The sequence below is a fragment of the Rattus rattus genome, chromosome 1, assembly GCF_011064425.1.
Source record: "Rattus rattus isolate New Zealand chromosome 1, Rrattus_CSIRO_v1, whole genome shotgun sequence".
Classification (NCBI taxonomy): Eukaryota; Metazoa; Chordata; class Mammalia; order Rodentia; family Muridae; genus Rattus; species Rattus rattus.
This window is the reverse complement of record NC_046154.1, coordinates 148,151,944-148,223,813: the sequence shown is the minus strand read 5'-3', so window position 1 is coordinate 148,223,813 and position 71,870 is coordinate 148,151,944. Positions and strand designations below refer to the sequence as shown.

Here is a 71,870-nt window from a genome sequence, read left to right as displayed (position 1 = left end):
GAAGTGGCTCACTGATGGGTAAATCATAGGGGCTCTATAGGTTAGGCTGGATCTCTACCAGGTCTCGGCTGCTCCTTGGTCTATGAGGACTGTATCCTCTCAAACCAGAGGCCAAAGCAAGCCTTCCCTGAGCTCTTCGTTCAAGTATTTCGTGAGTGGCAAGGAGAGTAGTTAAAGCAGCTTCACACATAGGCATGCAGACCTAACTTCTCTGTGCTATGTTACAGTGTAGAAAGGCTAACTAATAAAGCCTATACATTCCTTTTTCTCTTTTTAAAAAAGATTTATTTATTTTTATGTATATGAGTACACTGTAGCTTCAGACACACCAGAAGAGGGCACAGATCCCATTACAGATGGTGGTGAGCCACTGTTTAGTAGCTGGGATTTGAACTCAGGACCTCTGGAAGAGCAGTCAGTACACTTAACCACTGAGCCATCTCTCCAGCCCCTATGTGGCACACAAAGCCTTTTACTACACATTTGTTAAGGCACTCCCAAAAAGGAAGCTGAAATTAGAAGTCATTCACCACTTACCACCACAAGGCCACCCAGATAATTTCACTGTGCTTCAAAACCCCACCTGGTCAAGTTCAGTATTGACTAGAGCCAACCATGTGGAATGTAGAAGACCAGCACTGAGAAGCAGGAGAAAATGCCTACATGGAAACTATGCAAAGAATTCCTCAGAGCTGAGGTATTCAAGGTGGCTAATGTCAGGACATTTGACTAACAATGGATGCCTCTGCTGTTGCCAACTCTGAGGCAACACTAGAGACCAAGTGACATTTGCCTTATGGTAGCTTGGGTGGACTTCTTTTTGCCCTTTGTCCCCTCAGATGTGCCTGTTCTACCAGAGCAGAGTACCCAGGATTGCGGCCACGCTGACCTATATGACTTATATGGATAAGTGCTATGTGGTAGAGAGTCAGATTTTCATTTATTTGAAGTTGACATGCCTTCTTCTTGTCCGTGGTCAAACCTCTCACGTCACCGAGTATCACACTCTCCCCCTACAGAAGGTGCTGTCTGTTCCTTTAACTTCAGCTGAAATCCCATCAATCACCAAACCTTTCCTCTGCACCCCTTTGGGTGCCCCCTGGAAACTCCTTCAGAACTCACATTCCCTACCTCTTTCTGGATATTTTCTTCTTTGTCTTTCTTAGAAGTCAGGCTGCAGCCCTCACTGGAAATCGAAACCTGTTTTCCCTAGAGCATTCTCAGGAAGCGGCTGTTCCCCCACCACACCCTCACACTCCACAGACCACAAGCCCAGAGGCAGAGTAAGTGTCTTTCTTGGCTCTCGTGGCTGCTGGCTGACCATTCTTCTCCAGCTGACAACTGCCAGTTCTGAAAACTCACACCCTCAAGTTCTTCCACCCACCCTCTTACCCCTCAGGCCATTGCTCACCAGCCTCTTGTCCCTGGTTCACAGCAGACATTAGGGTCTGGCTCATGAGCCGCCTCCTCCCTTCCATCTTGCTCTTTCGGTCACTCTTTGTGGCTTTGTAGCCACCTAAAATGTGTGCAGGGGGATTAGTGGCCTGCTTTCTCTTCCTCCACCTACCTTCAGCTCCCGCTCCTACAACTCTGCCCTCTGGCAATCCCATGTGATGAGTACACAGTGTCTGCAGTCACATCCGCCATCCCTAGCTCTGGCCGCCCTCCCAAAGAACCAACCCCCAGCAACTCTTCAGTCTCACAGATGCCTCCGACGGAAAGGCCCCTACAGCCACCATTTCTCCATCCCTTGTCTCTGTCAAAGAAGCATGGAAAAGATTGTGACTTACCCCTAAGGACTTGAGAGAGTTTCATAAGAAGTTCATTCACACAGTAGCCAGTAGATAAGGGAACCCAGAAGAGATAATGGCGTGGCCAGGAACAAGGAGTGTGATAAGCTCTTGCCAGCGACAGTCTAGCAGAGAGAGTCGATCCCTGAACTCCAGGAAGAGTTGGGTAAGAGGGGGATGTGACCAGAGACTCAAACTAGAAGTGTGGTGAAAGACAGGCGTATGGAGGGAAAGTGCATATCCCACTCTCTGATGTGTTTTTGTTGTTGTTGTTGTTGTTGGTGGTGGTGGTGGTGGTGGTGGTGGTGGTGGTGGTGGTATCAGGAATTGCCTTTAACAGTGACACTGTTTGATCACTGTTGCCATGGCAACGGCCATACGTGCCCAGAAGACCTTTTGGCTCAATTTTCACCTCCACCTGGGAACCTTTATGTCACATTCCAAATAAAAGGCAGATTCCCTACACCCTCGCCCTCTTTCTCTTCTTTCTCTCACCCCTTCCCCTTGTCTTGTTCCCCAATTAAATCTCGCCACGTGGAATCATGTTGCTGTTGGTTTGGTGTGCTCCTTCCCCACAGACGCAGCTGATATTCTGATATTATTAATAACTGATACCTGATATCAATAACAACAGTTGTTGTTATTGTTTTGTTTTGATTTTTTCCGCCTGTGTCTTCTATTTAATTTCCAGTTCTATCTAGCTGGAGACCAAGAGCCAGGGAGCCCCAGTAATGCAGTCTACAGTCTTTGTTCTTTTACAAGGGCTAGGGGGTGCAGTGTCATGGAAATGAAGGTACTAAAAAGGACCTGTGACTCCTCCCTGGCCCTGGCTGCATCGCTGCTGTCCTCATCTGCATACATGTGTAATATCCTTGTGGCACTGTTCCACCAGCTAGACAGAAGCACTCCTACCTCCTCTATGCAGAAAAACTTCACTTTAGGTCTACACCTCAAACTCTCCAATGGGCCCAGCTGTCTGATCCTGTTCCTCTGATTCCCTCACCCTCCTGTGAGCTTCCAGTTCTCTTCCCAAAGTCCACTGCAATGTCTAGTCCTAATATCTCTCCTGAGAAAATGGGAACAATCAAGGGAAGACAACTGGGTATTGGCATTAAGGCGTCCCTCTCGGGTACAGAGCAAGCTCATCCTTGTCACCGGAGGAGAAGAACAACAGCCTTTGGCCCACCAGGGTCTTTTTTTCCTTCAGTCACTCCTATAGAATGACTTCCTTGTAGGCCTTTCCACTGGGATTCACAAGCTCATACTACATTATAAACAAGAAGAAAAGCAAAAACTTCCTTAGAGCCTCTTCGGCTGCTTGCTTGTTTCTGTGCTTTGTCTCCCAGGAAACCACTCACGAGTTCTGCCCGTGTCTCCATCACGTTCCGTCCTCTCTGACCCCACGTTAGCCAGCCTATTCCAAAGAAACCATTATCTTGGTATAGTTAGGGTGCTAGCGGGCACAACTTGTATATTCAGATTGGACGATTTGGGCAAATTTTCATAAAACGTATGGGCAAGGTAAAAGGAGCCATGCAGGGTAGCACAAGGTCTGAGACTATTGACAACACGCATAGAGGGACAGAGAGCCTCCTGACTGGAGCCATCGCAGGTGGCTGGCCACAGAGCAGTCCTAGCTGAGGACCACAGGAGCCGGACGACTCACCACCTCTCGCAGTGGGGACTCCTCCAGGTGCTGCCCCTGCAATGACTGGAACTCCCTCAGCCACACTTCAGTCTGAAGCCCTTGCTGCCCTCACCCCTTGCCTTTCCTGGTGCCAGGACTGAATCAGGGTCAGAAAGCTTCCCCTGCTGACTCCGCCCACTACCGATGCCAAAAAATGGCACCATCGATAAGCTAGACATCTAACTCTGTTTTGACACCAGTGTCTTGGGATGATCCCAACCAAAAAGCCATTTAAAGCTTTATGGGCTAACCAGCGTATGGTATGTTTAAGCAACTAGAGTAGAAGCAGCATGGGGTACTTTTCTCAGAAATGAAAGAGTGAGATATACTTGAGTATATCTCAAGTGTAAATGACTGAGCACAATGGGTTCCTATCTTAGTGAATGCAAAGATGTCACAGCCAAGACAGAAAGGGCAGAGAAAGATCGCCTACAACAGGTAAGGACATAGGCTGTCTTAGGGTTTTACTGCTGTGAACAGACACCATGACCAAGGCAAGTCTCATAAAGGACAACATTATATTGGGGCAGGCTTACAGGTTCAGAGGTTCAGTCCATTATCATCAAGGCGGGAGCATGGCAGCATCCAGGCAGGCATGGTACAGGAGGAGCTGAGAGTTCTACATCTTCATCAGAAGGCTGCTAGCAGAATACTGGCTTCCAGACAGCTAGGATGAGGGTCTTAAAGCCCACACTTGCAGTGCCGTACCTACCCCAAAAAGGCCACACCTACTCGAACAGGGCCACACTTTCTTTTTTTTTTTTTTTTTTTTTTTTATTAACTTGATTATTTCTTATATACATTTCGAGTGTTATTCTCTTTCCCGGTTTCCGGGCAAACATCCCTCTCCCCCCCCCCCTTCCTTATGGGTGTTCCCTCCCCACCCTCCCCCATTGCCGCCCTCCCCCGACAGTCTAGTTCACTGGGGTTCAGTCTTAGCAGGACCCAGGGCTTCCCCTTCCACTGGTGCTCTTACTAGGATATTCATTTGCTACCCATGAGGTCAGAGTCCAGGGTCAGTCCATGTATAGTCTTTAGGTAGTGGCTTAGTCCCTGGAAAGGGCCACACTTTCTAATAGTGCCACTGTCTGGGCCGAGCATACCATCACATAGGCATTCTTTTTTTTTTTTTTTTTTTTTTTTTTTTTTTTTCGGGCTGAGGACCAACCAGGGGCCTTGTACTTGCTAGGCAAGCACTCTACTACTGAGCTAAATCCCGAACCCCATAGGTATTCTTTCTAAAGCGGTATCATCCTTGAAGAGAGGAAGATAGGGATTTTATTGAAGAAGCGTGTGTGTGTGTGTGTGTGTGTGTGTGTGTGTGTCCATATGAAAATACATATATTAAATGAGAATATATATTGTAAAAGGAATTATAAATCCTAGGTATCCCATATAAAAGACACACAATCTAGGTATTTGATTTACAAGCTGTGAGCCTAGATTGGGCAGCATTTGGAGCTAACCTAAATTACATCCCAGCCATATGTCTCTTGTTACTTGCTGTTTCTCCTTGCCAAATGCTCATGGTCCATCTCCTCTCACAGTGGCTTCCTCCTCTCTTTGCTTCCTTTCTCTTTCTTTTGTTTCTACCTGAGACTCCCAGACAGGTAACTAAAAGTCCACCCACCTCTATCTACTGCCCAATCACAGGCCTTAGCCTTTTATTGACCAATTAACTTGGGAAGCAAGGTTACACAGCATCATCTGGTGTACATGAGGATCTCGTGGTGCTGAGCAGATTTCGGGGGATATATTTAGAATTTGAATACGTAACAGCACCAGACCAACCCCAACAATACATATTCCTATAGAAACGCGCTCATCACATTCTTGAGCTTGCTTGGTTAAGAAGTACATTGGCGAGCATGCTCAGTTCAAGGTCATAGTTGAGGAAAAGTGATGCCTGTTTGGACATGCTTTGCTCAAGGTCATGGAGCAATTTCTAAAGATGTTAACCTTTTAGACAGGAATGCTTCTGGACATAGCTGGCATTGTGAGGTTTTAGCTTAAATAAAAGACACCTCAAAGTGGGCAGACTGATCTAGAAGTCTGTCCATAATGGTCCCTGCCTCATGCAGTCCCTTTTCACGTGGTAGAAAAGGCAGTTAATAGTTTGAAAGAACAACTATCAGTTTTGTTTTTTGTTTTTGTTTTTGTTTTTGTTTTTGTTTTTGTTTTTATTAGCTTGAGTATTTCTTTCTTTTTTTTTTTTTTTTTTTTTTTTTTTTCCCGGAGCTGGGGACCAAACCCAGGGCCTTGAGCTTGCTAGGCAAGCGCTCTACCACTGAGCTAAATCCCCCCCCACCCCCCGTATTTCTTATTTACAGTTCAAATGTTATTCCCTTTCCGGTTTCTGCGTCAACATCCCCTAACCCCTCCCTCTCCCCTTCTATATAGGTGTTCCCCTCCCCATCCTCCCCCCATTACCTCCCTCCCCCCAACAATCCCGTTTACTGGGGGTTCAGTCTTGGCAGGAACAAAGGCTTCCCCTTCCACTGGTGCTCTTACTAGGCTATTCATTGCTACCTATGAGGTTGGAGCCCAGGGTCAGTCCATGTATAGTCTTTGGGTAGTGGCTTAGTCCCTGGAAGCTCTGGCTGGTTGGCATTGTTGTTCATATGGGGCCTCGAGTTCCTTCAAGCTCTTCCAGTCCTTTCTCTGATTCCTTCAACGGGGGTCCCATTCTCAGTTCAGTGGTTTGCTGCTGGCATTCGCCTATGTATTTGCTGTATTCTTTCTGTGTCTCTCAGGAGAGATCTATATCCGGTTCCTGTTGGCCTGCACTTCTTTGCTTCATCCATCTTGTCTAATTGGGTGGCTGTATATGTATGGGCCACACGTGTTCCTTCTGTGTCTGTTTTAATCTTTGCCTCCCTATTCCCTGCCAAGGGTATTCTTGTTCCCCTTTTAAAGAAGGAGTGAAGCATTCACATTTTGATCATCCGTCTTGAGTTTCATTTGTTCTATGCATCTAGGGTAATTCAAGCATTTGGGCTAATATCCACTTATCAATGAGTGCATACCATGTGTGTTCTTCTGTGATTGGGTTACCTCACTCAGGATGATATTTTCCAGATCCATCCATTTGCCTATGAATTTCATAAAGTCATTGTTTTTGATAGCTGAGTAATATTCCATTGTGTGGATGTACCACATTTTCTGTATCCATTCCTCTGTTGAAGGGCATCTGGGTTCTTTCCAGCTTCTGGCTATTATAAATAAGGCTGCGATGAACATAGTGGAGCACGTGTCTTTGTTATATGTTGGGGCATCTTTTGGGTATATGCCTAAGAGAAGTATAGCTGGGTCCTCAGGTAGTTCAATGTCCAATTTTCTGAGGAACCTCCAGACTGATTTCCAGAATGGTTGTACCAGTCTGCAATCCCACCAACAATGGAGGAGTGTTCCTCTTTCTCCACATCCTCGCCAGCATTTGCTGTCACCTGAGTTTTTGATCTTAGCCATTCTCACTGGTGTGAGGTGAAATCTCAGGGTTCTTTTGATTTGCATTTCCCTTATGACTAAAGATGTTGAACATTTCTTTAGGTGTTTCTCAGCCATTTGACATTCTTCAGCTGTGAATTCTTTGTTTAGCTCTGAACTCCATTTTTTAATAGGGTTATTTGACTCCCTGCGGTCTAACTTCTTGAGTTCTTTGTATATTTTGGATATAAGCCCTCTATCTGTTGTAGGATTGGTAAAGATCTTTTCCCAATCTGTTGGTTGCCCTTTTGTCCTAACCACAGTGTCCTTTGCCTTACAGAAGCTTTGCAGTTTTATGAGATCCCATTTGTCCATTCTTGATTTTAGAGCATAAGCCATTGCTGTTTTGTTCAGGAAATTTTCTCCAGTGCCCATGTGTTTGAGTTGCTTCCCCACTTTTTCTTCTATTAGTTTGAGTGTATCTGGTTTGATGTGGAGGTCCTTGATCCACTTGGACTTAAGCTTTGTACAGGGTGATAAGCATGGATCGATCTGCATTCTTCTACATGTTGACCTCCAGTTGAACCAGCACCATTTGCTGAAAATGCTATCTTTTTTTCCATTGGATGGTTTGGGCTCCTTTGTCAAAAATCAAGTGACCATAGGTGTGTGAGTTCATTTCTGGGTCTTCAATTCTATTCCATTGGTCTATCTGTCTGTCTCTGTACCAATACCATGCAGTTTTTATCACTATTGCTCTGTAATACTGCTTGAGTTCAGGGATAGTGATTCCCCTGAAGTCCTTTTTATTGTTGAGGATAGTTTAGCTATCCTGGGTTTTTTGTTATTCCAGATGAATTTGCAAATTGTTCTGTCTAACTCTTTGAAGAATTGGATTGGTATTTTGATGGGGATTGCATTGAATCTGTAGATCGCTTTTGGTAAAATGGCCATTTTTACTATATTAATCCTGCCAATCCATGAGCATGGGAGATCTTTCCATCTTCTGAGGTCTTCTTCAATTTCTTTCTTCAGAGTCTTGAAGTTCTTATTGTACAGATCTTTTACTTGCTTGGTTAAAGTCACACGAGGTACTTTTATATTATTTGGGTCTATTATGAAGGGTGTCGTTTCCCTAATTTCTTTCTCGCTCGTTTCTCTTTTGTGAGGAAGGCTACTGATTTATTTGAGTTAATTTTATACCCAGCCACTTTGCTGAAGTTGTTTATCAGCTTTAGTAGTTCTCTGGTGGAACTTTTGGGATCACTTAAATATACTATCATATCATCTGCAAATAGTGATATTTTGACTTCTTCTTTTTTCCAATCTGTATCCCCTTGACCTCCTTTTGTTGTCTGATTGCTCTGGCTAGAACTTCAAGAACTATATTGAATAAGTAGGGAGAGAGTGGGCAGCCTTGTCTAGTCCCTGATTTTAGTGGGATTGCTTCAAGTTTCTCTCCATTTAGTTTAATGTTAGCAACTGGTTTGCTGTATATGGCTTTTACTATGTTTAGGTATGGGCCTTGAATTCCTTCTTTCCAGGACTTTTATCATGAAGGGGTGTTGAATTTTGTCAAATGCTTTCTCAGCATCTAATGAAATGATCTTGTGGTTTTGTTCTTTCAGTTTGTTTATATAATGGATCACGTTGATGGTTTTCTGTATATTAAACCATCCCTGCATGCCTGGGATGAAGCCTACTTGATCATACAACCATCAGTTTTAAACCCAATGTCAGTAGAAAAGTCATCCTTTTACTTTGCACTGACTCTTGGAGATCAGCCCACAAGTTAGCAATTGTTCATTGTGATAATTAAATGGGGATCAAGTATTCAAACATATGAGCCCATGGAGGCCATTCTCATTTAGTCCCACCACAAGGAATAGGAAGAAGTCGATAGTTGCACACAAGGTGGGTGCCAGGAAAGGAACCGTAACAGCTAAAGTGATTGCTGTTATTAAGTTTCATCACTGGACTGGCTAATCTCAACTGTCAACTTGATAAGATATGGGATCACTTGGGAGGTTGGGCTTCTGAGCATGCTTTTGTAGGAGTTATCTTCATTGGGTTAATTGGGGAAGACCTACCCACTGTGGGCAGCATCATTCCCTGGGCTGGGGTCATGAACTGGATAAAGAGAAGGTGAGCTGAACACTAGCATTCATCTTTCTCTGCTTCATGACTGGATGTTTGTAACCAGCTTCAAGCTCCTGCCACTGTGATTTCCCCATCAGGATAGACTGCAGCCTTAAACCACAAGCCAAGATAAATCCTCCCTCTTTTAAGGAGCTCTTGTTGGAGTATTGTATCACAGCGGCAGATAAAGCAACTAAGATAGGCACCTGTAGCAAGGCTACTCGGGAAAGCTCTAACTTGTAAAATTGCTGGTCAACTTGAAAAGGAGACTGAAAAGAAAAAAAGAAGAAGAAACTTGCTAAATGGTTCTCTGCTTGAAAACAAGCAGAGAGCTCTTCCTAGGCTCACCAAGGTGTTAGAGACCACTGCTAGTGTAGAAGGTGCCAGAGCACAGCCAAGCTGGCAAAAACAGACAACTCGGCAGCATAGCCCCAGGCTTCTACTTTTGCAATTGTGCAAAATGAAAGAATTAAATGGTCATGAAGGCTTGCATCAAGATTACAACAGTGGGCAAGTGCAGGCTATGCATGGCAGGCTTGGATTTCCTTCCAGGAGGAAATTTGAGGCCATTGTGTGTAACTATGACGGTAAGGCCTATGTTGTAATGGAAACACCAGGGTATAGGAGAGAGATCAGCATTGTGGGCTTGCTGAGGAAAACTGCATCATGGACGGAAGCTGACCTAAGAGGGATGTCACATGTGCACATGTATGGCAGGCAGAAGGCCAAAGGGTGTTGCTGTCTTACCTAGGGTTTCTATTGCTGCAAAGACACCATAACCAAAAGCAAGTTAGGGAAGAAATGTGGCTTGCATTTCCACATTGTAGTCCATCTCTGAAGGAAGCCAGAACCCTGGAGGCAGGAGCTGATGCAGAGGCCATGGAGGGGTACTGCTTACTGGCTTGCTCCCCGTGGCTTCCACAGCCTACTTTCCTACAGAACCCAGAACCACCAGCAGAGAACTGGCACCACCCACAATGGGCTTGGCTTTCCCCTACTGATCACTGATTGAGAAAATGCCGTACAGGCTGGCCTACATGGGGATCCTGTGGAGGCATTTTCTTAATTGAGGTTCCTTCCTCTCAGGTGACTATAGCTAGCTACCCAGCACATTACTGGATCCCACTGGAGCATAAATGATGCCTTCACCCAGTCCCGCCCTGCCAGAAACAGACTTCCATATTTACCTTGTTGGGTTTTAGTCTTTCTTTGGTCTGATCTCTCCTTACTGTGTTCTTGGTCTCCCTTTTGGAAAGGGAGTGTTTATTCTGCGCCACTATATGTTGATGTACGTGCCCAGTGCTTCTATAGAGGCTCACAGTTAAGAAATTACCTTGAGGTTGGGGATTTAGCTCAGTGGTAGAGCGCTTGCCTAGGAAGCGCAAGGCCCGGGGTTCGGTCCCCAGCTCTGAAAAAAAGAACCAAAAAAAAAAAAAAAAAAAAGAAATTACCTTGAGCCTTAAAAAGAGTTTGAACTATGGTTAGGAATGCTAAGGCTTTGGGGATTCCTTACAGATGAAGTAAAATGTATTTTACATGGCGAGATAGCCATGAGCCTTTGAAGACCAGGGGAAGGCTGCTGAGTAAAAGTGATGTGTTTGGATAGTAAATTAATGAAGGGTACATCTAAGATGCTAAGTTCATCTTTATTGTCACCTGGGAGTTTTGTTTTTGAGAGCGTTTCAGGGCTGGAGAGCTGGCTCAGCAGTTAAGAGCACTGTCCCTTCTTCCAGAGGTCCTGAGTTCAATTCCCAGCAACCACATGGTGGCTCGCAGCCATCTGTAATGGGATCCGATGCCCTCTTCTGCCCTGTGGATATAAATGCAGTAGAGCACTCATACATTAAATAAATAAAATTTAAAAAAAAAATAGATTCACTTTGAATGTGAATGGAACCACCCTACATGTTAGAGTCTCGGAATGGAGGGGGAGGAGGAAGGGGAGGGGAGGGAGGAGGGAGAGAGAGAGAGAGAGAGAGAGAGAGAGAGAGAGAGAGAGAGAGAGCGAGCGCCAAGGATGTAGGAAAGGCAGCTGCACTCCCAGCTCAGTCAGGCTTGGCGGTTCACGGCCATCATCTCACACTCAGGAGGCGGACGCAGGAAAACCACAGAGAGTTTGAAGTCACACGAAGAGTGAGACCCAGTCTAAATAAAATACAAAACAAAGGCAACAAAAGCAGGAAGCCCCCAGTGACATACTTCCTGCAACTAACCTCACCTCTCAGAGTGTCTATTACCTCCCAACGCCCCGCCAGCCTCGATGAGACGTCTAGTACACATTTAACATCAGAACAGTAACATTGTACAAGTAATCTGTTTCTTTCCGAGATCAAATATATACATACTAAGATTGTGGTGACAATTGTATACAATAGGGATATACACCTTAAATAAGTGAACGCTATAATTTCTATATCCAAGCTCCTTTAGAATGCAGTGGAATCCTAAGATCAGGTTGGTTTGCTCAGCCTGCGTATCTGTGAAGACTTGAAGGAATCACAAACTCCACTAGCTAGAGAAGACAAGCAAAGGTTCCAGACAAAGACAGAAATGACGCAAAGGCAGTAGGGAGCTTGGGAAAGCAAACCATAGCTTCTCAGTCCTCGGCAATGCAAATGAGAGTCAGAGGTGGAGGGCACTGAAGGACAGGACCACGCCTGTTTGAGCAGGAGGACCAGATCATGAGAGGATACTTAGTCAAGCTAGTTTTCCGCGAAGAAAAAGGAAAAACAAAACAAAGGTGCTTTCTCGAAGAACATTCTAGATGGGGCAAAGGGGAACGTGATCTGGAGCCAAGTGAAACACAACTTTAACCAAGAAAGTAAGAACCAAAGCTACGTCTAGTGCCCCTCTGCTGATCGCTTGCCTTGAAGCAGCTCCTTGGACAGCTAAGGTGCACACCATCACCCTCCCAACAGAAGAGACCGCCTGCTAGGGGAACCGTGGCGTCCCGTGGTTCCTCCTCCCAGTGCTTCAGCAGCACTTAACGCAGTTCACTTTCAAAATCTTTAAAAGATTCTCTCCCCTCACGAGATAAGGATTGGTTAATTTGACGTGTCCTCTGTGTTCTGAATCCTCAGTTGAGTTCCTGCTACTAGGTCAACTCTCAATCCCTACTTTTTGATATAGAAATAAGAAAACTGAGCCTCATAGAAGTAAGTTGTCGGGCAATAAATTGAACATAATAAGTTGACTCCATAACCACCTTTTTAAACTACCGTGATTACACCGGAAACGTAATGTTCCAGGCCAGGTCCCCTCCCGGGACTATACTACGGCAGTGGGGACAGGGGAGGAGACTGAATTGTGGGATTTGGTGCTGGATTAGATGTCAAGGGATAATAAAAACATGCAACCTAGAATAATTTTAGCTTCTAGATTGGGTAAGTAGTGAACTTTTTCAGGAAAAATAAAGACTCTGGGTTACACAGAAATAGGAAAGAGGACCATAGTGTTAATACAATGTAACAAGTAAATTCAGTGGGGACCGGGGAGCTGGACAGAACGACAGAAAAGAGCTTAACTCTCAGGTAAACAATCGTTTAACACTGCCGGGGGGGGGGGGGTTAGTGGTGGTGGTTTGGGTTTCGGTGTTTTACTTCGAAACAAGGTAGCCCTGGATGGTATTAAACTCAGAGCACTTCTCCTGCCTCAGCCTCACAAATCATGGGATTACAGGAGTCAACCACTAGTTCATTGGCAGCAACATTGGAAGGCAGACACTCAAACTCGCGAAAACCCTTTGAATAAGCAGGCTACTTCGTTTTTTTCCAAAAATTTCTAGACCGTGACTATCGCTCACACAAGTGGCCAACAGTGTGGAACGTGGTAGCACCAGGGCCGGGCTGGGCCAGGAGGGCGCGAAGGCACCCAGCGGCCCGTGCACGCTGCAGCAGCACGCGATGGCAGGGACTATTCCCTGGAAGCTCGCGCCCCAAACGACTCCAACTCCCTAAGCGAAGCCTCCGCGCGCCGCTCGTGTCCCCGCGACCTCCAGCCCAGAGGGGGCGCTGTGGGCCGCCAGGTGGGGCCACGGCGCGAGCGCGCGGTTTCTCCCTGGTGCGCATGCTCGCCACCGCTGCAGGCTGGCCTTTTTTTTTTTTTTTTTTTTTTTTCCGGGCCGCCCCGGCAGCTGCGTACTGGCTGTGGGATGGGAAGTGAAGCCCCAGCGAGCGGCTGCGGTGGGGCTGTGCGGAGCAGCCAGCGGGAGGCGGCGGCGGCAGCGCGGCGGTGAGCAGCCGAGAGCGCGGAGCCGGGCGGAGGGAGCACCTGCAGGCACAGGCGGCGGCTCCACCATGGCGATTCGCAAGAAGAGCAACAAGAACCCGCCGGTGTTGAGCCATGAATTCGTGCTGCAGAATCACGCGGACATCGTCTCCCTGTCTGGCGATGCTCTTCCTGCTGGGGCTTATGTTCGAGGTGAGCCCTCCTTCCCGGACCCCGGGACCCCGGACCCGGGACCCTTGGCCCGGTCCGCCGACCCTAGAGTACCGGGCCGGAGCTGCGCAGCCCCCCGCGGCCCTGCGGCCCCGGCCCGGCCCGCCGCCCCCTCCCGCGCCGCGCAGTTCCTGCTTCCCGCGAAGGGTTACGTGGCAGCCGGCGAGGGGCCGGCGGGGGCAGCAAGCGCGGCCGTGCTGGCCCTGCGCGGTGGGCGGACCCGGGGCCGGGACAGCGGGGCTGGATGACTGACAGGGACCCCCCCCCGCTCGACCCCGACCCACAGCCGCGGCCGCCGCCTGAGCGGAGGGCTTGGACGGGGTGCTCGCACCCGGTGGCCCCTCGCCCGCCGACGGCCGCTTGTCCAACTTTCTGCCTGGGCTCTCTGTTCCGGGAGGATCGGGTCTGATCCCGACGCCAGGCTCGCAACAGCTGTGTTGAGGAGTTGAGAGATTTCATTTCTTAAAGCAGAGGCGACGAGACTGTCAGGAGTGTGTAAATTCTCTTCCCACATATCTGAGTATTTTGATGACTTATTTAACAGCTGTTGAATGTGGGTAATAAAGTTTGCAAGGTGAACCTGTAACATCCTACATCCTACGGGTTTTTTCCACCCTTCTCAGTGCTTCCGCCTACTCTCCCCCTCTTCCATTTTTTTTTTAAATCTGGAAGCCACTGAGTCTCATTAAATATATTGATATATTGATGGTTATCATTTTGTCTCCTCACCCCCTGGCATGTAACCTAGTGAGGATAAATATTTTATCATCCATTTTTACTAGTCTTTTTCTGCTGTCGAGAATAGAGCCTTAAAGGTTTGAGTTGAAAGCAAGGAACTAATGGAATGAAACAGTGATGAAAGGTGCTTACGATTTTTTCTTTTCCATAGCGCTAATTTGGTGTCATTAGGTAACTTTCTATGTTATCTTTCCTCTCTTCGAAAAGACTTTTCTAAATCTACATGTAAGTACTTCTTGTCCCTGATACTGTCACAGATGGTTGTAGCCACGACTAAGGAGGTGGCAGGGTGAAGGGCAAATAGAACCAGTCAAAAAGCTTACTAGTTAACCCAAATTTGAGACGCGGTTTGGCCTCCCTTACAAATGAACTATATACATCACTTGTACAGGCCTCATAGCTGCTGTTGAAGAATCGGATAACTTGGCTTGGAGAAGTCTGACAGAATTTATTATATGAGTGGGTGGTATTTGAAATCTAGGGTTTGCTTGTGGCCCTATGGTAAATGCTTGCTTTGATTATTGGTTATAGAATGAATCCAGGGCTGGTACAAGGCCGAAGCCTTTATGCCTGACCTGTACCCCAAGTCTCTAGTGCAGGCTTGCTTGTCTGCTTGCTTCCTTGCTTGCTCTGTCACTTCTATGTGGGTCAAAAGTATGGCTCTGGGTTCAATTATAAGCAACATACAAAATGCTAAATATCTGTTATCTCTGAATTTATGAAAAATGTTTTCCTGCTCGAGTATCAAAGGCACTAACGACATGGACGTGGTTAGTAGGCACTTGTCACCATATGCAGGAGAGTTGTGAATTCAAATGCAGTGGCAGCTACACGGTGAACGCCACCTCTGATGATGACTGGTCAGCTCCACTTAGGAGAAGGAGCTAACAGCTCCCAACGTGAGCTTGTAATTTAGGGGTGCGGGATCTGCTGAGCTTATTCGAAGTACTGTGAGTGAAGTAAAATAGACAGCAGAAAGCCGGACACTTAGAAATGCCACAGCCTCTGTTTTTATGTAAACTTCTTCCTTATTTTCTAGGATGTTCAGTGTTAGATTTATGATTTTTTTTTTTCTATTTTGAGTCTTTCTGGGTTGTCCTGCCTGTCCTGAAATTTGTTAACATAGTCTAGGTTGGCCTCGAACTCCTAAGAACCACCTGCCTCTGCCTCCTGTGTGCTGGATTAAAGGTTTCTAACAGTAAGTGTGCGTTTTAATACTAAATAGAAGCCTTTAAATCACTCCAGAAAGGCCTGAATGTTCAAATGCTGAACAGAGCAGGGCAGCCTGTGCAGGTTAACCATATGGTAAAGACGCAGGTTCTGAAAGCACTTTATTCAGACACAGAAGACACTGACGCTGTGGGTTTTCGCTGTGCGACTTTGGAAATAATTGCTATTTAATCTCAGTCTAATTGTAGAAGTACAGTGTGTGTGCATGCCGAAATAATAGAGAGGGTTTTGCAGAACTATGAAGCCTTTTGTGCAAGAATACTGAAATATTAGGGGACTTGTGGTTAAAATAGAAGAAGAAGAAGGAGGAATAACAAGGTGTGTTAGCAGCCAAGCAGGCAAGCACTGGGGAGTACTCTACAAGCCTACACTCTGCAGCTGATTCACATTAGAGAATATAGGAACTTGGGTTTCCTTGTCTCTAAATGTGTTCTTCAAAGGCGTAAGTTAACTGATACCCATAGTGCCTCGCTCAGTGTTTGGTTATTCCTTGGCAGTTCATCTGTTGGAAAACAGATGACAGAGGTTTTAGACTCTCAGTCAATCAATATCTCCCTCCCCTTCCCCCTTCCTCCCTCTCTCAAAAGGTTAAAGAAGAAGTAATCTGTTTGAGGGAAATATTTGACTTTAGGAACTTTTTATTATACAAATTTTATAAATTTTTTTTCACAGCCAATGTCTATAGAATGCAAAAAAATACTATTGGTGATTTTGTATTTAAAGTAGGGAAAATTGAACAGTTAAAAGAAGATAGACATAAGAATGCCCTAGAAGCTTGCGAGGAGAGATAATATGGAAGAGTGAAAAGGGTCACAGTACAGGTTTGAAAGGAGTGCCTGCAGGGGGCTGGCCCAGCGGGGGCTGCAGGAATACACAGGGATCAGGTTTATTTCTAGATTCATGTGTGCATCTGTGCATGCTTGAACACACAAACCTTTAAACCACAGCACACGTGTAGAGATCAGAGGACAACTTAGGGGAGTCAGGTCCCCCTCCCCACCCCCGTGTGTGTTCTAGGGGTTGAAGCCATCAAGCATGATGGCAGGTCTCTCTATGCACTCACTCACCCACATGTTTTATTAGCTTGTTTTTAGTTTCAGTTTTAAGTGTTTTACATGGAGAGATGTTTTGCCTGCATACATGTCTGTGCACAACTTGTGCCCTGGAAGGTTAGAAGAGGATGCCAGGGCCCCTGGAATTGGACTTAGACAGTTGCGAACTGCCACGTGGGTGCTAGGAAGCAAACCTGGAACCTCTGAAAAAAGTAGCAAGTTCTCTTAACCACCGAACCATCTGTTTGACCCCTCGCTTATTAAACATAGATTGACCTAATGTCATTTCTGTCTGTCTTGGGGGAAAAACTTGTATATAAATTGATGAAGGAGAATATGGTAGAAATTCACACACCCTCATGAGTCCAGTGAGTACTTAGCCATGCCCACCTCTAACAGTACACACACCCTCATGAGTCCAGTGTGTACTGTAGCCGTGCCTACCTCTAACAGTACACACACCCTCATGAGTCCAGTGAGTACTGTAGCCGTGCCTACCTCTAACAGTACACACACCCTCATGAGTCCAGTGTGTACTGTAGCCGTGCCCACCTCTAACAGTACACACACCCTCATGAGTCCAGTGAGTACTGTAGCCGTGCCTACCTCTAACAGTACACACACCCTCATGAGTCCAGTGTGTACTGTAGCCGTGCCTACCTCTAACAGTACACACACCCTCATGAGTCCAGTGTGTAGTCCAGTGAGTACTGTAGCCGTGCCTACCTCTAACAGTACACACACCCTCATGAGTCCAGTGTGTACAACAACCATGCCTACCTCTAACAGTACACACACCTTCATAAGTCCAGTGTGTACTGTAGCCGTGCCTACCTCTAACAGTACACACACCCTCATGAGTCCAGTGTGTACTGTAGCCGTGCCTACCTCTAACAGTACAGAATACATCTCATCCTTATAATATTGGACACTAAGTTCTCACTGATGGCCACTCCAAAAAGAACCCTGAAATTTTATGACTTTCTATATGAAGACTTGGATCTCTCCTTAAATGTGGTAACCTATGTAAGATAGAGCGAAAGAGAGGGTCATTTTTGCTTTTTAGTACAATGAGCGTGGGGATGGCGTGTTTATAGTGTAAACCAGTGAGCTCACTGCTGACTTGCCAAAGCACTGCTGGATGAAAGGTGAAGCTTGGGAAAGTGGGGGCAGCAACAGTGTTGGTTTCCCCTCTACGTTCTTTGGTGGGTCTCGCTCCTGTTGTTTTTCTCCTGTCTTCCTACCTAATGTCACATGCTAAGCCAGCTGGAAGCCAGATCTTAATTTTATTTAGAAGCCTTGCATAAAAGGATAATCTAATTTTTGTTGGGTTTAGAATTTGGTACTGTATTTATCTTTGAAGATTTACAAAGTTTTCCCTCACCATGGTATCTGACCTCCTCTTACAAACTGGAGATGGGAGGCCGCAGAGGAGACAGTGCAGATGTGCAAGCAAGCATCCCTGTCCATCTGATCGCTGCGGCACACATGGGAGCTCGAGGACAGCCCTGAGGAGGCTCTGTGTCCCTTTACCCTGTGTGCTCAGGGATCAAACTTAAGTTGTCAGCCTTGGGGCAAGCACCTTTGCCCTCCAAGCCTTCTTGTCAGCCCCACAAATCTCACCTAAAACCATTTTTAAACCTCATGTAGACAGACAGACAGACAGGGAAAGGGAGAAGGAGAGGTAGAGAGAGAGAGAGAATCCTCATTAGACTGTACGCGTCACATCGGGATCAGCTCTCTCCTTCTAGCACAGGAGTCCTTCCCAGAGACTGAATTTGAGTGACAACCAGCCATGCCCACCTAAACCCAGGCCCCTCACCAAGTTTTAATACAGTGTCTTTATGAGTGGCCTCATATCCTCACTGTGGACTAAGTCCCCTCCCCCACACCCCTTCCTGCCCTCCATTCTTTTGCCAACTGTCTAGCTAGCCGACGACATTGGCCTAACTCTGCCTCTCTCCTTTCCTGCAATGTATTCATTCACTCTCGTTGCTTTGCCTTTCCTCCTAAAAACTTTCCTTGGCTAAAGGAAACGCACTTCGTCTTATGCTCAGGAACCATCAGTACCCCAGGGGTGCCTGCACGCGGCTCCTCACAGTTTCCTACACTGTATGTTCTGTGAGTTTGCTATGCATAGCATCCATGATGGTTTAGTCTTCAGTCTAGCAGTTCCACTCCAGGACCAGTTCTCTGAAGCTGGCCGGCCTCCTGTGTTCAGCCTTACGATGATGGGAGGTTACCAGGACACACACATGGCCCTGACAGCTCATTTGACAGCCATGCAGCCAGTGGTGCCTTCCCGGGGGGACAGTGCAGGTCTCATCACGTGTCTCCCTAGAATACAGTTCAAACGTGACATTCCTATCACAGTCTCCTTGTTTTCAAGGCTGCTGCAGACCACAGGTAAATGAAAACCGAGTGTAAGGGAATGACTGCTCTTGCTTTTCCTCACCCTTCTCCACCCCCACCCTCACTTTCCTTGCCTGTGTAAAACAAGCTAGCCTCAAGTTCTTGACCCTCCTGCTATAACCTCTTGAATGCCGGATGGCAGCCATGAATGCACACCTGGCTGATTGTGCCTTTTATATGCATCTCAGCTCAGGGTTCTAGGAAAGGAATCATCCGCATGTTCATAGTCTCACATTAAGTTTTTACCGCAGACGTGGTCTGCAATCTGTGTACTTGTCTTGGCCAGCTGCTCTCTCAGTGAGAACGATGTAATCTCATCATGCAGGTCCCCATCCCCTTAGCAGGCAGCGTGCATACCCCCATACACACTCATGCGGGGAAACACCCCTGTAATGCTAGGGGGAAGACGATTTTAGCTGTAACTACTTGTCACATACTGAGAGAGATTGAGAGAGAGAGAGAGAGAGAGAGAGAGAGAGAGAGAGAGAGAGAGAGAGAGAGAGAACGTGTACGTGTGTGTGTGTACATACACAGGGTGGGAGGGGTGGATGGATCCCTATTCTCGTCCTATTCCCCCTTCACTCCCCCATATATAGATTTCTTCGTTCACATGAGTAAGACAGTTCCATCAGTGACTCATGACATGCTACAAACGTGAATTGCATTCTTAGAGCTGAGTCCTGTCTTCAAAGCATCCCATGGAATATATACAGACACTCCAGAATTTAAAGACAAAGCAAACCAAGTCCAAGTTGCTTTGGATCGTAGGTGTGTGTGAATAAGAGAGGCTTAGCTTGTGCCGCCCTCATTGACCCAGGAGGAAGCACTCGAGAGCTCTCTTCAGCAGGTCTTCCCATTAGTCCCCTCTTCCTGGCTGTGTACTTAACCCCTCCCCCCAGAACTATCTGTGAGCCCTGCACAAACTCATTCCTCCACTCCTCAAAGCAGCAGCATCGTGACCAGCTCAAGACTCTTGGGATTTCAGTCCACACAGTGTGATCTCCCTGATCCTTATGCACCTCACTCGAGCTGTGACCATGATGAGTCCGTCCCACTGTCTTCATCACACCTGTGAAAACTCACCTTTGTCAATCCGTCTGTCTTTGAGGAGTTTTCCTCTTGGCTTTGGGGATGCCAGGTTCTTCATGATCTTTCTGTCACCAGCATTTCTCTTCGGTCTAGGATACCATTGGCTTTCCCATAATTCAGTGTGGGGAGACCCTCGTGAGTTGACCCCACTGCTGAAGCAGAGTGAGACAACAGCAGGCCCCAGGTGTGACAGCAGCTGGTCCCATTATGTCACAGATGTAAAGAGGAAAGAGAGCCTTGTCTCCCAGGCCCACCTGAGGCCTGACCTGAGGTGACCAGCCAGGCTCGCTCTCACTAGGTTACATGAACCCTAGGTTTTAGTAGTCCATACTGCGTGGGGCCCAGGAGACACTTCCCAAAGCATGACAGGCACTTGAGTTCTGGCCCTGTCTGGCCTCTCTACAGACACTGCACACTTGCATAGATGATGGGTAAAGTCCCATAAATAGTAATTCCCAAGTCTTCCTCTAAGTCCTGCCTGCTAGGTTTTTATTGGGTATAAGCCGCCCGCAACCCTTTCCAACCATGGATCTGGTGATCTCAACTGGTGGTCAGTCTCTCCCTTGCGTTCTTCTGTCCCATATTCTTATTAGTATTTGCCACCTCGGTGTGTACAATGGAGCACTGGTAAGTGATGTGAGACTCTTTCATTTTGCTTACCAAGCCACACTCTGCCTCATCAGTTCCTCTGTCCCACCAGCACTGGCCTAGTGCCCACCGCAGTTCTTCATGGGCTGTCTTGCATGTTTGCCTGTGGTACCCATCTTCCATTTATTGTGTAACACTGATGGACTCTGCAGCATTTTAGAGGTGCCGTGCTGGGTTCTTCTTTAGAATTACATTGGTATTCCTCAGCTGTACTGCATGGGGGTCAGCAGACAAGCTGCAGGAGTCCGTTCCCCCACCACGCGGTCAGGCTCCTGAGATTGAACTCAGATTGTCAGGCTGGTGACAAGGGCCCTTATGACTGAGCCATCTCACCTGCTTCCCCATACTAGGTCTGGGCAGACCGTGACTGTGCTGCAGCATGGCCCCTCAGACAGCACTTACTTCATGATAAAGGCCAGTGTGGTCCTGCCGTAATGTGTGACTTTATGAAGAGGAAGTCTCACAAAGGAACTGCCCACTCTGGGAAGACAGGGAAGGTGCCCTTGAAAGATATGATGAGACTGAGCTCTAAAGAGAGAAGACTTTCCAACAAAGAAATCCTGTGGCAGGGCCAAAGGTAGATGCAGCCGTTGGAGATAGAGGTGCAGACCACACTATCCTAGGAAGCCAGGAACCCAGGGAAGGAATCTTGGGAGGTAGAGCAGGGAACATAGCCATGCAATTGGAACTTGATTGTGGCAGCAATGGGGACACTCCAAGGGGGCAAGAGACCCATTTATGCCTGGCAATCTTAGGACAGAAGAACCAGCTGCTCCTTAAAGCCTTGCAGGCATACTGAAGCAGCTCGGTGCTGTTTGTGTGCTTGTCCATCCTGATTCGTGCGCTCTACTCACCTCACCTTAAATTTACCTGTGTTCACCTCTGCTGCCTTCCTCATCCCCTTATGCACCTTGGGAACTTCAAACAAGCTCTTGCACCATGTCTCCGAAAAGCATTTCCTACCCCAAGGAAAAGCAAAGTGCTTAGAGTTCTTTAGTCTTTTAACAGTTTGTTTGCCGGTCCTGACGAAACCCAGCGTCTTACCAAGGGATTAGTTAATTCATCTGAACTTTTTTTGGGGTGGGGGGAATGTTAACCAAACAGATTAGTCACATGGTCTAAACCACAGAAAAACCCTTCGGTGAATTGACCACCAGACTCTACTTTTTTTTTTTTTTTTTTTGGTTCTTTTTTTTTTTGAGCTGGGGACCAACCCAGGGCCTTGTGCTTCCTAGGCAAGCGCTCTACCACTGAGCTAAATCCCCAGCCCCAGACTCTACTTTTTTGATAAGTTTCCACTGTGCCTTCCCAGCAGGCCACAGAAAAGGGGACCTTGCTTCTTAGAAGTGGAGACAGACATTGTAATCTCTTCGCCCTGGTACGTTCGTTTGGGAGCGATTCTTGAGTGATGTCTTCCATGCTTTCTCTCTCCAGATAACAGCAAAAGGAGCCATCATCTTTGTCGCCCTTCAGTACAATGTTACCCGCCCTGCAACAGGTGAGTATTAACTGGACCGCAACTGAACAGACTTGGAAGTGTCCACGGACACTGGAGTCTACACTAACTCCTCCTAAGACTTTATCGTACCCTGAGCAGTGTATGAAGCAGTTTTCTGTGTTCGCTGTTTATTATATGCTTGGTGCATGGTCCCGAAGTTCCATCAGAGAGTTCTGTATTGGTCCCTCCAAGCCTTTTCTAAAGGGCATCCTGAGCGTAGGTGTTCAGTCAGGATCCCTACCGCTGAGGTGGGCTGCCTCAGGTTCCTACCCTTTCTTCTATTCTGTACCAGTAAAATCTAGGAAATATCAGATAATTATGTCCAAACTATACTTTTATTTTAGAAAGTTGTATTTCCAAATTATGCTGTGTAAAAAGTAAGTTGCCATGGGAAGCCAGTTGCCTCTGAGGGCAGGACTGTGGTGACTTTCATAAGAGAGGGAAGATGCTTGCTTAGGGAAATAAATGGCAAGTATCTGGTGGTGACCTGCCCCGGGGTGTCCCTCCGTGAAAGAGAGAGGGACAGGATGAGTTTGTACTGCTTTGTGGAGCTTTATAAATGTTCGATTTAGTGGCAGAGGATATTGCTTGAGGGGGTAGTGTCCTGTGGCACTAAAGAATGCCCCTAAGCAGACCCCCAGACTCCCAAGAACAGGTGTCAACAACTCAAAAATAGTATATTTGCTTTGAGAAATTAAAGCAAATTCAAGAATTAAAAGAACTTTTAAGTGGTAGTTGCATCTCTCTGGTGCTTAGAGATCAGAACCAGGGCAGAGGAAAGTTAAATTGGCTTCTGTCAGGATCATAATGGAGGGTCAGCAGGTTGCACGTCCAGCCAGGGCCTACTGAGACTCCAGAGAAGACAGGACAGTAGCCCAGGCAAGGCTGCTAGAGCATGGCTCCCTTCCCCTGTTTTTGGTTTCTGGTGGCCGTAACTAACATGTGTCAAGTCTTTTGTAAGTAATCCCTGAAGTTTTGGGTTGTAGAAAGCCTCTTTGGTTGTCATTCCCCCTTGGCTCAAGACCGTTGGGGAGACCCTCTGTAGAAACTGTACTGGGTTAGCCACCTCCTGTTTGTTTCCATAACTATGTTGTACCGAGTGCTGTTTTCATAATCTCACGTATATTTTTGTGTGTGTGTGTGTCCTTTTTGGCCTTCAGAAGAACAAGCTGCTGAATCAGCATCCCTTTATTACTATGGTATCAAAGATTTGGCTACAGTGTTCTTCTACATGCTAGTGGCGATAATTGTTCATGCCATAATTCAGGAGTATGTGTTGGATGTAAGTATACAATCTCAGAAATCCCCATTTTGTAAAACACCACTAGTTCTCCATCTGCTGACCCTCTTATAGTAAGTGTGTTTGTCTTTGTCCGCCATTGCTAACAGATGCTTTTATTTTTAGAAAATTAACCGTCGGATGCACTTCTCCAAAACGAAGCACAGCAAGTTTAATGAGTCCGGGCAGCTCAGTGCGTTCTACCTTTTTGCCTGTGTGTGGGGCACATTCATTCTCGTCTCCGTAAGTGTGGCCTCTGCTCGCGCACGAGCGTAATTAAGAGTCTCAGTCTGGCTCTGCTGTTTGAGAAGCCTCATGTTTTTAGGCATGGGATGTCATTTCTCTATCTTGTCATCACTTGCAGATCTCTGGGTCTCATGTCAGCAGTGAGTTCGCCTGGGTTAGAGAAGCAAAAATGTTGTTAGTTATTCCCTCCGTGAACACTCCAGCTTCTCCCAAGCAACTTAATACATTTTCAGGTCCAGCCATCAGAACCTTCAGCTCTCCTTAGTGAGAGGGAAGACAGTATCCACTTTAGTGTTCAGTACCAGCACCTTCCGTTCATATCCCATTGCGTGGCTTTACACACTCTGAGATTGTTAAGCACATTAAGTCGTCCTGGTAGAAATCAGTAACAGGCAAAGTAAGATGGCCGGATCTAACTGTCAGTATCAGAGATCTATTGAAACTCCGCACTCCAACCCAGTGCCCTTCCCATCTTACTGATGTAAGAGTCAAAAGGGAAATGTCAGCTTATTAGTGTGTGCCCGTGCGCGCACACACTATAAATGTTTTATGTGTGTAGTAAGGGTTACAGCAGTAAGGCATAGTCGTCTTAGAGTCATCACCTAAGGTTTGGAGGGAGTTTTTGCGTTGTTTCTTGTAATTTTCACCAAACACATCTAGCTTTCTAAGGAAAAGGTTTGCATGACAGTGTATGCGTTTGCATCATTGTGAACTTCGCAAAGAAGTGGTTTTCAGTTCTCTGATTGCATCAGCAAAGGCACCTTCGAGAACTGGGCCGCACCTTATGACCTCTTGTTCCGTCAGTGCAGCCTTAGACCTGTACTTCCTTGCACAGGGGCTCAGGCTACTGCACTGGACTGGAAAGCCGGGTATTGGGTCTACTTGGGGTTATGTCTCAGGCTCATTTTCACTTTGCTGACCTAAGCAATTCAGATCACATCAGACAAACCGAAGCATTTGATTTCCACATGCTCTTTGGAACCTTTTGTGAGGAACTGTAAATGTTTTCATGGTACTCACAGGTAATTATCCTTCCTGTCTCTTAGGAAAACTATATCTCAGACCCGACGATCCTGTGGAGAGCGTATCCCCATAACCTGATGACGTAAGTTATTTTTACTGGCCTTTCTTAACTAAAGACTTCTTTTCAGACAAGTGGAGTCCACTGGTGTGGTTCTCCCCTAGCCTTCATAACACGTGCAGTGGTGCATCGCTTGCAGCCTAGGACGGCAGCAGCATCACCCTGACTGGCATGAGGAGAAAGAGCTGAGTGCTGTTCCTGTCTGTCTGTTACCTTTGCCAACCCGAGACAACTGATCGTAACACATTTTAAAAAGAGTATTTTATGTGTGACTGTTGTGCCTGCACGTATGTATGTTCACCTCCATGTGGCTGGTGCCAGAGAAAGTGGGAGAAGGCTTTCGATCCCCTGGGGCTGGAGTTTTGGCTGGTTGTAAACCACCATTGAGGGGGGCTTCGAATCAAGCCCAGGTCCTCTGGGGGAGCAGCCTGTGCTCATGACTGCCCAGCCACCTCTCAGCCCCTGATTTTAACAATCGTACTGGGTGATCTCTTTCTCTCTCGCACCTTTATCCTTCCCTTCGGCATGTCTACATTCTTCTGTGGTCTCTCTCTCTCTCTCTCTCTTTTTTTTTTTTCTGGTTGCTTGGCATTGTTGTACATATGGGGTCTCGAGCCCCTTCAAGCTCTTCTAGTTCTTTCTCTGATTCCTTCAATGGGGGTCCTGTTCTCAGTTCAGTCTGTGGTCTCTTTCTTTTCTTTCCTTACCCCCTGCTTCTCTTATTCCTTCATTTCTGCTCAGTTCTATCAGATTCTAAGGCTGGGGTTCTTCTTCTTGCTTGCATCCTGAATGTCTATATATTGCTTCCGGGAGCTTCTTGTCAGGGTGATGCAGTTCCCTGCTGCATGAGAATTTACCCTGCTGCTTTGCCAGCAAGGAGGCCCTTGCATCCAGCATGGGCTGTCTGGTTTATATTTATGTAGCATCTGCAAATAATTTAGGTTGTTTCTAATCATCCCACAGATGTGGGTCCTGCTTTGTGCCCTCCCCGTCAAGACTGTGTACTTCTCTCAACAATGGAGCTATCTCTCTTCTTTCTACTTGGGAAGCTCTAGGCACTTCCAACCTAGACAGTTCTCATCACGTATTTGGTGGTCTAAAATCTAGAGAAAAATTCACAAAGCAAGGTTGTCACGTGCCCATGAGCATACCTGTTTTAAACACTTTCTGAGTCATACATGCAGCCGTGTGTCTTCTAGAAATGGTGTCAGGTTGGCTCTCCCACTCTACACTCAGGGAAGAGGGAGAAGATGACCAGGCAGAAGAGGCAGAGGCATGTGGTGTACAGAGGAGACTGCCGAGTCCAAGACGGTCTCCCAGGAGCCCTCCCAGCCTCAGCCCTGCCTTTCCTGCCTCTGCTTCCATTTGTCTGCATTCTTCCCTGTTGCAGCCAGGCAGAAGTAATAGCTCACCAAGGGAAACATTGCCCACTTCCAGTGACGTGTTGGGCCATTGCTTTGCCCTAGCTGAGATAGTGGGTTTCCTTGTGACCCTGGGTGGCCTTTTTGCCCCATTTTCCTGTTGATGTGTGAAGCTTTGTAGATCTGTCCTTAGGTAATGGACAGACAAGGGGTTCAAGTTCTGCATGCTGTGGCTTTGCCTGTTTTTGCAATGACACAGTTGACTGAATGGTGGGGAAAGTGTGCGAGCCGGCCGCTAAAGGGCCGCCTAAAGACAGGCAGGGCGCTGTATGGGTGACAGCGACAGCTCAGCCACCGCCCTCTCCTGGGCTCTGGCACGTCTTTGGTTTTTGGTTGTTCTTTGTTTTCTTTGTTTTGTTCTTAGATACTATCCTTTAAAACATGTTTTTACTTCCTCAGATTTCAAATGAAGTTTTTCTACATATCCCAGTTGGCATATTGGCTCCATGCATTCCCCGAACTCTACTTCCAGAAAACCAAAAAAGTAAGCTGGATCTGTAATATTTTGTTCTTTAACTGTAAAAGTTTGGCTTGTTGCTGGGCAGTGGTGGTGCACGCCATTAGTCCCAGCACCCGGGAGGCAGAGGCAGGCAGATCTCTGCCTTTGAGGCTAGCCTGGGCTACAGAGTGAGTTCCAGGACAGCCAGGGCTACACAGAGAAACACACCCTCTCTTAGAGAGAGAGGAGAGGTGGAGGGAGAGAGAGAGTGAGTGTGAGTGTGAGTGTGTGTGTGTGTGTGTGAGTGTGTGTGTGTGTGTGTGTGATTGTTAGCCCTGAATGTGCCTGTGCCCTTGGCCTCAGCTCTGTTTCTATGTTCCACCTCCCCCTCATTCAGAATTTAAAACTCCCAACTATTTCTTTTAAAAAAAAAAAAAACCACTTTTTTTTTTTCCCTTTTTTTTTTTCGGAGCTGGGGACCGAACCCAGGGCCTTGTGCTTGCTAGGCAAGCGCTCTACCACTGAGCCAAATCCCCAACCAACAAACCACTTCTGATGTTGTTAAACTTTTATGTTTGGCTGATTGCTCACTTTTAAATTAGTGGTAATTTAAATTAAAACTTAACCAACTTTTTTTTAATGTGTTAGCTTCCTCTTACTGTTTTTTATCTTTTAGCAATTTATTTCACAAGTAACTAGTTGGATTTCAACTAGCAGTTCTGTATGTAAGCCTAAAAGAAGAAATCTGTGTTGACAAAGTAAACTGCAGTTAAATTTTCACCAGGGAAGCCCTTCCTGAGAGGGGTGGGTGGGGCAGTCCTCTCCAAGCTGTGGGAGAGGCCTGTGCTCAGAGAAGTGGATCAACTACTGGAGCCCTCCATGCCCCCTTTCTGGAAGCTGGGGTCAGTCACCAGCTGTACACAGTCACCGCCCCACTCCTTCTCCTGGCTCCCCAGAACCTGCCCAGCCTCACTGCACTGTGCTGGGGTGGGGTGGGGTAGGTGGGCGCTTTCCTCTGTAACCTCCCCTCTCCATTCTGTATACTTTGCCTTACACTTCCCATGTGAAGGCTGCTCTGTCAGGATTACCTTTCCCCTACGAGAAGTTAGTCCAATAGTTCTTTATTCTTGTGTAGGAGTAGTTTAATAAGAGTAATAATAATAAGCAACCCACGTGGGCTTCACTTGAAAGTAATGTCAGGGAAGGGCAAATGTGTACGGAGGGATCGGAAGATACAGTTCCTGTCTTGTATGAGTGACTGAGCTGAAGTTAGCTGCACGTGGGTACATTTTACCTTTTGTTGGTTATATGGCTTACACTTGCCACAGAAAGAAGGTTTGGTCCTAGCTCCCTGTAAGAAGTTTTCCTAAGTGGATTTATCACAACCACTTACTGACAGATTTATCTCTTCCTGCCAAAGTCCACAGATAGTCTTTAAAAAGCATTAGTACACATAGGCCCTTTCCCCTCTGGTCTGTGTGGGTGCCAGGCGTCTGCTAGGATTGATGAGCAAACAGGGCTCTGGCGCATGCTGTTGTCTTATAAAGAGCAATGCTCTGCCGGTTGATCAGACAAGTTAAGATGAGGGCACTCGTTTTTTGGAATGTCTGAAAAATTATTAGGCCCACAATTTCCAGGAGCCCTTCCCTGTCTGGTGAGCTCCTCGTGTGAGACTTGGGTCTTCTGGGGCTGGGCTGTGCAAAACAGGAGCTGCCAGCCACAGGAGAGAAATGAAAGTAACACAGTTTCACTTCATAGTTACACTGGCCGTATTCAACGCCCCTTATCCCTGTGAGGCTCACAACTGTCCTTTTGTATAGAAGATACACACACACACACACACACAATTTTAAACATGGTTTTTCTGTGTGGCCCTAGTCTGGTTTGTAACCAGGATCTTCCTTCCTCAGTCTCTCCTGACCTAGGGGAAGTGATAGATGTGTGTGCCACTGTTTGTGGATTGGACAGATTAGGGAACGTTGGTGTAGTTGTGAAAAGCTTTGTTGGACAACAGTCTAGAGACTATCATAGTTTCTTGATGATTGGCTACTGGACAGGGCTCAACTACTATAAGCTCTCTTTAGGTGTCTGCATACCTGTGGGAATAATACCTTTGGCTTTCATTATTGATCCAAGTCTATCTCTTGTGCACTGACCCTGGTGAGCAAAAAGCAGTCGTTCCTTTAGCTCCTAGAGCTCTTTCTTATCGGTTGCTGCCAGATGGCACTTCTCCAGAAGTGTGGTCTCATTTTTATGGACTAATTTGCATAACTTAGAACTTAACTGAAACTATTTTTAACACTTACACGTGACAGTTGAAAGTAACTGTTTCAAGTAATTAGCATAATTTGAAAGTAACAGCTGCATATGTGTTAAACCGTTTCTTAAAATTTGCTCTATGAAATGTGTTTTGGAGAGAAATCTTTCCTGGAAGAAACTTAGTGCTGTGACTGCTTTGCAGCAGTCTCACAGCCAGAGGGGGGAGTAAGAAAGGACGGTGTGAACATTGGGGGCTCTCACAGGCAGGGGGGAGTAAGAAAGGACAGTGTGAACATTGGGGGGGCTCTCACAGGCAGAGGGGAGTAAGAAAGGACAGTGTGAACATTGGGGGCCCTCACAGGCAGAGGGGGAGTAAGAAAGGACAGTGTGAACATTGGGGGCTCTCACAGGCAGAGGGGGAGTAAGAAAGGACAGTGTGAACATTGGGGGCTCTCACAGGCAGAGGGGGAGTAAGAAAGGACAGTGTGAACATTGGGGGCTCTCACAGGCAGAGGGGGGAGTAAGAAAGGACAGTGTGAACATTGGGGGGCTCTCACAGGCAGAGGGGGAGTAAGAAAGGACAGTGTGAACATTGGGGGGCTCTCACAGGCAGAGGGGGAGTAAGAAAGGACAGTGTGAACATTGGGGGGCGCTCACAGGCAGAGGGGGAGTAAGAAAGGACAGTGTGAACATTGGGGGGCTCTCACAGGCAGAGGGGGGAGTAAGAAAGGACAGTGTGAACATTGGGGGGCTCTCACAGGCAGAGGGGGAGGAAGAAAGGACAGTGTGAACATTGAGGGGCTCTCACAGGCAGAGGGGGGTAAGAAAGGACAGTGTGAACATTGGGGGGCTCTCACAGGCAGAGGGGGAGTAAGAAAGGACAGTGTGAACATTGGGGGGCTCTCACAGGCAGAGGGGGGAGTAAGAAAGGACAGTGTGAACATTGGGGGCTCTCACAGGCAGAGGGGGAGTAAGAAAGGAAGTGTGAACATTGGGGGGCTCTCACAGGCAGAGGGGGAGTAAGAAAGGAAGGTGTGAACATTGGGGGGCTCTCACAGGCAGAGGGGAGTAAGAAAGGACAGTGTGAACATTGGGGGCCCTCACAGGCAGAGGGGGGAGTAAGAAAGGACGGTGTGAACAGTGGAGTGGGGGGAGAGCTTGGTGCTCTGGATGGGAATGTTTAAGTCATGTGACTTCAGTGTGCCCTCGTCTCCTTTAGCCCAGAAGATTGGCAGTGCCACTTCTTAGCCAGGCTCTATAGTGTGTAAGTAACCACAGTGCCAGGTACTGGGGAGGCTGAAGTAGGGTTGTGTGGGCAAAATAAGGTGGGACCCTGTCCTTAGCTAGTTTGAACTTGGAAGCTTTTAAGGAACTCTGGAAATGGTCAAATGTTTTGTTGCTGGTAATTAAATTAGCTTTGATTACAGATAATAGAATTGATTGTTATATCAAATGTTTATAAGTGGTTTTCCCATCCCTGCTTATTGGCAGCCTCAGTCAGACACACCTCTCTAACCTCTGCTGCTCACCCTCCAGCCTCCCTCTGGACTTCTAAAGCTTTCTCTGAGTCGGCGCCTGACCTGGATCAGAATCTTAAGGTGGCAGTGGTGCCTTTCACAAACATTTATTATTACTCAAAATCATCAGCAGATATCATCCCCGTAACACAAAGCTTTTTAAACCCGGTTTAATCTTTACATTTTGTAAGTCCACGTGTGATCACTTGTAATAAAGCTTGTGTTGTCAAGAAATGTTTTCTTATGAAAATAAAAATCTACAAGAGTTCTTTAATAAAAAGATCCCAGAAGAACAAATAGAGGTTTCGGGATTCATAGTTTAAACATACCAGTTTTTAAAGATGTATTTACCTTATTTATATGAGTATACCTGTCGCTGTTCAGACACACCAGAAGAGGGCATCGGATCCCATTACAGATGGCTGTGAGCCACCATGTGGTTGCTGGGAACTGAACTCAGGACCTCTGGAAGAGCAGTCAGTGCTCTTAACCACTGAGCCAGCTCTCCAGCCTGAGATTATCCAAATTTTATGTCAGTCCACAATTTCCTTCTTGCTATAGCTGTATGGACATCAGTGTTGAGAGTAAAATGGCCAAGCATGGAAGGACACATCCAGAATCACACCACAGAACTTTCTCTGAAACACTACTAAATGACTCACTTTTATAAACATTTTGTGTGTTAATCATAAGGAAAATCTCACTGTGGCTTCTGGTAGAAAAGGCAATTCTCACAACAAATAAGACAACAGAAAAGAGCGTGCAGAGAACACGCACTCCTGCTTCTCCCGCTGTGTCTGGTTAGCCTCTAGTTTCCACAGCTGTGATGAGCCGTCTTCCCACAGGTGACCTACTCACAATTCACCACAGGCTGCTCTCTGAGCCGCTCAGACAGCCAGTTTTACCCAGCTGCCTTGGTTCTCTCCTTTTCCCCTCACCAGAGACCGGCACAGATTGAGTGTGGTTGTCAGCCCCGCACCTGTGAGCCCCAAGGCCCCATGGCCGTGCTCCCAGGAAGACTGGAGAACAATGTGGGGCTTGCCCTGGTTCAGTGCCCTGAAGTAGTCCTGTCCTCAACCGGCTGTTTCTACTTAGCCTTACTCTTAGCTGGGATGCGTGTTCTCCGGTGCCTCTCTCTGTTCTCGCTTCGATATTCCCTTGGTGGTATTTTGGGCTTCAGATGCAGAGTTGAGCTGACTTGTCCAAGACCACAGCCGCGGGAAGCAGAACTTAGTTTTCCTATGTTCATCGTTGCTCTGTGTTTGTGCACAGTTGAGGGAAAGTCCCCCCTGAAAATTGTTGTCTGAAAGCTGTTGATGCTGCGTTAGCATCCCGGGGAGTTACTGCTTGTGGGCATGGATTTTGGTGATGGCTTTACCTGCTCCCATTACTGACTTGGTCGGTGACTAGCAGAAAGGTTGTGTGGATGTAAGAAATGCGTTAAGGCTGGTGCCATTAAAGCGGAAGTGCTGACCATGCTGTTCACCGGTGCTGCGTCTTTGTCTTTGCAGGAAGATATTCCTCGCCAGCTTGTCTACATCGGTCTTTACCTCTTCCACATTGCTGGGGCTTACCTTCTGAAGTGAGTTGGGGTTTGGCCTGGGTGTGACTGGCAGGTAGCGTGCTAATTTGTGTGAGTTGGTAATTAGCCTTTCTTCTTTGTGTTTCTTTCAACAGCTTGAACCATCTGGGCCTTGTTCTTCTGGTGCTGCACTATTTTGTTGAATTTCTTTTCCACATTTCTCGTCTATTTTATTTTAGTGACGAGAAGTACCAGAAAGGGTAAGTGCCGTCCTCTCTTTGGGGATTTGCAGTCAGTGACTAGGTTGTTGTCATGCCTGTGTCCTTGAGAATTCTACAGTTGCGTTAGTAGTACATGAAAAGGAGGCAGAACCACACTTCATATTTGTACTGTGGACTGGAGAGATGACTCAGTGCAGAGGACCTGGGTTTAATTCCCAGCACCGACCTGGTGGCTCAGCCATCCGTAACCCCAGTTCCAGGGGATCCATTGCTCTCATGGTCTCAGCAGGCACCAGGCGTACACATGGTACACAGACAACACCCACATGTTCACATAAATGAGTAGATAAATAGTTTTAAACACCAGTGTTCATAGTCTATACTCTATTCTTCCAAATAGTGACTCTCAGCTGGAAGGACACTGTATCGGGTGAGTGTCTCTGAGGCCGCAGTATCACGGCTTTCTTTTGAGAAAAGGAGCAATAAAGAAGAAAACGTTCAGGAGAAAATAAAGGGACAGCCTAGTGCTACTCAAAAACCTAAGCTTGTCCCTAGAAGCACAGAAAGGCGTAAGGAGAGAACCGAATCCACACAGCTGCCCTCTGACCTCACATGGCATGCATGGGCCCTTTCCCCTGCAGCATGCACACCATAAAGGAAATTGTTTAAAAACGGAAAGAAAATAGAAAATGGCTGATACAGTCTTAAGGCTATGGAAAGACTTTGATAGAGACTCAGATGGGAAGGTAACTTGCAGCAGGTGACGTCTGTGGCCCTCTGAGAAGGGAGTTGGTAATGGTTGTTTATAGCAGCACTGGCTTGGCCCGTGCTCAGCATGTTACAGTCGCTCACTGTAACATAAGTTCTAAAGCACATCGTGAGTACTTCACAGTGAACAAAATATTCAATTAGTTCTGGAAAACCTGACTAGGGTATCCAGTGCTGTGAACCTCTGATTGGATGCCACATTGTGTAGTGTTTCCCAGGAATTTGAATACAGAAATCCTTTGGCAGAATAAGAAATGCTGTTTTAGGGACTAGAAAGATGGCTCGGTGGGAAAATGCTTACAGTGCAAGCAATAGGACCCAAGTTCAGATCCCTAGCCCCATATAGAAAGCCAGGTATGGGGTAACAGTGAGATTATTCCAGGGCTGGGCGAACCAGGCCAGCAGTCAGTGAATCCTCTTTTCAGTGGCAGACCTTGTCTCAGTAAGGTGGGGATAACTGAGGAAGACGCCTCACTGATCAGTCTTCGCAGGCTCAGCCCCACACGTGCACGCCCAGAACACGCATTTGCTCAGGGGGATCTAAGTCCCTAAGAACCGTCTCTAAAACGGTTTTCTTCTGTGACTTTGCTTGTCTTCCTACAGGTTTTCTCTTTGGGCGGTTCTTTTTGTTTTGGGAAGACTTCTGACCCTAATTCTTTCAGTCCTCACTGTTGGCTTTGGCCTGGCAAGAGCAGAGAACCAGAAGCTGGACTTCAGTACCGGGAACTTCAATGTGTTGGCGGTTAGGTACAGTTCCTTTCCCCTCCCACTGTTGCTGGCCGTGCTGTCAGCCTCTCCCTGTCGCCTGTAATGAGTGAGGGGTACCTGGGGGCTGTTGTTGCTTTCTGTCCACATGGGACGTACTAAAGCCTTTGTTTAACCTCTAAGGTGGATTTCTCAGTAAATGACTTTCCTTAGCATTAAGCATCAACACTGAGTCTTCATCGTTATTCAGATCATGGTAGAATACTTTATCCGTGGGTTTTCTGACATAGTCTAACTTCTGTGCTGTCCTCGGCCTGCCTTTCAGGATCGCGGTCCTAGCGTCCATTTGCATCACTCAAGCCTTCATGATGTGGAAGTTCATTAACTTCCAGCTTCGGAGGTGGAGGGAACATTCTGCCTTCCAGGCCCCTCCCGTGAGAAGGAAACCGGCTGTGACCAAAGGCAGGTCCTCCCGAAAAGGAACAGGTTGGTATTGACTTCAGTCGTGAGAGCACAGACAGACGCCATAGCTACGGGGCCTTTGCGTCCCAGAGCTCTGCTGGGTAGTTCCTGCACACGGAACAGCAGCGTGCGGTCAGCCGTGACTCCTCGTGGCACACTGTTCCTCTCTGTGTGTTGGGAAGAGGCGTCTGTGCCGTCTGGAGGTCAGAGGCCCCGGGAGCCCATTCTTCCATCTTCCGTGGGCTCTGGGGGTCGACTTACAAAGCAGCCAATTGCTCAGAGTCCATGTCAACCATAGCGTAATATTTTTACATTTTATTAATTTACATTTTTATTTATGGAGGGCGAGTGTGCACAGGCCTAGGTGTGCATGTGGAGGGCAGTGGACAAGGCTGGGGGAGCAGCCCTCTTCAGCTGTCTGGGGCCTGGAGGCGGAGCTCAGGCCCGCCCGCCCACCTGGCAGCCGCACCTTCTCCTGCTGAGCCGTCAGGCTACGTGTGTGAGCATGCCATACTTTGGCTGGCTGGAGGACATTGGGGTTCTGGGAATTTTTTTTAGCAGTAAAGTGAGGTAAGCACCCCTTGTCTTTGTCTGCACACTCCTCCGTTGTCTCCTGGGTGAGCATCTGCTGAGGAGCTGCAGGTCATTAGGGCGAGCCAGACTGTTGCTGCATAGTGACACCATGCTAGGGAGCTGCACCTTCCCGGCTTCGTTCTCTCCGTGATGAAGTTTAGGATGAGATCCATCTGAGCTCTGGCCTCTGCCAGATGCGTTTAAGAGCCTGCCACTGTGCAAACAGTGCAGTGCTTTGCTGTGTTGTGTGGGTAGACACCCCCTTGATGTGTCTGTGTGGTTGGGTAGCTCACTGTCTTGCTGTGGTGAGGGGTGGGTAGCTCGCTGCCTTGCTGTGGTGAGGGGTAGGTAGATTGCAGCCTTGCTGTGGTGAGGGGTGGGTAGCTCGATGCCTTGCTGTGGTGAGGGGTAGGTAGATTGCAGCCTTGCTGTGGTGAGGGGTGGGTAGCTCGCTGCCTTGCTGTGGTGAGGGGTGGGTAGATTACAGCCTTGCTGTGGTGAGGGGTGGGTACCTCACTGCCTTGCTGTGGTGAGGGGTGGGTGGCTCGATGCCTTGCTGTGGTGAGGGGGGAGGTAGATGCAGCCTTGCTGTGGTGAGGGGGGGTGGGTAGCTCGCTGCCTTGCTGTGGTGAGGGTTCGGTAGCTCGCTGCCTTGCTGTGGTGAGGGGTGGGTAGCTCGCAGCCTTGCTGTGGTGAGGGGTGGGTAGCTCCGCAGCCTTGCTGTGGTGAGGGGTGGGTACCTCACTGCCTTGCTGTGGTGAGGGGCGGGTAGCTCACTGCCTTGCTGTGGTGAGGGGTGGGTAGCTCACTGCCTTGCTGTGGTGAGGGGTGGGTAGCTCACTGCCTTGCTGTGGTGAGGGGTGGGTAGCTCACTGCCTTGCTGTGGTGAGGGGTCGGTAGCTCGCTGCCTTGCTGTGGTGAGGGGTGGGTAGCTCGCAGCCTTGCTGTGGTGAGGGGTGGGTAGCTCACACCCTGGCTGTTTTTTACAGGCTCTGGAAGGTTCTCCAGTTTTTTTCCTTTTCAGGTTTTGGTCATTTCAGGTGTCTAGCATTTCTGTGTGAGTTTTAGGACCCTCCCTTTAGTGTCTGCAAAAAGCACCTGGAGTTTTGCTTCAGAATCCTTTAATCTGTAAATTGCCTTTGGGAGCATGAACAGGGATGTCTTTCCATTTATTCCGCTCTTTAATTTCTTCCAATTAAATTTTATAGTTATCAACCTAAATGTCTAGAACTTTGATTAAATTTCTCCCTAAATATTTTACTCTTTTGGATGCTATAAAATAGAATCATCTCCTTAATTTCATTTTCCGATTGTACAGTGCAAAGTATACAAGTGCAGTCGATTCTGCAAATCGATCTGGTCTCCTGCAGTCTTTAATGGACTTGGGTTAAGTGGTTTAGTGAATGTGGGTTCTTTTGGATCATCTATCAGTGAAAATAGTTTATGCAGTTCCTGCCAATCCAGAATCTTGGTGTTGCGTTGTCCTGAGTTGAGAACAGGATTGGCATGGTGCAGGTGTAGAGACCCACAAGAACGCTGCTGTCTTGCTCTCTGCCTCTCTCCCTTCAGACAGGGCCTCTTACTGAATCTGGACTGAGGATGGCAGCCAGTAGACCCAGCAGTCCCCCTGTCCCCACTGTGGGACACCAGGAGTTCTATTTGCAGTCCTTCCTCAAGTTGATGCTGCAAGGACTGTCCCCAGCCCTCTCTCCTCTCTCCTTCCTGGCATACACCCATGTTAGGGACAGATGATACTGTACCTTTGCTCTGTTGGTTCTGATTGTTTGGTAGGATTTTTTCCATCTGTTCCTATAAAAGATTGTCCTATAATTAGCACTTTTCCCCCTTGTCAGCTCTGCTAGCTTTATAGACAGCATTAAATCTGTCCGTCCCTTGGTCAGTGTGGTGCTGTTAGCTGTTGGAAGATGTAACAGTGACTCCATCTCTGCAGGTGTACACTCCAGATGAGGAACTACGTCTCCGTTTAACCTCTCCCTTTCAGCAACTTGTGATTTTTTTTTTCAAGAATTTATGCCTGTTTTTCTTCTTAGTCAAAACCCCAGCATGTTAAGAGCTAAGATGTAGCTCAAGGTAGGGCACCCACCTAGAATCTGTGAATTCCAGGGTATAAGTTCTACCACTGAGGGCTGGAGCGATGGCTCAGCGGTTAAGAGCACTGACTGCTCTCTAGAGATCCGGAGTTCAATTCCCAGCAACCACATGGTGGCTCACAACCATCTGTAATGGGACCTGACGCCCTCTTCTGGTGTGTCTGAAGACAGCAGCTACAGTGTACATAATCTACAATATACATAAAATAAATAATTCTTTAAAAAAAATTTCTAGTGCTGAAACAAAGCAAAAGTACTTTTAAGTCTTTCTTGATTATTTTTTCTTTACATGTTTGTCTGTTTGTCTTTACTATGTCAGTTCCTACTCACGCTTCCAGCTCGAGGTTTGGTTGGCTCTTTTGCTGCTGGGGGTCCCCTTCTTGACTTCTGGTCATGGTCTTCGCTGCTCCTTGAGAATCATCCAGAGCTGAGGGAGAAGCATCTCCTCATCCTGCGTTGGCTGCACTCCTCAAGCCTTGAGTGCTGTCTGGCTCCAAACACTTCCTAGTTGTAATTTGGTTTCTCACTGGAGCCATAACTTTCCTGTTGTCCTCTTTCTGGTGTCTAAGTTGCACTGAGATTTAAGACTACCCTTCAAGGGATTTTCCCTCCTAAAATTTGCTGAGACTTGGATTACAGCTCAGCCTGTACCCAAGTTCAATAAATGCTTCTGTGTGCCCCACAGGTCACATATTCTATATATGGATGTGAACCCACATCTGCCTCCCGCATGCCGGGATTGAAGTGTGCTACCACAGCGGGCTCACTGTCAGTTCACCCTCAGCTGTAAACGCTTCCATCCCTAATAACGTTTCTGTTTTATAAAGAAATAACCCAAATGGCTTTGCCATGCAGTGGGAGAGAGCCCCATGTCCTGTGGGGACTGCTGTGGAGGAGTATGTTTGTAAACATTGTGAGTTCACCAGTCCCCCGCCCCGCCCCTTCACTCACTTTAATGGCACTCACCTCCCTTTAACTTCCTGCTCCCAAGCCCTCCTTTACATTAGAGATCACAGATTTTCCCTGAGACTTTGGGACTTCACCCCGTCCTCGCAGAGACGTGACTGACAGTTACTGCTCTCATTAGCTTATGATGCCAAGAACAATGCCCGCTGTCATGTCTCGTTTCAGAGAATGGTGTGAACGGCACGGTCACGTCGAATGGAGCCGACTCTCCTCGGAGCAGGAAAGAGAAGTCTTCCTAATGGGCCGGAAACTGACTGACTGATATCCCCCAAAGAATCTGCTTTCTACTCTGTCCTTCAGCACTAGCGACTCTTCTGTTCTTGAAAATACAGTTTGCTCTTTGATTTTGCTGTTGCACTGTTCCTGCATTGTGAGGGGCGTCTGAGGGGAGGGTGATTGATTACTCTGAGGTGATTGATTACTCTGACTGAGAAATACTTTAGCTTAGACTCAGCTACCTGCCTTCAAATAGTTTAGGGACCACCTTTTTGTTTTTTTGTTTTTCCTTTTTGTCTTTAATGTTTTTCCCTAATGGTTTGGGGAGAAACCATTTACAAACACACACACACACACACACACCCCATATAACTAGTGAACATTTTTCTTGCTCTCACCAATTTTTTACAATATTATAGCAAGGTGACCTGTTCTAGGAAGGTCGTATTTTTTAAGTTGTCTTTCAGGGTGAAATGGAAATACTATAAAGTCAGATGTCAAACTTTTAATGTTTTCAGTGTTCTCTAATTTTTAGGAGTTTTTTGTAGCCTTTACACCTGAAAAAAAAAAAAAGATTTGTAAAATCACCCAAATAATTGTGTGCTTTATTTTCTAAGTCGTGGTTGTACATGGTACATCCCATTAAAACGTCCTGATAGCCGCTGCAAGGTCTGTTGTCATCTACTGGAGCAGATGTCTCGTTAGCATAAGGAAGTGAAGTACTTAGGAAGTAAAGTCTGTGCATTTCAACATTTATCGTCTGGCAGTCAGAAGGTGTTTCCTGTGAGGAGGAATAGTCAACTCTGCAGCCCTTTTGATATGTTTAGTACCTAACCGGGCTGCTTGTGAATTTGATGCGCATAGCATCTTAGTGAGATAGCAGTTAACCTGCAAGCCCTTTAAAGAAGTAATGCCTGTTTGGTTTACATCTGTAAAAAACGGGGTCAGGTAATATTTGGGAAACTAATGCACTAACTTTAAAGAAATTGAAAATTCAGGTGGATAGTCTTAACAGAAGACATGCTTTATGTTATAGCTTTGGACCCATCTTTAATTGAGAAACGTTTATCTGTATAAAACATATTTTTGGATAAATATATATATATATTTGTATCTACAGAAAGGCTCTAAACGCATTTGAGTAAAATCCTGGTTCCCTTTTCTACGCTTGTCCTCGCACCCTGCGCTTGTTCTGTCTGCTGTTGTCACAGCACATGCAGTGCTCCATCCGTCCCCGTTTCTCACTCTGTCACCAGCTAAACAATGTCCGTGCCATGTTGAGTATACTCGCTACAAGCCTCAGCCTGTGGTTAGGTTGCCATGCTGCTGGAAAGCTGTTCTTTCTCTTCTCTAGGTGTTTACCTTCTTCCTGGGAAAAGTAGTCGCTCTCTGTAGCAGTACCAAGTTTCAGTGGAACCAAATTTCTGCCCTTAAAACTGGCATTATATTGAACGATACATTGAGAAATCAGTCGAATAAAAAATTTTTACTTTCACATGGCTGCTTCCTGGACAGTTCCTTCACTGTAATGTTTATGCTGTTTTGAACATATACTCTCATTAAAGTGTACTATTAAAAGATGAGTCTATTTTTGATAAGCAAATACTCTTTCCTGGTTACCCTAGCAGTACTGGCAATCGGGGTTTAGTAACCTTGTTTCCTCCTCTCACTGGAGCCATTCTGATGTAGCTGCAACACTTGTGTTCAGTGCTTTAGGCCACAATTCTAGGCGAGAGGAAAGAAATCACAAAGGTAAACACAGTCCAGTTACTTCCCAGGACCCTGTAGAAAGTGCTGAGACTGGACAGAGCAGTAAAACCTCGAACCTGTGGACGAGGGGAGCCGCTGTTGGCTCAGAGTCTCCAGACGGCCTTGAGCTAGCCATCCCGGGGTGTACTCTTTCTCCTTAAGATAGTTTCTTGCCTGAGATTAGAATAGAGTTGGAAAGAACCTGGTTGGAATATTCAAGAATGAAGGTATTAACCACGTTCTGCTAAACCTAACCCATCTTGTGAGGTCCTTAGGTTCAGAACTCACTGACCAAGCTTCTCCAGGAAGGAAATGGGAGGATGTTTGTCTTAAACGTGATTAGAGCCGACTAACACTGCTGTCTCCCAGGTGTGGTCAGGCGTGTTCACTGAAAAGGGTCCTAGTTGCCTGTACATGCAAACAGCATGTCTTCTCAGAAAACACACTAAACACCTGTTTGTATATTGAGAGCCTAGGTTTAAGAAGTAATCCTAGAGAAAATTCTAGGCGATTTTTTTTTAAAGATTTATTTATTTATTATATATAAGTACACTGTAGCTGTCCTCAGACACACCAGAAGAGGGCATCAGATCCCATTACCGATGGTTGTGAGCCACCATGTGGTTGCTGGGAATTGAACTCAGGACCTCTGGAAGAACAGTCAGTGCTCTTAACCACTGAGCCATCTCTCCAGCCCTAGGCGACGATATTTAAACAGGTATCAGAGAGGAACACATTGGCATACAGCCTGTTCTACTAGAAGATGAACTCAGACCTCTAGCTCTAGAGTCCTTGAGAAGCTCCCTGCATTTTCAGGAGGCAGCACACAGCTCCAGAGCACACAGTGAAAGCTATTTACAAAGGCAAACCAGTTCTGTTGGGCCAAGCATGAGTTGCTTTACAAAAAGTTGCACCAGTAGCTAAATGACACATTAACAGGGTTTGTTGAATACATTTGGGAAAAGGCTAAACCAGTTTGTCTAGCTTAACCATCTAGTGAAAAGATAATGTATTTACCCAACCTGCAGTCAAAGTCTGGGTGTCTTGAAAATAAAACAATTTAAGAGGCCCCATCCCTAGCCATCAATAACCTAAGTAGACCATAAAAATAAAAATCCAGAAGGCTTAATAGTCTAACCAATTTAAGTAATAAATAACCCCATTAGGTTGAGCTGGCCAACAATTACCCAATGGTAACACTAGTTAACCTGCACTCAAGCCTTAACAGCACTAGTCCTTCAAATAAAGCTGGGTCCCAGCTTTCAGTGGTAAATCCATAGATGATTTCAACCTCACAGTCCTTCAAATGCTTTCCCATCCATTCTGATTCTTCTTTTAAGACAGTATTTAGAAAAGTTACACGAGGCACCCAATCTTTTCTTATAAAACAGGTTTGTGCTAGATCATTTTGCCCAACCAGAAGCTAGTGTGAGCATTCTAGGCTATGCTGCGATGGTCAGTACATTAAAGTGGATTTTACATTCATGGATTTTCAGCTTCAAGTGGGTTTTTTGGGATGAGGTCCCACAGGCTGAGTAACAGTCATAGAACCTACCCTCTGCGTAGTGCCTGTGCCCAGGGCACTGACACCCTGTACATCAAGTGTGAGTGTGGCTCTGTGCCCGATGTTCATCAAGAGACATGTGAGTTGTTACTATGCCTGTTTGATGCTTTGCCGTGCGATGCTGAGGTTCCTAGGTGGCAGCTCTCAGTAGAGTAACCAGCATCACAGCCCGGAGTACAGCACACCATTGCTACACTGCAACCATATTGAACAGGACTGGTGTCCATGAACAGCAATCTCTGTCTGGTGTCTTACACGCATGTAACATAATCATAAAAGCCAATTCCATGTGCAGCTTCTAAAGATGTTAGAATGGGGTACAGTGTATGAAGCCACCCTCCCATTGGTCAGTTCATAAAATGTTGTGAGTTCTATGCTGCTTGGAGTCACTGTCCTCCAAGTGAGCAGGACATGAGCTGATCTTGGAAAATGTGCTGAAGTTGCATTTCGGCAAGTGGGCCAGGTTCAGGTCACTGTGTTCAGGATCCAAGATCAAAGTAACGAAACTTGCCTGGAACAGGCCAGAAGACAGCGTCTATACTGTATATTCTAAATACAAGACAAATAAGTAGGGTTCTAAAGAACAGATCCCTCTGGATTGGGGGCTGGAAGACTACTAGGAACATATTGGAGTAATTAATGGGTGACTTGTTTCTTTTATATGAAGCCTTGAAAAAAATCATAGTAAGTATAACTGGGTTGAGCTTCATCTTCAAAGAGAACCTTTCAGAACTATAACCATCATCTATTGGTCTCAATGGACAGAAAGCCCGATTCAAACCTAGAAGGAATTTCTTTGTTGATAACAGTATGGTGGGTCAACACAGAAACGCTGGTACAAAAGGAAGGTGAGAAAGCCATTTAACCGAAGCAAAGCTTCCTGGAGAGGACATTTATAGATGGTCTCTCCTGACTATCCTACAGAAGCCCATCCTGTCCTATTGTACAGTGTCTGAATTCTGCACGGTGAGGGAGTCGGGTTTTTTCCCCTCCCTCTTTTTATAATTAAAGAACTTTAAAAGCGGTCATGTGGAATGCAGCTTCGAGTTCTAGTCAGTTTTAATCCTTGCTCGGCTGTTCTGATGAGCACTATGTTCTAATTACGGTCCGTCCCGAAGCTCTTGTTTAGCAGGCCATGCCAATCACGCCCCATTATATATCACTGTAGAGACAGTGCCGAGAAGAGCCTGCTACACTCTCCACCCTCATTTTCCATCCGGCCCCATCCACGTCAGCGCTGAAGCCTGCAGAGGTGAGAGTAGCTGGACTGGCTGTACTCATTACCCAGACGTCCTTGACATTCTTCCTGTATTTCCCCTGTTGCCATGAATTCTCCGCTGCCAGCCTGCTGGGTTTTATATTGATTCCTTCAGCTGTTTCTTATGCAAGGTCTGTGCTTCATCTGAAACTCTGCTTGCTCCACACGTGAGGCCAGATAGGAGACCAGTGTTCTAAGCACCAGTGGCAAGCAGCGTGGCCAGCGTGGGGGCCAGGGTGGAAGCAGACCTTGCATTTCAGAGCAATGGAAGTGAGTTTCTCCTTGATGGTCCCAGTTGCATGGTAAACAAGTTAGTGTTTGCATTTTCAATTAATTTTACTTTTTTTTTTTTTTTTTTTTTTTGGAAAGGTTCTACTGTGTAATCCATGCTAGCTTCTAACAATACATTTGCCTCAGCAGCCTAAGGGCTCAGATGCCAGGGTTCAGATGTCAGACGGACAGGACATTTTATACTAAGACTCACTTCAGATAAACTCAGTTGTCATGGGTTCGGACCCTGTTATGCCCTCATTCCCTTGTAACTCCACAAATGTCTGTTCTTACCCACACATGCTCTGTCTCCATTTTTCCTGGCATGTGGAAGGGGGAGCAGGAAAGGGAAACCATTTTCATTCTGCTCATTACGTTACACCAGACCGCTTCCATTCTGAGAATCCCTAAATCACACTTCGTAGTCCAAAATGCCATAAACCAGGTGCCTTATAAGCAACAAATTACTCCTTGCACCTTGGAGGTGGGGGAGCCCAGGATCAAGGCAGGCACCGGCAGATCTAGTGTTAACTTGGTAGAAGGGGCAAGCAAATCCCTCAGGCCTCTTAACGAAGAGACCAGCCCGTCCACAGAACCCAAGGGACTCAGTTATCTGTAACTTCTCCCCCTCATAGCACCGTCATGAGGTGGGGTTGGGGTGTGCCATTTGAATTTGGAGGTGGAGCAGAAACTACACTCAACCAACATCATCGAGAACACTGTATATTACTGACTCTAAAACACACACCCTTTAAGCACTGGCAAGTTTTCTGTGCAGCACATAAAGATGGTTTGAATGTTTATCCCCTGAGTGGGCCACCCTCATAGACGCATCTGTGTTGGTGCTGCAGGAAACCCATGAGTTCCATGTCCTCCCCCGCCAGCTTTGCCCACTTCTGTCACGTGATGATACAGCAGGCAAGCTTTTACTGGGCGGGGCCCCTCAATCTTGAACTTGCTGGCTTCTTAGCCTGGACGCAATAACTTCCTGCTCATTGTGAATTACCCAACGTTACGTTGTTATAACAGCAGCGCAAAGGTGACAAATCCTGACAGGATGAAGCAAAACAAGAATTGCTAACGTTTATTGAGAGTTGCTGAGTCTTAGTATTTCAAGTGCTCGATAATGCCCCTCCCTGACACGTTCCACTGGCGTCTTAGAAATATGGAGGGACCATTCCAGCCTCCTTTTGTAAATGTAGATCTCAGTGGTGCCGGGCGATTTGCAAAGGGTAAAAACCAGGCTTTTCAGTAGGGGCCTGTTTGGTAGCACCTCTGCCCTCCACAAGGTCCTACTTCACAAATTGTGTGCTATAGGTGTCCTATGTGTCCTGTTATGCCCTATAGGAGGCAGCTCAACGTGGGTGGGAGAGGGAAGAAAAACTAGAGAAGACCGGGTGGGAGGGAGAGGTGCCATCTAAGACAGAAGTGAGCCAAGATGCCCAGGGTGTGGGTGATGGGCAGGTGCAGAGGAAGGAAGAAGCATTTGTTAGAACAAGCACTTTGGACAGAGAGCGCAGTAAGCCAAGGGAGGCAGGCAGGGCGGGGATTGGCCAAGGGAGGCAGGCAGGGCGGGGATTGGCTAAGGGAGGCAGGCAGTGCGGGGGGATTGGCCAAAGGAGGCAGGCAAGGGCGTGCATTAGCCAGGGGGAGGGCAGGCAGGGCGGGGATTGGCAGGTCAGAGCTTGAGCCTGGCTTCCTGACTCCACACATTCAAAGCCTCTCGCCTCTTCTGGTGTCCAGCCGGGAGGCCCACAGTGCTGAGCCAGGTAAAGGAGTCTATTCATCCTCCCACTACCCCATACCATGCCCACCCTCGGCAAGTCTTTTCCCCTGTGAGGTCACAGGCAATAATGCCTTTGAACTCCCCCAGGCAGGGTCCCAAAGCCTGATTGTAAAGCACCTAGGTATTCTCTCATAAGTGATTCCGGACACCACGAGACTGAGGGAGCTGGGTACGGTCTCTATCACACTGGAAGGCAAAGAGCCACTGACGTCCACGAATAAGCAAGGGTTCCATGAGTTTCCAAGCTCCGGTTTAAAAGTTTAAAAGCAGGCCTCGCGCCCCTCCTGCCCCTGCTTTGAGACACTCCTGTCCAGCCTGTGCTTTGTAGACCCTTTTAAATTCAGTTTGAGACAGGGCTTCCAGCTGGCCCTAGGCTGCTCTTGACCTGAAGTCCTTTTGCCTCTGCCTCCCAAATGTTAGAATTACAGGCATGCAGCGCTAGCTGTATTTTTTTTTTATTATTAGATTTTATTTCATGTGCTTCGAAAAATGTCTACCCTGACCCTATGCAGCAGTCTGAGGCACATTTTTCTAAGCCCAAGTGGGCTTCCAAAAGCACTCCACTCCCTTCCTAAAGGTCGGAAGTGAACTCGTGCCACCTAGAGACCCAATCCACACTCTGGATTTCAGCCAACAGGAGGCTTTGGGAGGCAAGCCCAGTCCCTTTGAAAGTCAGGCCTTGAACTAGATCATTGCTTCTCGCGAGAGTGGGAGCCAACAAGAGGAGAGCGGGAGCCAACAAGAGGCACAGAGAACGTGAGGGGCCCCAGGATATCTTCAGAGCCAGGTGGGTTGCTTCTCATCGTAAGAGACTATAAGCGCCACGAGCACAGTGTGATGGCTAATCTTGACTGTCACCTTGATAGGGTTTAGAATCACCTCGAAGGCAACTCCCTAGCCGTATCTGTTAGGGTAGTTCTAGGGAAGTTTAACTGGGGAGGGAAGAGCCACTATGATTTTGAGTGGCAAGTTCTGTGGGCTGGGATCTCTCTGCTTCCTGACTACGGATACAATGGCCCCTGCTGCCTCCAGCTTCTGTGGCCACACCTTCCCCACCGCTAAGGGAGGCAGGCAGTGCGGGGGTGGGGGGGGTGGGGGGTGGGGGGGTGAGGGGTGGGGGTGTGGGGGGGTGTGGGGATTGGCCAAAGGAGGCAGGCAAGGGCGTGCATTAGCCAGGGGGAGGGCAGGCACACACACCCCCCACAACTGTGAATCCACTTCCTACCTTACGTTTCCTTTGGCAGGTGAAATAATGAGACATGTAACTAACGAATGTATAAACCAAACAATAGGTTCTTTTTTCCTTTTTTACACTTTTCAAAGCTCTTTATTTTCCTCGCTGGGTACTGTTTTGTTCAAGGCTTTATGAATCTGACTTAAAATTCTAGAAATGAAAGACCATAGCAAAAAATAAAAAATAAAAATTGAATGTAGGTGCCCAGACACCTGAGTACACAGGTTTCAATATCCAGCTTCGCTTAGGTAAAATTTGGGCTACATGTCCACTTGAGAAAGCCTCGTATAATTAGGTTGCTCTAAGTGGAGTTCAGAGATCATGACTGAGATTACATATTCTCTCACATTCCCCTTTTGAGTCTCTGGAAATAAAAAAAAATCCAGCAAGGCTAAATTGGAAAATAGAGAAGTTCTTTCCTAAACCAATCAAAATGGACTACAACATGCAGGGAGCCTCTGCTCCAAGAGACTCTGAAGGAAATGAAGTCTCTGTGACCAGGCCAAGGGGGAAAGTACAGCCTGTGGAAGAAACCACAGGCCACCATTGTTACATCACTCCATTTTATAGAGACTTGAGAAGACCAAAGCTTACTGGGAACCACAGAGCAGTTAGAGACTTACGGCTGGGGTCAGGTGGACCCTGTGCTCAGATGAAGGCAGTCCAGCATTCTAGATACTTAGCATGTTTGTTGTATTCAATATGATAAGGAAGCTCATTAGCTAATCTCAGTAGAGAGTCTTTGTAGGGAGCAGTCTCAGAAGGCTGTGATCATTGTGGTGGTTTGAAGCCGCTTGGCCCATGGGAGGTGGCACCGTTAGGTGTGGCCTTGCTGGAATAGGTGTGGCCTTGTTGGTAGAAGTGTGTCACTATGTAGGCAGGCTTTGAGGTCTCAAAGCGCCACCCCGGCTGCCTGCAGAAGACAGTCTCCTAGGTGCTTTCAAATCAAGATGTAGAACTCTGGGCACCTCCAGCACCAAGTCTGCTGGCATGATGCCATGCTTCCCACCATGATGATAAGAAACTGAACCTCTTATACTGTCAGCCAGTCCCAATTAAATGTTTGCTTTTTAAGAGTTGCCCTGGTCATGGTGTCTCTTCACAGCGATAGAAACCCTAACTAAGACAGTCATCTTAACAGCTGGGATTCATACTCTGCACATTCTGCTTCTCGCTAAAGGTCAACCCATTGGTTAGCATCATTACTTGGACCAGGATAAAATCTTGTCACTCCCCTGAGACTGATCCATGGAAAGCCTTGCAATCCTCTTGGGTCTGAGGCATTGGCATCCTTGACATGGTCATGCTTGTGTCATGATTGTCCCTTCATAGTGGGTACTCTCCCTCACTCCCTCACTCCTGACAGCATGGAAATACTACTCCACTTACTGTCACTTTATCCTTCTATCTACCCCAAACGCCAACCATCTTTGCTTAGCCAAACCCACTCCCTTCCTGTATTGGTCTATTTTCTACAGTTATAACAAGAGATCTGACGCTGTGTAGTTGTTAGAAAGTTTATTTAGCTCACAATTCTAGGTACGCAAGAATGTGACACCAGTGTCTACTCATCTCCAGTGAGGGGACCTCAGGCTGTGTTTGTCACAACACGGTAAATGATATCGTGATTGGAATCTGTGCAAGAGGAGGAGGTGGCATGCTAAGTGGGGAGCCAGGGAGGTTCAGCACTTAGGCTTATATTTTTTATGACACCTGACCTCACAGGAGCTAACAGAATTCCCTGAGAATTACCTTATCCCTTCTGAGGGTCTGCCGTCGATGGACACACCCTGCACTAGGCCCATTGTTTCTACATTCTCTGCCTCACTGCAAACCAAGCCTCCAGCACATGACCCTTTGGGGACACACTGAAACCAGAGGCCTTTCTCATAGACAGAGCAACTCAGTTGGCTGGAGACCGAGACGTGGCTTGCCTCAGGTTTCCAATCAAGTGTTTCGTTTTGCGTAACTCATTATTGTTTCTACTCCCTTGCAAGTCCAGGCGATAGAGGTAGATAACTCCTTTGATGAAGACTGACAACTCTTCAAATACAATAAGCTACAGTGTTGCCAGGTAAGAGTATTTATATATTAACTAAATCTTAGGAAAACTACTGTGTTTTACAATCTTTTTATAACTTCTCCCAGAAAAGATAACTTACATATTTGATAGTGTCACTGAGACTTTTGGCAATGTCCTTCATCCAATAATGAGCCCAGGCATGGAACGAGAGTACAGGTGAGGACACACACACACACACACACACACACACACACACACACACAAACACACACACACACACACACACACACACACACACACACACACACACACACACACGAGACATCAGAGACCCAAACATCCAAAATCCTGCCCTTTCTCAAATGACAATATAAGAATTGAGAAATGGGAAATGGAGGGGGATAGGAAACCAAGATATAATTTCCTATCCTTTCCTGTTCCTTTGTTCAATGTCTTAGATACGTTTTTATGGCTGTGATAAAACACCCTGACAAAGGAACTTAAGGTAGAAAGACTTTATCTTGGCTCCCAGTTACAGAGGACACAGTCCATCATGGCAGGGAGAGGGGAGGAGGGGTTGCATTGGCAGCTTGGAAGCAAAGAGAAAACAGGAATGGACAGACTATAAAAGAGCAACACCCACACCAGGTGATATAATTCCCAAAATACGAAGGCCAAGCCCCCTCCAAGCCCCCGGTGCCCAGTGCTTACTGAGTACCCGATTCCAACTCACAGAGCTCAAGAGCTGAGCTGAGACATAAGGCTGTATCGTGCAGGCATTCTTTTCTTTGGCCAGTTCTGGAGCACTCTGCATACCTGAGGCCAGTTCTGGAGCACTCTGCATACCTGAGGCCAGTTCTGGAGCACTCTGCATACCTGAGGCGCTGGTCTGGGAACCCAGACCACAGCTGGGAACAGGCGAAATGTCTGGACTCTGTGAGTCGCCTAAACCTTCTTATAGAAAAAGATGGGAGGACCAGCCCCCAACCCTGAAGAGACCTAGAGAAGACCGAGTGAAAACCTACACTCTAACAGAAGGTGATGAGTGTGGTGGGCAAATAGAAAGGAAAATAGGAATTCTAGAGAGTGTCTACATTTTACAAATGTAGTCAGCAAAGGAGAATTATTAGGTTAGAAATCATGATGGTGGCAGCAATTCAAGCAATCAGGAGACAGAGGCAGGCAGATCTCTAAAGGTTCCAGGCCAGCCTGGACAGCCAGGACTACACAGAGAAACCTTTGTCTTAAGAAAACAAAAAAAAGGGGGCTTGGGGATTTAGCTCAGGTAGAGCTGCCTGCCTGGTTCAAGTTTTAAGGCCCTGGGTTCGTCCCCAGCCCAAAAAAAAAAAAAAAAAAAAAAAAAGAAAAAGAAAACAAAAAAGAGGGGTGGAATAAAAGCAGGAGGAGGAGGGAGAGAGGGGCTACTTCTTCAGTGGTTACATCATTACAAGAAGAGGCACTGTATATAACTGAACCAGCTGGTAAACCACGCTTACTTACCCTTCTCCTGCAGTTACCCATGGTCCTCTTGGGCAGTTTTCTGTGTACCTTCCAGTAATTCAACTCTGGTTACACAGGTCTTCCAGGGTGTGTAATGTATCAGGGGTTCCCTCAATTATACAAGGAAGCACCTCTGTTTGAAAGTGATACCTAATTGAGTGGCAGACTAAGTGATAAGAAAGATTTGACAGAATAGGATATTCCCAAGTCTTGGAGGACAGGAAAGGAAAGCTACTTATGAGAACAGAACAAAAGGAGAGGTTGGGGAGGCACCTTTACTAAGACACATTGGGGGTGGGGGAGAGGGAGAGAGAGAGAGAGAGAGAGAGAGAGAGAGAGAGAGAGAGAGAGAGAGAGAGAGAGAGAGAGAACAAGCTTAGACACAGGTGAAGACAGAGGCAGGCAGAGAATGAGCCCTAACATTAGAACAGACTGCCAGAGTTAAGTTTGAGGCCACGCAGAGCAACTCAGGAGAGGCTGCAAAAAGCCAGACTCAGTCAGTCAGCTTGGAGAGGAGTTGGAGCCAGAACAGCTGAGTTGAGCCAGCCGGCCAGAGCTCAGGGAGAACTAGAAAGGGTGAGCTTATTCAGCAGCAAGTCTCAGAGGCTGAAAACAGTCTAGGCCTAGGTTAGATTGTACCGAGGCTAGAAGCTTCCAGGACCAGGCCTAGGTTAGCAGACTAAGTCAGTAAGCCTTGGAGACACTATTATTACAGGAGAATAAAAAGTACATCTACACCCAGAAGACAGCACTTATACTTTTAACCAACTCAAGTGTCTAGTAAGAAATGACACCAGAAAGACTCTGACTGGTCCTGTGGGTGTCTGCATTCTGTGACCCTCCCCCGTCCCAATAGAGCATCTGCAGGACCACTCTGTTCTTCTGGGATCCCATTCATGCCCTCCCTTCCCCTGTGTCATGACATCACTTACCACAGTGGCCTCTGTTGCCCCAGCCTCTTCCTGGGAGTCCTTGCTCTGTGAGCATTTTGCCTTCTTGGGGTCTTCATTCAATTTGGTCCACAGAGACCAACCAGCTGCCTCCATGTTCCCCCGGATTGGGGAAGAGCACTGTCACACTGTGCCGTATGCTGCCTGTCTAAACACTCTCGAGTTTAAGTTAAGCTCATTGGTTGTTAAATAAAACCTGCTCCACAGTCTTAGCTACTTCCTTGGCGGGCAGGCAGAGCGGCCAGACTTGCGTTTAGGATGCTTGAGTGCCTTAGCATCTACAGTTGCAGGGGGTAGAGAGAACCCCATCTCCAGCCCCTGACAACACCCAGCAAACTCACTTTGCTCCCGCTCCTCACTCTTCCTAGATCCAGCTCACTGTGTTTCTCCCCACTCCTGGGCCTACCAGTGTCTCCTCCTCATTCCAGCCCCATCCAAACCTCCAAACCATGGCACACGGTGTCCTCCTGGCCTTAGGCAAACCTACAGCAGAGCTCGCCTCTGGGCCAGCACCTAATACAGGTAGGCCTGCCCCAGAATCATTTGGGCAGGAATTTCAGGAGCTCCAGATGCCCGAGCATAGTTGATAGGGCAAGGAGTGCAGGCTCTGGGTAGTCATTCTTTGGTTCTTTGATTAATCAGGGCTGTCTCAGGGTTTCTATTGCTGTGAAAAGACACCGTGACCAAGGCAACTCTTACAAAAGCAGACATTTAGTCGGCTTACAGTTTCAGAGGTTCAGTCTGTTATCATCACGGTGCAAAGCAAGACTTGGTGCTGGAGGAAACAGGAGTTCTACATCTGGCTCTGAGGGCAGCCAGCTCTATGCTGGACGGAGTCTCTCTATGCTGGACGGAGCTTGAGCACGAGCAGACCTCAAAGCCCATCTACACAGTGACTGACACACTTACTCTAACAAAGCCACACCTCCTCTGATAAGGCCACACTTTCTAATAGTGCCACAGCCCATGGGCCAAGCATATTCAAACCACCACAAGGGGAACACAGAAAGAGTAGGCCCAGGGTGGGGGTGGGGTTCTCTCTCATCTCTGGAAAGGAGCAAGGAATCCAGCATACACAACACAGCATCTTTCGCTAAAGCCTGGCCTGACTAGTATAGGCACTGGCTAGTAGCCATTGCCGTCGCTGTCACCGTGAGTGGCCTGGCAGTATACCTAGGTGATCTTTGATATTTGTCTATCACTGACGCATGCCTTTCAAGCCTTGGCAGCCAAACACCTAATGTGCTGGCGGGTTGAGAAATATCTAGAAAATTAGTAAAACACACCCTGGGCATGTCTTGAGGGTGTTTCTAGAGAGGGTCAACCAAGGGAAGGATGGCGTCCTGGATGGTGACATCTGACAGGCTACGGTCCAGATTGTAAGAGAGGGCCAAGACCATCCTCCAGAGCAAGTATATGCTCTGTGTCTCTTCATCTGTGTCTCAGTCTCCCTCTCGCTGTCTCTCTGTCTCTATCTGTCTGATCGTCTCTCTCCCTCTTTGTGTCTCTCTGTCTTCCCCTCTCCCTCTCTGAGTCTGCCTCTCTTCTCTGTCCATCTGCCTATCTGTCTTGTCTCTCTGTCTCCCTCTCTCTCTCCCTCTCTCTGTCTGATTCTGTCTCTCTCTCCCTCTCTCTGTCTCTGTTTCCCTCTCTATATCTGCCTCTTTGCTGTCTCTCCGTCTCTCTCTGTCTCTGTCTCTGTCTCTCTGTGTCTCCCTCTCTCTCCCCCTCCCTCTGTCTCTGTTTCCCTCTCTATATCTGCCTCTTTGCTGTCTCTCCCTCTCTCTGTCTCTGTCTCTGTCTCTCTGTTCTTTCGAGCTAGGTAGCCTTGGCCACACATTCCCTCTGCCGTGACATTCTGCACATTCTGTTATGGTCCCATAAACAACAATAGCCAAAGACTGGAGTGAGACCTTTGATGGCAGGGGCTAAAAATAAATAACTGTCCCAGCTATGGAAAAAATGACTGACATATACTCACCACGTGCATACTATATTTATATAGGGTAGAGTCTTTGAATAAATTTGGATGAGAGCTTGTGTGTGCGTGCATCCATGCATGTGTGTATTCATGTGAGTGTGGGTACATATGTGGACACATGAATGTTGGACCTAAAGATCCCAGGAGTCACTCCTCAGGGGTTATGCCCACCTTTTTGGGGTGTCTTCATTAGCCATCCTAGACCTTGTTGATTGGCTAGGCAAGGCTAAATAAGCCCCGGAGATCTCTGTGCCTGTCTCCACCCACCACACCTGGCTATTTCAAGTGCATGCCCCACACCCCGAGTTCTTTTTAAGTGGGTTGCAGAGGTCAGCTTTAGGTGCCCATGCTCATATGGCTGACAGTCTGCCGACTGAACTAACCTCCCAGAGCCTGATGTTTCAGTCTAGATGTGATTTCTTTTATTTTACCATTTGACTTTTTCATTGATTCTGTAGCCCCTAGGGTTCCCGCAGCTTTTCTCAGAGTCAATGGCAGCCATTTGATCAACTTAATGGAGGCCAACACCAAACCTGCTAGGTTGTCTTCTCCTGCCCAAGGCTGGGTCCTGGGTGAGAGGATCTAGGACTCACATGCACTGTGAAGAGGGCAGTGGGGAGGAAAGCAAACGCCTAAGCATTGCAGACTCCCTCTCTCAAAAGGCATAAGGCACGTCACAGCTTCCATTTTAATTCTGATAATCAACAGACTTACAAGAATGTTCATGGGGTTGGGGATTTAGCTCAGTGGTAGAGCGCTTGCCTAGCAAGCACAAGGCCCTGGGTTCGGTCCCCAGCTCTGAGGAAAAAAAAAAAAAAAAAAAGAATGTTCATAAAATGCTTTGTAGTGACTATTAGTAAAATCTATTAGTGAAATTTAAAACTGATCTTTCCGTTCTCCAAGTTACTGCAAAATACAAGGAAAAAAATGAAGTTCTGTTTATACTAAAAGGAGAACTGAATTTAAAAACGAAAGACACTAAAAGCAGAACCATAAAATTATATGGTAGTGGTTATAGCAATTATGACAATTAAATTTCTCATTAAAAAACAAGACTTATTGAATCACAAGTCGGCAGGACCCCTTGGTAAAGCTGTTCATCACTGCCTTCTAAAACTAAAAATATGCATACCTTGGAATTGAGAACTTCCACTTTGGTTTGCCAAAATGCATGCCCGAGAGGGTAGTGGTGCTATGTGAGATTGCTCTATACAGGTCAATACCCAAAAGACCATCAACAACAAGTGTGAACCTACTTAGCCTTGGAAATGAGAAAAGTTCAGGCGTGTCAATCTGTGTGAATCTCACAGTCACGAGTTTGTGCAAGAGTGCATAGAAACCAGCATGCACATCCTGGCCAATCCCACTCTAGAACCATAGACTGCTCCCCTGGGCCAGCAGAAGCGGTCACCCATGGCAAAGCCAGTGCCTGGAGAAAGAACTTCTGTGATGCCAAGTCCTCAGCTTTTCTTTATGAAAACTCATTAAAGAATAAACATAGGATTTGTATACTCTGGGTGTATGCTATTTCAAATAAAACTGCATTTTATTGGAGCACTACTCACAAAAGCCAAGTTATGGAAAAGCCTAAATGTCCATCGACAGACTATTGATTTTTTTTTTAAATGTGGTATACACACAATAAGGTTTTATTTAGCCATAAAGAGTGAAATTCTGCTACTTTCTGGATAGTGAATGGGGATCATGATGTTAAGTGGAGAAAAAGACATAGGAAGGCAAATTTCTCTTCTCATATTTATGGCATCTAGATTTTTTTTCCAGTTTTTTTGAAAGAGGTTCTCGTTCTGTAACCTAGACTGGGACTCACTATATTGCCTAGGTGGCCTTGACTCATGGTGACCTGCTTGCTTCAACTTTTCAAGCGCTGAGATTATCATCGCCATCATAAACCTGGTTGGCCCTAGAATTTGTTATACATACTTGAAATGGTTCACGACTGTGTGCGTGCGTGCATGCGTGCGTGTGTGCGTGCGTGCGTGCGTGCGTGCTGCGTGGCTGCGTGCGTGCGTGGCTGCGTGGACTGCGTGCTTGCGTGCGTCCGTGTAAGATGTCTTCCGCTGTCCTGCTCCACCTCATTTTCTGGCATAGTGCCTCATTCATATTTATGAAACATAGATGCGTGAGGGAGACTAGGGAAGAGGATAAAACTAGCGTGGAGAGGACTAAAGGAGAAGACTGGGGAGGGAGGGCACTGTGGTTGAATTCCAGGATATTTGAAAGATACATGTGTAGCTAGGAGTGTACACTAAAAATATGCAGGGCCTGGGAATATAGTTTAGTGGGTTTACGAGTCTGCTGCACAAACGTGAAGACATGTTTAGATTTCCCAGTACCACATAAAAGCTAGGCACAACAGCATAGCAAAGCGAGGGGTGGAGACAACGCCAATACCAGAGACTTGCTGGCCAGCTAGTCTAGCCAAACATGAAACACCACATTCAGTGAGAGACACAATTCCACAAGAAGGCAGCCCGTGAGAGAGGCAGACATCTGAGGTTGATCTGTGGAGAGGAAGACATCGGAGGTTGATCTGTGGTCTGTGTGTGTGGAGCACACACACGTATACACACAAGGGGGGCTGGGGGAGGGGGACAGAGAGTGAGAGTTTTAAACCAATTTTGATGACTTTCTGACTGTAAAAGAGCACAGCTCAAACAAAATGAGAGAAAAAAAATCTAAAAGGAATTAAAAATGATGCCAGCCCTTATTTATCAATCACTGGTTATAGACCTGACACGAATCCAAACACTTTGTTTACATTTGTTTTATTTGCAATGTCCTGGACCTGGGTGACTGAGGGTGGTTGTCCCCAGGTTGTCTTTCTGAGGAATTTAGAAATGGTCATAATTTAACAGGGAGGAATTAGCTGGAATTGTATAACAATAATCTCATTTGATAGAAATCCTTCTATTTACTAAGTTGATTACATTGGTACAGAATTTATTTTGATACAAATTTAAAGTTTTCATTGGTACAAATTTCTTATTGATATAAAGTTGAAATTAATATTGTTACTCTCATATAGGCATTGTGCCTATACAACACATTTAAGGGTACCAGGCTTAGACCCAGCCCTATGACTGCTATTAGTACTGAGCTGAACTGAATGAACATATAGGAGCCAGATAGCAAATTCACGCACGGCTCTGAGTTTACTGTTAGGGTGTTTGAACGATAATTTATTAGAAGTAGCTAAGTGTACTTAATGGAGTATAGTCCATATTATTTTACATACATAGATAGTTTTCAAAAACGCCAGAAATCCACAAAATGTGACATTTAATGTTATTTTGTTGTTGTTATTGTTGACTTATCTGCTCCTAGCAGCTCCCCTTTTGTGGATTCGAAGAAGAAATTGAGCATCTCTACCTCCAGGTGAGGTAATACATTGTGGCTAGGCAGCCACTGGGCAGACATCGCCCATTTCATCTACAGACAAAAACTGTCCAGAAAAAGACACACTTACAGAACTAATAATTTCTGCCAAGTCAGAAAAATCAGTCCTTCAAAATTCTGTGTTTCAAAGGTCTGTCAGATAATACTGGGCCAGAAGGCTGAAGACTGATGCTCTTACCTTTTGCTAACAGAGGACTGTACCGATAGACAGTTATCTCTTCGACTTGTCTCAGTTTGGGAAGCCACGTTAGGCTTCCTATATTTTCAGATAGTATTGGTCATTCTCAGATTTCTGATGAACATGAAGACTAATTATAGTTTCATAGCCTACCCATAGGCTATTTAACTTTGATAATACATATTGAATTGGACAGTTTTCAGATAGTATACAAGCTAGCCAAGACACAACACATAGATTTTAAGCCTTTCTTAAGCTAAGATAGATAACAGAATGTACTATTTAATTGACAAAAAAATGATGAACTTGGTGTTAGGTGTATTTTATACTTTGTAAATTATGAAATGGTAATAGTTGTGCTCAGCTTACATTTGGGAGAAAAGTTCTTTTTTTAAAAAATTAGACAGAAAGGGTGAATTGTAGTTGATGTCTAAATGCAGGAGAGGGTTGGCACAAGATAAGGTAAGGCCTGTGACTGGGCAGTGAAAAAGTAAGGCAGGAGAGAGGAAAAGAAAGGAGAAGAACCAGAGAACGATGACCCAGATTTGTGTGGCCTTAAATGACCACAGGTAGTTAGGAATATTTCTTAAGGGATGGACTGAAGACTCTGTTGCTGCGGCTCTACTCACGTTCCCAGTATCCATCCCCTGTGGTTATAGTCACGACTTCCAGGAGCCCGTTAAAATCAAAACTCAATAAGCTTGTAATTTAACAATCAGATTTGTATCAGTAAATTCAAACTCTGCACAATAAACTCACAACCAACTGATGATGATATAAACTGCTCACCGAGATAAGACAAATTGTCCTGTAGAAATCGATCTCTTAAGAAATAGTCATAGCTACCTGTGACCATGTAAGGGCACACAGATCTGGGTCGTCCTTCTCCTCCTCCATCTTGCTTCTTCTCTTCCTTCCTTCTCTCCTCTCCGCTCTCCAAAACTCTGTGCCCACCTTACTTTTTCACTGCCCGATCACAGGCCTTGCCTTATCTTGTGCCTGCCTTCACCTGCATAAAGTCAACATCTACAACGGGCGTTGTCTTAGCAACGGGCGTTGTCTTGGTTACTTCTCTGTTGCTGTGATGACACAGATATGATAGAACTTGTGGGAAAGACTCATATGATTAAAATACATTGTATGAAATTCTCAAAGAATTAGTAACATATACTTTTTGAGACAGGGTCTCTCTATTATTGAAAATTAAATATACTTTATGGAGTGCCTTTAGATTTGAGTTTATCCCCCTTCCTTTTCTTTCCTTTAACAATTATTTTTAATTCTGGTTTTCAGAACCAACATCAGGTGGCTCAAAACTGCCCATAACTCCAATCCCAGAGGACCTGGACTTCCCAGACATGCACATAACACTCCACCCATTCAACACATTAAAGAAAAGGAGGGGATGGGAAAAAGGAGGGGGAGGGGAAGGAGGAGGGTGAAGGGGACGGAAGGGGGAAGGGAAGAGGGAAGGGGAGGGGAAGGGGGAGGAGGAGGGGAAGAGGAAGGGGAGGGGAAGAGGGAGGGGGAGGGGGAGAAGCAGGGCATGGTGTTACACAGAGGAGGCAAGGTAGGCATATCTCTGTGAGTCTGAGGCCACCCTGGTCTACATAGTTAGTTCCAAGATACTCTAAAACTGACCAGATGCACTAGGTCCTTGCTCCACAAGCAGGAAGGATTCCCAAGAGTTGTTCTCAGACTAGCTGAACAGCCCAGAAGAGGCACAGCCCAGCCTCTCTGATTTGAACTGCCTAGGCCTGCACAGTAAGCCTCAGGGGCCCAGCTTTTGTGAGTTCCCATCACTGTCCGGGCAGACTTTCAGAGCATCGGCTTTTGAGTCACTCCTGTTCCCGTAAGTCCCCCTCACCCACACTCCAACTTGCATTGTGGTGTCTTTGATCTGTCATTGATTGTTAGCTGGGGCAAGTAGCTGATTGCTCAGATCGATTCAGGAATAGTGTCACGTGACAGAAGGTCAAAGGACAACTTGCAGGGAACCCGTTCTCTTCTACTAACTAAGTGGGTCCCATGGAATGAATGCAGATCACTGGGTGTGCAGACAGGTGCCTAAGCCCACTGATTTCCTGGATTTCTTTTTGGGGGAGCTATAGAAGTCAGAAAGTGATGGGATTTTTAAGGTACTGAAAAAAATGAACAAAACATCCCATAAACAGTAAAAATGCACTCTGCGGATAAAGGTGAGGGCCAGATGTGGTGCTCCATTCTCACAGTCCCAGCACATGGAGGTAGCGGGAAGGGTACACTTTCAAGCCGGGCCTGGGCTATGGTAAGATCCCATTCTAACTAAAAACAAATGAGTGAGACCACTTAATAAGCAAAAATAGTTTTTAATCACTAGAAGAGCACACTAGTGAAAACCTTTGGCAGATTTTCTTCTGGACAGACAAAAGACGGGAAGCTAGAAATGCAGGGTGCATAGAAGCCACGGGATTGGTGCCCTTGGGTAAATCTAAAGGAGCATTGGTGACAGACAACAAAACAGAGCACAGAATAAAAACCCAAGAAAGTAAATGGAAATAAAGTATTCTAAGGTCCTGCAAAGAGGTTAAAGTACCAATTTACATGGTACCTGCAAATACCACACAAGCACACACATAAAGGGTAATTAGAAGGTGAACAGTCTCTAATCAAGGGGATTGAATAATGAAAGGACAGCGAGAACTACAAGGAAGAACAGAACAGGAGAGACCACGTGCTCAATATGCAGATGTGGTTAGCCTCCAAGTAATAGAATTAATTAAGTGGAACTGGGTAAGAAACTATAATTAAAGACAAAGATTTCCAAATAAATACACAGAAACATAAAGTAAAAAGAACCGTTTAAGACCCCAAATTGGTTCTCTGAAAATATGTATAAAATTAGTAAAAAGTGTCTCAAATGGACAGGGTAAGTGGATTCGTGTCCGAAACACAGAGGTGTAGCTCAAAGAGCTTGAACCTAGCCTTAAACCCGGGATGTCTGGGAGAATGGCCACTAAGGTACACCGCTGAGGGAACAGAGAAGCTATTTCTGGCATTCAAAGGGCATTCAAGGCTCTTTTATGGGCCTTGGAAATGGAAAAGACCGTCACTGTGCATCTCAGGCAGCAGGGAGAGCCAGACACGATAGCGGCACCTTTAGTCCTAGCATTTGGAAGCTAGAGGTAGAGGTGGATTTCCGTGAGCTTAGTCGACAGAACTTGTTCTAGGCCAGCCAGGGGTAATACACAGCGAGAGACCCAGTCTTAAACAAACACTTACCCATCCACCAGGGCTAAAGGTAGGAGTGGTATTAGAGACGGTAATATGTTGGAAATATCGGGGTCAGCCCTCAGACCTCCATGAGCACCACTGCAATGTGCTACCAACAAGGGTGCAGGAGAAAGGTCTGCTTTGTGATGAACGTGATGAACGTGATGAACGTGATGAACGTGATGAACGTGATGAACGTGATGAACGTGATGAACGTGATGAACGTGATGAACGTGATGAACGCTGGCTTGTTTGGGAATGGGAACAGGGCTGGTTGATACGCCGACAAGGATGGGCGGGCTCAAGGGCGCCACATTGAGCAGCTGGGGTCAGCATGCTTTAGAGGAAGAATCTGAGGCGAACATTCAGAAATGAGGTTCAGAGATTAGGGAGGCTCTGGCATCAGTGGGCTAGGGTGGAAAGGTATAGACAGAATAAAGGAAGTCTGAGGGTGTTTGGCATCAGGAGGACAGAAACAAAGCAGTGGCGTCATCTATCACGGACTCCAGGCAATGAGGAGGCTGAACCTGACACAGAGGCAGGGCCTGACCAGGAGGGGCGAGGAGGACACCAGTGAATAGTTTGGTTTTCTCACCAGCTAAGCCCGTTTGTTTTCATTTGTGTTTTTGCTTGTGTTGTTTGCTCCCTCGGTCTTGTGGATTTTGTCTGTGGAGTCGGCTTATCCTCCCCCCATGCTGTGGTGGCTTTATTGTGGTTACAGTGCGGCCACAGGACCCTCTAGCTCAGTGCAGATGTCTGGTCTCCTCCACAGTCTTATTGAGGAGAGGTAAGGGAAGATCGAGGTCACACTAGGCTGTGACAGTCAGTCCTCGATACCCTCTGCTGTATGGAGCCTATTTCTGTGAGCTGGACCAGCGTGCTGCAACCTCCTCTTTCCCCAGGCTCTGTAAACTCAACCATTGAGCCTGTTAGGCCCCAACAGCCCTCGTAGCAAGCTCTGTGTGTGTTGGGGGTGGGGGTGCAGTCACAGCTTGCTGCCGTGTGCTTGAAACACAGGCCAAAGATTTAAACTAAATGAGGGTCTAATTTTCATTAGTAATCTTAACAGTTTGGGAAAGGAGTCTAGAAGCTGCTTTCAAAAACGAAACACCGGAGATCTGGGAAGATAGCTTAGTCAATACAGTGCTTGCTACATCAGAAGCATAAAGACCTCGGCTCCAGGACAGATTAAAAAAAATGTTGGTGAGGTGGTTCCTTTAATCCCACGGTTTGAGAAGCAGAATAGAGAGCCAAGCAGTGACCTCTGGTGGTAGATCCTGGGACACACGCACCATACACACACACACACACACACACACACACACACACACACACACACACCATACAGAGAGAGAGAGAGAGAGAGAGAGAGAGAGAGAGCGCTATGGCTGTAAGGCAGGGGTGTGTAAATTTCAGCGTTTAGCAGATGTGAGACTCTTCTGGCTTCCCTAGCAGAACAAGCAAAAGAGAAAAAGAAGTAACTTAGCAATCTTCAAAGGACCCACACCCAATAGCGAAATCAACAATAAATTTGAGCAGCCCCCCCCGAAAACACAAATGCATATTTCAAAACTGCACTATCTAAAAATATCCCTGTAGAGAAAAGCAAATTAAAGCTATACTGAAAAGTCATTTTAATTTGTCAGCGTCTGGCTGGCAGCAGTGCTGACCTACCAAAAAAAGCCGATGACTCGAAGAAACGTTCCACATATTTTTGGCATTTCTCATTCCTGCACCTCTGTTCCCTCTACACGGGATGCCCTTTGACCCTTTGCCGTTGGCAGCTCTCCCCCTCACTGCAAGTCATGCCTCCGAACTCATCTCACCTCCTTCAGGAACTGCCTGCTAGACTGGGCTGACTAAACCATCTCTGTTCTTTGTTTCCATGGAATCTTTTTTTTAAAATCATCTGATCATATTCATGTCTTGCTGGTTTCGGTGTTGATTTGCTTGTCCCCTTTCCCAGCGACTCTGGAGAACACCGAGTCTAATTCGATTCCACGTTCCCAAGGCCTAAGTGGTTGAAGTAAAGGATTCTTTGTTGGGCAGATGAATGCAGAACTTGTTACTACCCTCAGAGAATGCACGACGGGCTGGGCGACGCTGGGGCTGTGTGCAGCGTGTTCCGCTGGGGGGCAGTGTTGTGCAGTGAAAGGAGCTCGGTCTTGACCGGCCCTGAGGCCAGGCCCGGCACTCCAGCTAACACAGCTTCCTCCCTGCTAGATGGGGGCACACGGTCACTGGAAGACATTTGCAAAAAAGAAAAAATAAAATCGAAACAAAAACAAAACAAAACAAAACAAAAAACCCTGCAGGACGAGCGTGAAGATTAAGAATAATATATCAATGCATGGACTGACCCTGGACTCTGACCTCATAGGTAGCAATGAATAGCCTAGTAAGAGCACCAGTGGAAGGGGAAGCCCTTGGTCCTGCTAAGACTGAACCCCCAGTGAATGTGACTGTTGGGGGGAGGGCAGTAATGGGGGGAGGATGGGGAGGAGAACACCCATATAGAAGGGGAAGAGGGAGGAGTTAGAGGGATGTTGGCCCGGAAACCGGGAAAGGGAATAACATTTGTAAATAAGAATTACTCAAGTTAATTAAAAAAAAATGTAAATAAGAAATATCCAATTTAATAAAGATGGAGAAAAAAAAAAAAAAAAAAAAGAATAATGTATCAGTATCGTTGGCTGTTTTACCCTAAAGAAGGTCTTGGATTGCTTGGTTAAATAATATCAGAAACAGGCAGAAAAAGGTCCAAAGACATATTTCTTTGTAATTTAGGACAGAATCTCACTCTAGCCCAAGCTAGCCTGGAACTCACTCTGGCCTACATACAGCCTAAGGAGGCTTTGAACTTGTGGCAATCCTCTAGTCCCAGCCTCCTAAATTTGGGGGATTACAAGAGTGAGCCTCCAGACCCAAGAAGTATTCAAATTTCACAGCAAATGGTTGTCGGTCTGAAGTTGTTGACATAGTTTCTCACATTTGGGTGCCAGAGCTTGGCGCTCCCTTGAATTGGGTGTCCCATGGGGCTTAAGCGGGTCAAAGATTTGAGGAACACTCTTTGCCAGGCCCTGATTCAGCTCGATGTGCATTAAATAGATTTTTGTGCACAGGCCTGGGAAACAAGCCACCATCTATAACTCTGTTTCTATGGGGAAAGGCTTTCTGTGTTCCAAACAACCAACGTACTAATGAACTCCTGGAACACAACCTATGTGTCGATGGGGACTGGCTGACTGGGTTTACACGGCTGAGCCAGCCGCCCAAGTGACTGCACAGTGTTGATTTAATTATAATGAGTTCTCTACGGTGACTAATCTAGCTGTGGTCTCCACAATTGACATGGAATTCTGAGAAACTGGAGAGAGTTCTGCAAAGAACCACAAAGATGATTAAAGGACTATAGGAAACCCCAACTTGGTCTCTACAGCTTGTAGAAACTCATTTGATAATAACCCTCAAACAAACAGAAGGAACATTTGATTCTGCACCGTGTCAAGGGTATTTGTCCTTGGCTAACTAGGATGGATTTGTGCAAAAGGATTCAGTGTTTGCTGGGACCCAACTCTACAGGTGCTTTATGGGCCACAATGGACCTTATCTTCATGGCTTCTTCACCAGACGGATACAATTACCTCCACTTAACGGATATGGATACAATTACCTCTGCGAAACTGGTAAGGATCTGACCGAACTGATTTGTTGAAAGAAAACTTACTTCCTGTGTACCTGTGTGTGTGTGTGTGTGTGTGTGTGTGTGCACATGCACATGTGTGTGCACACGTGTGCATGTGTATGCATGCACGTGTGTGTGCTTGTTTGCATGGCTGTATATGGTGTGAGAGTGAATATGCTTGTCTGCATGTATGTTTATGGTGTGATGTGGGTGTTGTGCGGGTGTGAGCTTGCTTGTTTGACTGTGTAGGTACACATAGGCCTGGCTGTTCATGCAAATGAGGCTGGGTCTCTTGCTGACCCCGGAGTTTGCCACTTGGGTCAGTTGGGTTAGCAGGCCTGCCCCAGGGATCCCTGATTTCTGTCTTCCAGGATTATAGTTGAAATCCACATGCAGGGGCCTCTGGGTAGAGATCCTGACTCTGGTCCTCCTGTTCCCACAGAGTCCCTCCCCTGCCCTGATGAAATATCTTAAAACTAGCTCTATAGACTGTAGGTTTAAGTTCAAGCCAGATTAATCTCTAAGGCTCTGTAGCCAGCTTTCTACAGGCCTGCTCAGCACGCCGTTGAAGGCCCGTAAGTCTAGCGTGGGGAGGTAGAAGCAGGGGCTCAAGGCCAGTGCGGTCTATGTGAGAGTTTGCCCTAAAATAAAGCAACCCTACAAATAAATAAAAATAGATAAACAAATAAATAGAATTCCATTATGCAGCCAGAGTGATTTTTTTCTGAATACAGAGCGTCCTTTCCCTGCATAAAATAGGTCCATCCCATTCCCTGCTCCTGAGGTGAAGGTTGGGTTTATTAACATGGTTGAGGTAGCTCCCTGCTCCTGAGGTGAAGGTTGGGTTTATTAACATGGTTGAGGTAGCTCCCTGTGTTCTGGCTTCCTACCCTTTACCCTCTCCCACTCTGCCTGGTGCCCTGTCCAAAGATCTTACTGCTTCCCATTCCTCCACACGCTGCCAACCTCTCTCCGTTCCCCAGACAGCTTCCTGTCCTCGCTGCCTCAACTGATCTCTGGGCTAACTGACAGTTCTGTCTGTCCTTCCCAAGGGCGGTCTGACAGCAGTCTTCAGGCTCTCATTGCTTGTTACATCTACACTTTGTTTTTTCAGTCAGAGTCTCTTTACTATACGGCCCTGGCTGACTTTGATCTCACAGACCTACTAGTCTCCAGTGCTTGAATTAAAGACATGTACCACGCTACCTGGCTTACGTATAATAGTATTTATTACATGGATGCCAAATTTTCCGGGCAGTGGTGGTACATGTCTTTAATCTTAGAGAGGCAGAGGCAGGTGGATCTCTGTGAATTCAAGAGCAACCTGGTCTACAGAGCAAGTTCCAGGACACTCAGGGCTTGAAAAAACATACATACATACATACATACATACATACATACATACATACATACATACATAAATATAAATAAATAAATAAATAAATAAATAAATAAATAAATAAATGTGTACCAATTCAGCCATGGACATTGCCCACACCTGCCTGCCTACATCACTTAAAAATTGTTAAATTAAATAATCATATCACAAGTTATTTTTACAGATAATACAAGACTGACATAAATATTTACCTGTCTACTCCCACCCTTGGTCTGGCTAAAAAGAGGAACCAAACTTATACTCATGACCTTGTGGCCCTTACTTATCTTTGACTACATTTCCTGGATGGGAAAGAAAGGTTTGCAGCTGCAGGAGAGTGCAGAGGATTATGGGAAAGGTCAGCTTGGCAGCAGATGTCCCACGGCAGGCCTCATAGAGGCCACGGTGAAAGAGAGATCAAGTGCTTCCGTTCCTTTAAGTTTAGGAACCACCTAGCAATCCACACCTCAAAGAATCGCTGTTCTGTGTGACTGTCCCAGATAAGTCTCCCACCCTGGCTAGTCTGGGACAACCATGGGTAAAGAAATGATTCCTTTATTCATTTTTTACTGTAATAATCTCATTCTCTTGGTGTCCTTGGCAACAGAGAAGAACCTTTCTACAGTTCAAGGCCAACACCAGTGCTTCCTATGTCACCTTCATGTCAAGGGACCCCAGGTCAGCAAGCCCTGCTTGCAGGCCATAGAATGACTGTTCTCCTTTGCTGTAAAATGTCCTCATTCAGTTCCTATTGAACCGTGGAGTCTGCAGGCAGCCCCATCTCTGTCACACAGAGCTCTGGCCAGTGCAGAGACCGACGGAATGATTACCTCATGATACAGACATGCTTTTCATTTGCCACAGTTCTCTGCTCCCATTTTTTTTCTCAATCAACAGAACTGCAGGGTTGTGACAATTCCTCCCGATCAGCGGGCGATCTACTGAACCTACACTTTCCGTCTCCCAGCCAAGTGCCTGGGAGTGCTTGGCGCTGTGCCTTTGAACACGTTCACTTGCAATTCCAACTGCACGGCCATGAATTTTTCTATTGAAACTTCCTATAGAATTCTAACCGGTCTGTGTCCCATTACTCCTATTAGCTAGACAGTGCTGCCCTCCAGGATGACTCTTTTGTTCCCGGAGTTTGTCCCGTTTGCTGTACCTCAGGGGCTGTGTTATTAGCTGCTGGCTTTCTGTGCAATTTTTTTTTTCAACCAGTGCGTTAGTCTGATGAAGCTAAATTACATCACAGCAAGCAAGTCACCCCACATCTCATCTTAAGTAAATAGTTTGAGGTGATGTGTTTCCACTATAATTTTTTTATATTTGTTTTATGAATATGAGTGCTCTATCTGAATGTACACCTGCATACCAGAAGAAGGCATTGGATCCCATTACAGATGGTTGTGAGCCACCATGTGGTTGCTGGGATTTGAACTCGGGACCTCTGGAAGAACATCCAGTGCTCTTAACCACTGCGAGCCATCTCTCCAGCCTTCCACTGTATTTCTTTTTATCCTGTGTGCTCGAGCATGTATGTGTGCATGTGTGTGTGCATATGTGCATGTGTGTGTGAGCGTGTGTGTGTGTGTGTGTGTGTGTGTGTGTGTGTGTGTGTGTTGAATTCAAGCCATGGCCACCATGTTGTGAGGTCAAGGGACTACTTTGGGGGTTGTTTTATTCCCCTTCCACCATGGGTTCCAGGATGTAACTCAAATCGTTGACTGATGCTACAAGGGCTTACACTCGCTGAGCCTGGCCCACGCACAGTCTTCTTATACGGGTCAGCAAACGGACCATGATGGCCGTATTCACTCCATGACCCAGACGGGCAGTGATCACTTCACTGATGTCACTGTAGGACACAAAGCTTCGGGACTCGCTGTGAAAGAACAAAGGATGAAGTGTTCATCCATCTATTGCGTGTGGGAGTGGCACATACCATACATGCTAACATTTCATCAGCCAGGACCAGTCCTATGGTTGGAATTAATCTCAAGAGACGTGTGTTCTAAAGGATGAAGAATTGGGGAGAAATCTTGGCCCACATCTAAGACCTCCCACATCAAATGAGATCCAAATTTGCTTAAGCACAAACATCTTCCTTTGCTCTTGTCCTTACATCATCCACAGGAGCAGAACGTGGGGTTTTCAGCCCACTTTTCCCGCACACAATGTCTCCTACAAAAACAGGAGCATTTTTCTACTCCACGGTCTAGATTGTCTATGGAAACATTAAGCTATGACCAGATTTTGGAAGAAGTTGCTAGGCAGAATGCTAAGGGCCAAGCCAGTGAAAACATGCCTTCTCTCTCCTGATAAGAATGCCCCTTCCTCTGAGTGCTTGGCACCTTGCCTTTGAACACACTCACCATAGAAGGCAGAACTGCTAGGAGAAAAACAGTCTCGTTAACTTGTGAGATTCTTGTTTCTCATCTATAGTCGACTGATCGGTCAAATTGACCCATATAACTGATAGCATGTTCAGCACGTTCAGATACAAGATGGAAATATGACTTTCCTAGGTGGCACCTAAATTATACCACGTGGCTGGGGTAGTCTAGCAGTAGAATTGCACGTTTAGCGTGTATGAGACTCGGGATTTTTAACCTGTAGTACCCTGACCTCCAAAATTGGAAGAAGACACGTCTTCTAGAGAATTTCTGACTTAGTCCCTTTTCCTGTGGCTATGATAAAATATGTCGAGAAGCAATTTAAGAGGAAAGGAGTTTGTTTTGGTTCTGTGTGTCAGAGTACAGTCCATCAAAGGGGGGAATCCAAGTGTTAAGAGCTTGAAGCTGGGGTTGGGGATTTAGCTCAGTGGTAGAGCACTTTCCTAGCAAGCACAAGGCCCTGGGTTCGGTTCCCAGCTCCGAAAAAAAGAAAAAAAAAGAAAAAAGAAAAAAGAAAAAAAGAAAGAGCTTGAAGCATCTGGTCATAAGGCATCAAAAATAAGAAACAGGAAATACATGCCTCTGCTCAGCCATCTTTCTCCAACTCTCAGCCTCTCTGCTGGGGGTGTCTAGGTGCCGCTATGGCACCAGGAGAAGGCAGAGCAAAGGCCAGAATGGAGAGGTCATAGCCCAGGTTTCCCTTGGGTCATCAGACCTGGCTACCCATCAGACCGGAAGGGGAAAGTGGAATCTGGGACGAAGTCCGTGGTTCCCGGGTCCTCTCTGAGGATCCAGGTGTAGTGCCTGCAAAGGAAGTCAGGAACTTGGGTCTGAGGTCCTCATTTCCGGTCGGAGTATCCGAACACCAGGCAGAAAGGGGAACGAGGAGTCCAAGACAGCAGGGTCCTGTTGGAGTGGAAGTGAGCACGAAGTACCAGAAGGATAGGAGAAAAGCCTTCTTTGGGAGCCTTAGGCTTGGCTCTTTTACCCAAAGACCTTTCCCGGTGGTGATCTATAAAGAAGCAGCTGAGACAATCCTTGCTTGTTCATATTGCTTTATGAGGGGTGGAGGTGAACAGATACGTTTTATTTGGTGTGAACCAGGGATTGTATACCCACTGAGGGAAGGGCGTGAGAATGCCCAGGAAGAGAAGGTCATTGGCTGAAGGCTCAAGGCTATCTAGATATCTCAATATCGTGAAGAAGAATTCCCAGTGCTATGCTGTGTGACCGAGTGCCCGTGGTCCTCGTAGATGACGGTCATGTTATGTGTCCCAGAGCAGGCATTGGTGGCTGGGAGGGGTAGTTCTGTTCCTCCTATCTCAGATCTTGGCTATTTCCTGGATGGAGCACGCCCACTTCACCAATTCTTACGCCTGTCCTGTAGCAAGGTACCACGTTCCCTACAGCTAGGAAATGGTGCCGCCTCAATTAGCATAAAAAGATAATCCCCAAAGACATTCCCAGATGCCCATCTCTCGGGTTGTTCTAGATTCTGTCAAGTAGACAAAACTAACCAACGCAGCGACCCACAGAGCAAGACCAGCAGTGGCCCAGGAGGATGCTGCCTCAGCTCCTTGGGGTTCCTGTGATGCTGTGACTCTAATCCTACATCATTGGAACTCAACTCTATACGAACATGGCGGGATTCGATCACTGTTCTCCATTCTTGATGCTTACCAAAATGGCCAACGAAGATCCAAACAAGCATGGCTTTTTGGATTCACCCAGGTCTTTCAAACAATCCATTCATAGCTGATAAGGTAACTTTAAATGATGTCCTTCGGTGTATAGTGCCTGAGTTCTTTGGGTATCCCTATCTTCTATCCATACCTTAGCATAAATCTCAACTCATTCCATCAACCCTGAGCTACTTCTGTTTCTATCCACAAGTCCTGTAGGTGACTGTGCAGCGATGAACTTACACAAGGAATCCAGTGACACTTGGATTTGCTCTAGCCTCCCGTCTCCCACCCAGTTCATCTCTGAGCTGTAGGCATTCTTCCCTTTGTATCCAGAGCCCTTCACCATGTGTTACCTGGACAACTGTGTTAGCCTCTCTCTAGCTTCCCCTGATTTGAATTCTACTACTCTTTGTCAGAGTCCACCCTAGCCTTTAGTTCCAGGCTGGTTTTGCTAACAGCAGAACTACAAAAGATTTACTAAAAATCATCTATGACTTCATGTAAAACTCTAAATTCCCTTGCTCGTGGTTCAAGATCCTTCCTAATGTTACAGCGTTTAAGGGCCACTGGTAGCCATTCCCACTTCTCTGGGTACCCCTCCCTGCCCAATCCTTCTCAGTCTTCGTTTTCCTTCCACTGCCTTTTCATGAGTTGGAAGGCGTTTCTGTTTATCGATAAGACCCATCCACTCTCCGCTCTGGAAACCTGCAGCTTCTCCTTCCAGATCGACTAACCGTTTTCCTTGGTTCCCAATGCACACTGCTCACGCTCCAGGACAGCATTCATTTCTTTGCCCTACAACGGTTTCTATGCTGCTCCTTCCCCATCACTAGAGCAGAAGCAAGCAGAGCACTAGGGTAACAAGCGGCTCAAAGCGCCTGTGTGAAGAAAGTAAGAAATGAGCATCCCATAATTTCTAGGCACCAGATCTGTGAGTGCAGTACAGATATGAAAGACAATATGAAAGCCCAACATTAAATTAACACCTGAGCTGTGACTGGTGTCGCAAGACTGTCTAAGCAAGACAGTCAAGAGATGGGCAGTGGGCAGTAAGGATGGGGGAAGGGAAGCCCGACGGAAACCGGCCTGTGAGTGCTGGATTAAAGACGTGCACAACCAATGCCTGGCACCATGTTTCTCATTTAAACGAGCCGAGCCTGGGAGACATGTTTGATGTGGGTGCTTACGACCACTTGCACAGTGCATTTTTCTTAATCATTTATGCTGCCCGGCCTGGAGAATTTAAGTTAACCAAGAGCATGAAGTAAGAACTGGCAATGAGGGTAGGTTGTGTGTGCTTATTTAACACTGAGGCTGGGACGAGCAAATTAAAAACCTATTCAGAGCAGCTCTGATTTCTCTAATAACAGACAGTATACTGACTTGTCATTTACCTGTGGTGACTTTCTTGATTAATGACAGATTTGAGAGGGATCAGCCCTTTGTGGCTTGTGCTAAGTCTGCCCATGTGGTCCAGGATGGTATAAGAAAGCAGGCTGGGCAAGCCATGGGGGATAGATAGCCTGTAAGCAGCACCCTGATGGCCTCTCCTTCAGTCCTTGCCTCCAGGGCTCTGTCTTGAGTTCCTGCCCTCACTTCTCTCATAGTGGAGGTTGGCCCATGAGTTGTAACAACTTACAACTTTTGGTCATGGTGTTTATCACACTAATAGAAACTCTAACCAGGACAGACAGACAAAACTGTACAGGAAGAAGTGAACAATTAAATGGGAAAAAAAAGAGTAGATAATTAAGAATACATCTATATGACCAGCAGAGTCCAATGTCAGTCAAAGACTAATGCCTGAAAACCAAACCAACAGGTCAGCTACAGAAAGAAGTCACCAATCCTGCTCTGTGTCTTTTAACACACACACACACACACACACACACACACACATACACATACACACATACACACACACACATACACACACACATATACACACATACACACACACATACACACACACACATACACACACACATATATAAATATACAAACATATACATAAATATATACATGCTATAGCATACATACACATGCATAAATATACACATATACAAACACACACAAACTACAAATGAAATTTTGTCAGCTAAAACTTTATGAGAGCAGTCTTCCTTTTGGCTTGACACTAGAATTTTTCAGTAGTTACAAATATAAAATTCCTAGTCCATTGGGCTTAGAATATTCTGTAATAGAAGTGAGGCCTAATTTAAAAGACAGTAGGGATCCTGGAGAGATGGCTTAATTGTAGAGTATTGTTGCTCTTGCAAAAGACCTGGGTTCCATTTCTAGTACCCACATAATGGTTCATAGCCCCAGTTCCAGTGGAACCCAACAGGCACACATGGTGCACATATTGGCTGTGGGCATCTTCACCAACCAGTGATAACTTTGGGGGGAAGGACATAGTTTCACTTGAATATGTCACTTGGGTATATACATACATGTGAGCAAAATATTCATACATGCAAAGTAAATAAATAAATTTTTAAAAAGGCAGCCGGTATGGTTTTGCCTGATCTAAGTGATAGTTTGCTCTCTTTTGGGCTTCAAGCACGATCAGTAATTCCTGTCATCCTCCTTTTTCTCTAAGTCTCCCCCAGATCCTGTCTTCCACAAAGAAGTAGCAAAATATGCAGTTCGTGAGCTTGTGGGGCTCTTTGCAAATCAGCCTCTACCTGGAACTGAGCTTGCCCAACAGGAACACATGTATCCTTTGACCTCACCATTTTTCCACTCTCTTTTTCAAAGGCAAACTGGACTTTGGATAGGGGGTGAGGTCCTGTCCTAGGTGTGGCCCACACCACAGTTCCTTCTCAGAATGGGGACAGTGGCTTCCTGTGGTTGAAGTTTCTACTTTCTCTTTCCTCTATTAGGAACTTGCAGTTGCATAAGGCAGCTTGTAAAACCAAAACCAAAAGCCAGAGTCTTTAGAAAAAGCTGATGACCAGTACAATAGCTTTGTGCCCAGTAACGATACAGCAGCATCTGCACCCCACACATTTTCTAGGCTCCATTACCACCTCCATTACCACCCCACCTTTTTCTAGGCTCTCGCATTGTCACACCCACTACGTTAATATGCTTAGACTGCCTTAAGAATGCCAAAGACCAGTAAATTAATCAATAACAGCACTGACATTTTTTTCATTTAAATTTCACCATTCTGAAAGTTGTTTAACCAATGTGCCATCTGGGCACCCAAAACCTCTTCTCTTTCCTTTTATTTCTATGTATTTATTTAGTTACTTATTTAGTTTTTGATGCAGGGTTTTGCTGTGTAGCCCTGGCTGTCCTGGAACTCACTCTGTAGACCAGGCTGGCCTTGAACTCAGAGCTCTGCCTGCCTTTGCCTCCTGCAGCCCAGGATTAAAAGGGCGTGTCACTTCTTCCTTTCTGTCTCCCACAAGAAGAGAGACTGTGCTGTTTCTTCCTCTTTTTACAAGGGCAGTAATCTTACTGATATAGGCCCCACTCTTAAGACTTCATTCAACTTTAGCTACCTCTATTGGCTGTGGGCATCTTTATTCACCAATCAGTGATAACTTGGGGGGTAGACATAGTTTCACTTGAATATGTCACTTGGGTGTATGCAGACTCTTTCTTCCCTGTGGGCAATCAGGCCT

The 71,870-nt window shown here is 46.4% G+C and overlaps 1 protein-coding gene across 1 annotated transcript; it reads left to right on the top strand.

Moving 5' to 3' along the window:
- Positions 1–13,154: 13,154 nt before the first annotated feature.
- On the top strand, positions 13,155–39,505 carry Tram1 (translocation associated membrane protein 1). Its single transcript, XM_032906794.1, is given in 12 exon segments — positions 13,155–13,421; positions 13,423–13,461; positions 22,083–22,146; positions 23,307–23,428; positions 23,552–23,668; positions 24,718–24,776; positions 26,573–26,657; positions 31,900–31,970; positions 32,066–32,170; positions 33,503–33,646; positions 33,930–34,090; positions 37,882–39,505. Coding segments are annotated over 12 exon segments (1,125 nt in total). The 5' UTR covers positions 13,155–13,337; the 3' UTR covers positions 37,956–39,505.
- The last annotated feature ends 32,365 nt before the right edge of the window (positions 39,506–71,870 follow it).